This window comes from Triticum dicoccoides, chromosome 3A, assembly GCF_002162155.2.
Source record: "Triticum dicoccoides isolate Atlit2015 ecotype Zavitan chromosome 3A, WEW_v2.0, whole genome shotgun sequence".
Lineage (NCBI taxonomy): Eukaryota > Viridiplantae > Streptophyta > Magnoliopsida > Poales > Poaceae > Triticum > Triticum dicoccoides.
In genome coordinates, this window is record NC_041384.1 from 394647169 (window position 1) to 394719257 (window position 72089).

Below are 72089 nucleotides of genomic sequence, written 5' to 3' on the forward strand. Positions count from 1 at the left end.
GCAGACAGCCCCCTTGGTCGGGCGGGTCAGGTCCCACCCTTGAGCAGTTGTTAAATGAACCTTGTCCAAAGCACGACACCTAGGAGAAGCCAGCCACCCACCTATGGAAAGATTGTACGATCATGAAGGTGTTTAAAAACTCAAACACGTTTGATGGAGGTCACGGCCTAGGTGGCGGTTCAGGTGGAGGCGGTTTCCACGGCCCGGGCGCCGGTTCAGGTGGAGGAGGTTTTCACGGTCAGGGTTATCCTGGTCACCAAGGAGGATATAATCAGCAACCCAGCCAAGGTAATCAGCAGCAACAATCCGGTTATCAGAGCAACCCGAAGCAGCTGAGTAGTGGGAAATATCATGTATTTACCACCAGTTTATGTAAGAGGGACCAGAAACTTCACAAGAGGGCCGTCAATGCCGTTGAGCCGGCGATTCCATGTTATCTACGTTGGTCAGAGCAGCCTATTGTGTGGAGCATAGAGGATCACCCGCCCCGGGTTGATATTCCGGGTCACTTGGCTTTGTTAGTGGCACCTCAGGTTGGTGGATACAAGTTTACTAAGGTACTCATGGATGGAGGCAGCAGCATCAACATCCTCTACTATGAGACGTTCCGCCAGATGGGATTGACTGATAAAAATCTTAAACAATCCAACACTATTTTTCACGGTGTGGTACCTGGTAAGTCGGCATACCCAGTTGGTAAGATTGAGCTGGAAGTAGCCTTTGGGGATGAGTATGACTCCAGAGCGGAAAGATTAACCTTTGAGGTGGTTAAGATCAAGAGCCCATATCATGCTCTGTTTGGGCGGCCGGCTTATGCCAAGTTCATGGCTCGGCCGTGTTACGTGTATTTGCAGCTCAAGATGCCGGGTCATAAGGGCACCATTACAGTACATGGGAGCCGGAAAATAGCCTTGGAGTGTGAAGAAGGTGATGCTGCCTATGCTAAATCTGTTTGTGCAACAGAGGAGTTAAATTTTTACAAGGATCATGTTGACCCGGCAGACATGACGTCATTAAAGAAACAAACAATAGAGCATGAGCCGGAGTTGAAATTCAAATCAGCTGATGACACTAAGATGGCTGACTTTGTGCCTGGCGACTCATCCAGACAGTTCATCATCAGCGCAAACTTGGATTCTAAATAGGAAAGCGCGCTCATCGAGTTCATCCGTGAGAACCGGGACATCTTTGCATGGAAACGTTCAGACATGCCGGGTGTCCCGAGGGAACTCGCGGAGCACACTTTTAATATTGATCCAAAGTTCAAACCTGTCAGACAGTTTCTCCGACGGTTCAATGAAGAAAGGCGCAAGGCCATTGGAGAAGAGGTGGCCCGGCTCTTGGCAGCCAGGTTTATTGTGGAGGTCTTTCACCCTGAATGGTTAGCTAACCCGGTGCTTGTACTAAAAAAGAATGGCACTTGGCGTATGTGTGTGGATTACACCAATCTGAACAAGGCTTGTCCGGCTGATCCTTTTGCTCTCCCCCGTATTGATCAGATCATTGATGCTACGGCGGGTTGCGCACGTTTGAGTTTCTTGGATGCTTATTCCGGTTATCATCAGATTAAGATGGCGGTCAAGGATCAGGAGAAGATAGCTTTTATTACTCCTTTTGGAGCTTTCTGCTATGTGTCTATGCCTTTTGGGCTTAAGAGTGCCCAGGCGACTTACCAGCGGTGTGTGCAGAATTGTCTTCACGATCAAATTGGGCGTAATGTTCATGCTTATGTGGACGATATAGTAGTAAAATACAGGAAAGAGGAAACCTTGGTCGCATATCTGAAAGAGACTTTTGATAATCTCCGGGTCTACAAAATGATGCTTAACCCGGCCAAGTGTGTTTTTGGAGTCCCAGCCGGCAAGCTCTTGGGTTTTTTGGTGTCCAACCGAGGTATTGAAGCTAACCCGGAGAAAATCAAGGCAATTACATCCCTAGCCAAACCAACATGCATCAATGACGTTCAGCGGCTGGCGGGTCGTGTTGCTGCTTTGAGTCGGTTCATAAGCCGGTTAGGGGAAAAGGCAATGCCTCTGTATCAGATGATGAAGAAAACAGATGCTTTTGTTTGGAGCGATGATGCGAACACTGCTTTTTGAGGATTTGAAGACACAGCTTGCTGAGCCGCCGGTCCTGGCTGCTCCAATTGAGAAAGAGCCGCTATTGTTATACGTGGCTGCCAACTCACGAGCTGTTAGTGTGGCTATTGTGGTAGAGCGTAAGGAGGCTGGCAAAGAGCATACGGTTCAACAGCCAGTTTATTACGTCAGTGAAGTGCTAATTGAATCTAAGCAACGATATCCACATTGGCAGAAGCTTGTATATGGGGTGTTCATGGCAAGCCGGAAGCTTAAGCATTATTTTCAGGGACATCCAATCACTGTGGTTAGCTCTGCTCCTTTGGGAGACATCATTCAAAACAGAGAAGCCACTGGGCGAGTAGCTAAGTGGGCAATTGAGCTTGGGTCTCATGGGTTGAAGTATGTGCCACGTACTGCAATCAAATCTCAAGCACTGGTTGACTTCATTAATGACTGGACAGAGATGCAGATGCCGAAAGATAAACCAGACAACACGTATTTTACTATTCACTTTGATGGGTCCAGACAGTTGGAAGGCTCAGGGGCTGGAGTTGTGTTAACTTCTCCAGGAGGTGACAAATTTTGTTATGTGTTACGGTTGATGTTCCCTTGCACTAACAACGCAGCAGAGTATGAAGCCTTGCTCCATGGTCTTCGAATGGCGAAAGAGATGAGTTTGAGCCGGGTCAGATGTCTTGGCGACTCAGATCTAGTGGCTCAACAGGTATCTGGCAAGTGGGATTCCAAGGACCCTCTCATGGCAGCTTATCGTCGGGAGGTCGATGCCGTTGTAGGGCATTTTAAAGGTTATCAGGTGGAGCACATTGACCGTCGAAAGAATGAAGCGGCTGATGCCTTAAGCTGGTTGGGGTCTCAGCGTAAGCCGGTACCACCTAACACCTTTTTGGATGTTTTGCATAACCCCTCTGTCAAGTTGCCCACAGAAGAAGATTTAGCTATTCCTGACCCGAAGGCGCAGTTGGTGGCGGCTCTTCATGTCATCCCAGATTGGACAATACCGTTCTTGGCTTACATGACCCGGGGAGAGTTGCCAGCGGATGAGACCCTGGCTCGACAGATAACCCGGTGGTCTAAGTCAATGACGATTTCGGATGGAGAGTTATATCATCGCAGTGTTTCCGGAGCGTTTCAGCGGTGTGTTTCCCTCGAAGAAGGTCAAGAAATCCTTCGTGAGATCCATGAAGGCGATTGTGGTCATCACACTGGGTTAAAATCTTTGGTGGCCAAGGCATTTCGTCAGGGTTTTTACTGGTTGATGGCTCACGCTGATGCAGAAGATCTGGTAAGTAGATGTGATGGATGTCAAAAGTTTGCACGATGAGCGCATGTGCCGGCTCAAGAGCTCCGGATGATTCCAATCACTTGGCCATTTGCGGTCTGGGGGCTTGACATGGTGGGACCTTTCAAAAGGTCTAAGGATAAAAAGACACATCTCTTTGTGGCAGTTGATAAATTCACCAAGTGGGTTGAGGCGGAGCCTGTGAGTAAGTGTGACGCAGCCACGGCAGTTCAGTTCATGAAAAAGGTGATCTTCCGTTTTGGTTTTCCACACAGTATTATCACCGACAATGGCACTAATCTGTCCCAAGGGGCTATGGAGGAGTTTTGTCAACGAGAGCACATCCGGCCTGATGTTTCTTCTGTAGCTCATCCTCAATCCAATGGTCAAGCTGAGAGAGCCAATCAGGAAATTTTGAAAGGGCTCAAACCCCGGCTCATGGTTCCGTTATAGCGAACGCCAGGCTTTTGGGTAGAGGAATTACCTTCGGTGTTGTGGAGTATCAACACCACACCCAACAGGTCTATAGGTTACACACCTTTCTTCATGGTTTATGGAGCAGAAGCGGTGTTGCCTAGTGACATCCGTCATGACTCACCCTGTGTGGCAGCTTATGTTGAAGCTAATAATGAACAAGCCAGACAGGATGCACTTGACTTGTTGGATGAAGAAAGAGACTTAGCAGCGGCCCGGTCAGCAATTTATCAACAGGACCTGCGCCGTTATCACAGCCGCCGGGTTAAGTCCAGGACTTTTCAGGAAGGCGACTTGGTGCTCCGGCTCATACAAGATTTGTAAGATGCACACAAGTTATCCCCACCTTGGGAAGGACCCTTTGTGGTCAGTAAGAACTTAAACAACGGGTCATATTACCTCATTGACATTCGAGAGCACAAAGACTCACGTAAGTCGGAGGAGGAGACCCGCCGGCCGTGGAACATTGCTCAACTTCGGCCATACTACACCTGAGCCACCGGCTCTCATCATGTACGTACGTTAACATTGTGTATACCACGATAAGCAATAAAGTAAGACCATCGGTCTCTTTTCTTTTCAAAGACTATGCATCTTTGTTATTTCTTATTTTCAAATGACTATTAAGGAGCTGATCATATTTGAATCAAGTTTAACCTTCTTGGTCCAGCTTATGATCGTATCTGAATCTAGCTGCACATCTCATGGTCACTTGGGGGCTTCCTGTTCAAACATAGGTCGTATTCAAACCAAAGAGAACATAGCTCAAGGCCAAACTCACTTGGGGGCTTCTTGATCGTATCCGAATCATAGCTTAACCCCTTTTGAGTCCGACTTGGATCATATTCAAATCAGGGCCGTTAAAAACCTCTCAAGGTCATTTGGGGGCTTCCTATTCAAACATAGGTTGTATTCAAACCAAAGAGAACATAGCTATCGGTACCCTCTTGATCGGCGCAACGCCAAAGCCACTTGGGGCTATATGGTCGTATTCGAACCTTAGCTTAACCCCTTTGGTCCAGTTTACTGATCGTATTCGAATCAGAAACCTCCACCTTTTGAATACAGGATTAAATTATGCTTATTATCTATTGCTTGCCTTTTAGTTTTTTGTTGTTTCAATATTACAAACAATTAGCCCGGTCTTCTTCACCGGCTCGACTATTTGACAACACAGCCGCCCGGGTCATTCATACGGCGACTTACAGATCAAAAGGTGCAACCTACCAAGGTATAGTAATCATTGAGTATTAAAAAACATTGGCTTCTCATAAAGATTGAATTATCAAATTCATCACCCGGGTTATTTAAACCGGCGGTCTAAGGATCAAAAGGGACAAGGTATGGTTATTACTTATATGCACTTACCTGCTGCATTAACTAAAGAGTTAATTTCAGCCCTTGTCCTTCATTTATATCTATCTCTGGTTCTTACTGTGGTAAATATATTGGCTATAAATCGGGTGTTTTAACCCGTTTGGTTCTAAGCCGCCAAGCCAGTCTTTTCTTTGTATTTACAGGAACAGAATTCAAACATTTCAGAAACAAACATTAAATACGATGCATACATTGGCATCAGGAAACACAGACTCACATAAAAGTCTTTTATGCGCGATGGCATAAGCAAAGCATGCAGTATTCTCACAACTAAGTTATTACAAGGCTTTATAAGCCCATGGAGATGATCATTGTTCCTCCCTCGCCGGTTCACCACCTTCTGTTGGCTGTAAGTTGGGTTTTGACCAATCAAAACCATTCACGGCTACAAATTCGGCTTCGTCATCGATCAGGCCGACCAGGTCAACTTCTGGAGCAAATGTGTTTTCTGTCACTAGTGGGATCAAATTTGTTACTTTGTATGAGGGACTGGCCATCTTCTTATTCTCACTATCAAAACTCGGCTGGTATTTATCAACATTGGTGTCATCTCCAAGGCTAGTTGCCTGAGGCCGGACTCCGCGCACGCAAGCCATGAAGTCATCCTGATCAAAAGGAGACCCGTCTTCTTTCACGGTGGGGTAGCCTCTTGCCACGTCTGCCGGGTCTAGGTCTGGCACCCAAGCCTTGGAGCGGCTCAGGGCAGTCAAAGCTCCGGCTTGCACGCAGGAGCGTTTTACTTCTTGAAACCTGGCAGGAAGGATGGACAATTTCTTCAGGACGTCGCTAAGCCAGTTGGGTCCTTGATTAGCAGGAGAGATGGCGGCCAGAGCCCGCTCTGCGCCAATATACAATTGTTTAACCAAAGTATATACTGCCTTCAGTTTAATCAATGGGTCTTGGCTCATATTTTTGCTTCGAGGGCCTGCATAAATTTTATATGCAAAGTCAGTTGGCGGATTATACTCCGGATCGGCAAAAAGCAAACAAAAGTTAAAATCAGACGGCTTACCAAAGATGGCAGCTACCATTTGAGATACCCGGCCCTTTAACCCGTTCAACTCTGTTGAAATCTCTTTCAGAGCTGTCTCGGCCATCTCAGCACATTGGGTCAGAAGTGTTTTTCCCTCTTCCCAAGTTTTCTTCTTGGCAGTGAAGCTGGTCTTTAAATTTTCCGTTGCAGAAAGACTTATTTGCAGTTTGGAGTTAGCGGATTTGATTTCTGTCTCCTGACTCGCTAGCCGGGTCTTCGCGTCAATCAGTTGAGAGTTCAATTCAGATAAGGCATTCTGCAAAACATTCAGATGAGTCAAGATTTGGTTTCAAGTTCAAAAATCAAGATTCAAGTCTCAAGTACTTTACAAAAACCACTTGACACTTGGGGGCTAATGTATGCCAAATCAAATTTCTACGACTCTACAGGCATATTTAAGTCCCAAGTACCTTACAAAGTAACAATACTTGGAACTTGGGGGCTAATGTATGCAGTTTAGCAAGATTATCAAGGGTAAGCCGGAGTATTAAGTATTTTGAATACGGTCTCAAAACAATTTAAAGTACCGGTTCATTTATGATCAAAATGAGCCGGTCCTTGGGGACTACAGGTGAAGCTTTGTTCTATTAAAGTCAAGAAAATATTCAAAGGTAAAGGTCTTGGCCTATATTTTAAAGTCTACAGGTTATTCGGGTTCTCTCATGATCTGAAGACATGGGGGCTGAAGGAATACAGATAAGCCGGAAAAACATACCTCATATTTTAACTGCAGCTGCTTGACCATCTCAATCTCAGAATCGCGACTGGAGTGTACATGACTGAGATAGCCGGATAAAATGTCATTGGCATTTAGATGGTCATAGCTTGCAACATCAAAGCGAACTTTCTGCTTCTCCAAAGCCTCTTGTTTTGCTGTACATCGAGCCAACATAGTTGGGTTCCCCGGTTCAATAAAGCGACTCCCAGTAATCTGAACATCTTGTGCAGACGGAGATGGCGGGTTGGCTGAGCTTGATGGTCCGATTGTGGAAGGGTTCATAGTGGTCTCGTCAAATGACGACTCAGGAGGATTTGCTTCGGTGTCAACTCTTCTGGAGCATCTGTTAATGGAGAAGATGGCCTGGCCGGGTCAGATGCCAGCACCGGTGGGTCTTCCGCCGGCTTAGCTGCCTTCGCTTTCTTGGATTTAGCTTGGCCACTAAGTAAAAATGTTGCAGGATTGTCAGTATAAGGATACAATTGAGCAACCTGCAGGAAAAGAGGATTTCTGATTACCCGGGAGCAGTCTTGAAAGCTGGGAATTGTGTCTGATGAGTCGCCAGAAGAGCGAGACACCTCCTGAAAGGATAAAATAGAGTTAAAAGAAATACAAGGAGAAGGATCCATTAAACAGAGTTAAAGACAGAAATAAGTAAACCTCATTCGGACGTTTCCGAGGAGTTTGTTGAAGAACTACAGCCGGTTCATCTTCAATCCCAGCTTGACGGCGACTTTCATGTTGCAGCCTTTTCAAACGAAAGTTGGGATCCAAGTGAGCTAAGGGGTTAGAAAACCTTACTTTACGGATCACTCGTCGAACTTTGTGTCTTGGTAAGGGCTCTGAGTCGGAGGAAATGATAGTTACCTCTGCTTCTCCGGCCTGACTGGCCCCAGTGTCATCCTGGTAATGATTAGTGTCAATAAGATTGTTAAAAAAATGGCCAAGGGAATCAAGGGCTACCTTCGAGTCAGATGTATCATCAAGCTTCATTAGATCTTCAACCGTATTCTTTTTCTTCTTTTTGGACTTCCGGGTTGTTTTATTGGCATTCATGGCGGCGGCTTTTGCTTTCTTGGCCGCCTCGTGGTCGTACTTAGCTTTCCAGAAGTCAGAATTGGCCTGCAAACAGGTAAAAACAAGGTAAAAGTCAGGCAAGTATTAAAAGAATACGACTGGAAAAATACTAAGGGGACAAATAATGACATCCTTACTTCTGGAACCGGGTTAAGCTGGCAAAAGGGGTTTAACCCGACGACACTGCAATCTTCATACTTCCCGTTCACCAGAAGAGTTGACATTGAGACAATATCTTCTTCTGTTAATTGAACGGGGCTGTGACGAAGGGAGTCATCAGGGCCTCCACCATACTCATACATCAACTTCGACCGGCGACTCAAAGGGATGACCCGCCATGAGATCCAACAGCGGGTCAGATCAACTCCGGTTAACCCGTTCCCCAACAGAGCGTTGATCCTTCTGATGGATGGAAGCAGCCTCTTGCGTTCAGCGATAGTCATCTTATCAGGAAGCGTGAACTTGGAGTCAAGACACTCGGAGCGATAACCCGGCAGGGGCTTCTCGTTTGCTGGCGAAGTGTCCTGACAGTAGAACCAAGTCTGGTTCCAGTCCTTCGGGTGACTTGGTAAGACAATAAGGGGAAAGACGGCACCCTGCCGGCGCTGAATTGATATGCCTCCAAGTTCTAAACTAGGGCCGTTGGTGCACCCATTCTGCCGGTTCAGATAAAAGTATTCTCTAAATAACTCCACGGTCGGCTCTTGCTGAAGATATACCTCACAGAGCACTTGGAAGTTACAGATGTTAGATATAGAGTTGGGCCCGATGTCTTGAGGGTGGAGCTTGAAAAAATGGAGGACCTCTCTGAAGAACTTTGAGCCGGGCAGTGAGAAGCCACGGTTCATGTGGTCAGTAAAAACGATCACCTCACCATCTCTCGGATTGGGCCGTTCTTCTTCCGGGTCAGGGGCACGATAGGATATGACGGCTTTTGATGGCAGAAATCCTATGATGAATAACTCTTTTAAACGTTCTTCAGTTATGGTTGAGGGGACCCAGTTACAGATGGTTGGTGTCTTTGACGACATGTTGTGTAAGGAACTGAAAAGAAAAGCAACATGCCGGTTCAGTTTTACGGTGAGGTTAACAGTTAAAGGATGAAGATGCAAAACAAGTAATGGCGGCTTAACTAAGGGCTAATGACATATAAGGAAAAGAAAGCCGGTGCGGTAAGCCGCCATGACTACATATTCTTTCAGAAAGTTGATTCAGCTAAGTGTTGGGACAAACAAGTTTCCCAAAATGCTTGATATTATTTTAGATCAAATGGATGTTCAAAACGAAAAAAATTCTAGACCTAAAAATACAGTCCAGATGAGTTCATTAGATCTAAAATAGCTCTTGTACCAGAGAAAGGGGTCTGCTAGTATCAAAAGGAGGCACCAAACAACTACTGCATGAACATACATCTCTTTTGGATCAGAAAGAGGAGAAAGTGGAAGAACTATGAAGAACTATGATGAACTACGAAGAACATGCAGGTGCTTGGAAACCCTAATGAAGATCTGAGACATGAAGGAAAGAAAGCTTACGGTTGCAGGTCTACTGCGGAGGTCGCCGCGGGTTCTCTGGATCGGTTCAGGTCGATGCAGCAGCTAGAGTCGGCGATGGAGATGAGGCGCGGCGGCGGCGAAGCTCGAGCGGTGAGCAGAGTCGCGAGAGGAAGAAGACGGAGAGAGAGAGAAGAATGAGGAAGGCCGGGGCGAGCCTATTTATAAGGGAAGATGTGAATAGATGGGCGCGAAAATCAAGGGAGAACCGAATAATGGTTATCCAGCTATATAGGCGCCTCGATTCTTGGGAAACATTAAAGATAAAAGATCCATTGGAAGATGACGCCATGAAAGTTTTTTGCGTTTTCAAGAGATGATGTCACAGCGGGTTACAAGGAAATTTCAGTAAAGATAAGAAGATGGATTTTTTACTAAGTATGGAAGATTGACAAAGAACAAAGTTCAAAGTCAACCTGGGGCCTAATGTTGGGGATATTACTATCAGTTGAGACCCGCCCAGGAGGGGCCGGGTCAACCCCAATGGCGGATTACGCAAGAAGCCCAGTAAACATCCAAGATTGTAGTTTATTAAGTATTACAGAAGGCCCAAGGGCCTGAAGGCAGTTTAAGGCCTGATATTATGAACCGCCATATGTAAAGAAAGACTTGTAAAGAAAGACATGTAAAGAAAGTCACCGAGACGAACACGATTATGAGCCAGCCGGGACTCTGTAGGCCACCAGGCGTCAACCCATGTTTATAAGGGGACGACCCAGTGGCGGCTTAGGGCAAGAAATAACAAATCGATAACCAAGCCGGTGAGTTGATCCTCTTGGAGATCGAAACCCCAGCAATACCAATCCCAACTAGACCTAGGCTTTTACCTTCATCGTAAGGGGCCAAACTAGTATAAAACTCTCTCGTGTCCTTTGTCCCGATTAACCCCTTTAAGCTCCCTAGTGTGATGGCCCTACGACTAAGTCCTTGCTCTAGAACATCTGCCGTGACAATTCCATGACACCTTGTGACTCACGGATACTTCCAAACATATGCAGGTGCCGATGATGCCAGTGCAGGGGACGCTACCGAACTCAAGTGGGAGCTCGACTAAGACTTGGGTCGCTATTATGTTTCCTTTCCTAATGATCATTAGTGGAGCCCAGTTGGGACGATCGGGGATCTAGCATTTGGGGTTATCTTTCTTTATTTTTGTTCCGTAGTCGGACCTTTGATTGTACTTTGGATGATGTATGGATTATTTATGTATTGTGTGAAGTGGCGATTGTAAGCCGACTCTTTATCCCTTTCTTATTCAGTACATGGGATGTGTAAAGATTACCCCTATTGCGACATGCCTACCATGCGGCTATGCCTCTAAGTCGTGCCCCGACACATGGGAGATATAGCCGCATTGTGGGTGTTACAATGCTTAGATGCAAACGTTCTTGAAATGAAACAATGCGATGCACCAGTATCAAAAAATACTTTTGCAGGAATATCATTAACAGGAAGGTTACCCATGATCACTTCTGAAGAATCCTCTGCCTGAGATGCGTTCATCATGTTGACCTTTGCCGATTTGGAATTATGCTTGACCACTGCATTGCTGGAAGATCTCACAGGAGGAGGAGGCGTAAGGCGCCTTTGGTTGAAGCATTTGTTTGCATAGTGCCCTTTCTGCTGACACTTGTTCCAAGTAACCTCTGAGAGCGGACGATGATAAGGAGCACTTGACCTTGGAGTATGAGACCGAGCTTTGTTCTGATAGCTTGGCTTGGGTGGGTGGGAAGATCCATTGCCACCTGTTGGTGTCAAAACCGGCGGATCTCAGGTAGGGGGTCCTGAACTGTGTGTCTAGGCCGGATGGTAACGGGAGGCAAGGGACACGAAGTTTTACCCAGGTTCGGGCCCTCTCGATGGAGGTAAAACCCTACGTCCTGGTTGATTAATATTGATGATATGGGTAGTACAAGAGTAGATCTACCACGAGATCAGAGAGGCTAAACCCTAGAAGCTAGCCTATGGTATGATTGTTGATGTGTATGTTGTCCTATGGACTAAAACCCTCCAGTTTATATAGACACCGGATAGGGTCAGGGTTACATAGAGTCGGTTACAATGGTAGGAGATCTGAACATCCGTATCGCCAAGCTTGCCTTCCACACCAAGGAAAGTCCCTTCCGGACACGGGATGGAGTCTTTAATCTTGTATCTTCATAGTCCAGGAGTCCGGCTGAAGGTATAGTTCGACTATCCGAGCACCCCCTAATCCAGGACTCCCTCAGTAGCCCCTGAACCAGGCTTCAATGACGACGAGCCCGGCACGCAGATTGTCTTCGGCATTGCAAGGCGGGTTCCTCCTCCAAGTACTTCATAGAAGATTTTGAACACAAAGATAGTGTCCGGCTCTGCAAAATAAGTTTCCACATATTGCCACAGAGAGAATAATATTTATACAAATCTAATCTGCTGACGTATTCCGTAGTGTGACATCACACCACGGCCAAGCTTTTATTCGAACCATTTTACTGTCCCATCTTAGCACGTTATGCGAGGCGGTTTCCTTGGCATGTCTTGTCAAAGCAGAGATCGTGTCCCCTTATTCCGGGATTCTCATCAATACGGGCGTGGGTAACCCAACCGCTTCTAGGACTCCTAGATCATAGGCAAGTCCAAACGGACACGGGGAGGACGCTCAATATCCACCCTCTTTATAAAGGGACGAGGCCTTTAATTTTTCCCTCCCGTGCTCAATCGAATCCTTCCCCCACCTCAAGCTCAAGCGCCCAAAGTTCAGGTCAGGTGCTCTGAACCTTCAGTCATGTCCGGATCTAGCCTTCAAGGCCGATTGGTGCCTTCTTCCGTCACGGAAGAAGACATCAAAAAGTTGAGGGAGGCCAGATATCTGACCATCGAGATTCTGCATCGGCTGCCTCCCCGGGGGCAGGCTGTCCCCTCCCCCGAACCCAACGAGAATGTCCCCTCCCCGGGGGCAGGCCGTCCTCTCCCACTTCCTTCGAGGTCTAGGCCTTGCACTAGATCCTTTTGTCAGGGGCTTGATGTTTTACTACGGGCTAGATTTCCATGATCTAGCTCCGGACTCCTTTCTTCATATCACGACATTTGTTGTCGTGTGCGAGGCCTTCCTCCGGGTTACCCCTCACTTTGGCCTATGGCTCAAGACCTTTGAAGTAAAACCGAAGATGATCGAGGGGCAACATGCGGAGTGTGGAGGTGCCTCAATATGAAAGATGACGGGAGCTGCATGGCCCAAAGGTTCCATTCCAGAGGTGTCTGAATTGTGGCAACAGGAGTGGTTCTACATCACGGCTCCTAGAAGTGCCAAGTGGGCGGCCGCCCCTGTCTTCTGCCCGGGCCCTCCACCACAACTGATGTCATGGATTAGCAAAGGATTGAGCTGGGGTCCAGCCAAGGACGTGCCTATACTGTAGAGCCGCATTCAAGATCTCTTTAATGGAGATTTCAGTTTGGTTGCGGTAGCACAAGTTATGCTGGTTCGCCAAGTCCAGCCTTGCAAACGCCGGCCTCTTCGTTTATGGGAGTTTAATCCTGAGGGATCGTGCGCCATTCAAAATTTCCTCGGCCTGACGCATGAGGAGATGTACAAGTCATTCTTCAGACCTCAGGTGGAGTGTCCGGAAATCACCGAGGACGCGGGCCTGAGTAGCAGCCGCACCGCCGAACAGGTAAGGCATCTTTCGGCCGAACATACTATCTCTCCTTTGTTACGAAGTTATTTCCGAGAGTTCGCTTTTTGACCAGGACTGGCTAACAAAGGCGAAGTTGATTCGGTGTTCGGCCCCCTCCTTGAGGGTTTGGAAATCCGGTATTGGAGAAGATGCTCCAGACCGCACCCTTCCCGGAGCCTTTAAAGGAAAATACTATGGATGGTAATGCGGGCGGACGCGGGCCCTCAACGCTGCCCATTCTAGCTGAGGGAGCGAGCGTCTCCATGAAGGAAGACGACCAGAAGAGGAAAAGAACTGCGCCCGGGGATTCGGAAGCCGAAACTTCCAAACAAGGGAATAAGTCTCCCACAGAGGGTCCTACCTCGGGGGGCGCCGTTGCCGCACAAAGTCCGCGAGGGGATCAATTCTCCCACGAGTCGTAAGTGACCCAAAATACCTTAATAGTACAGATATGTCGTCTTTTCTTCTGAGAAGATAACCGATGCATGTATCTTTGCAGTTTGGGCCTTAGCCCCTCTCAAATGAGCTCGTCTTCGGGGGATCTTCTTCTAGAGATGATGGAGAGCGAAACGCCCCCTCCAGACTCCTCCGCTCCGGAAGCGGGCGACCCTGAAGTGTCCTCGTGGAGGGCCTCTCCGAGTCCGGCGAGGCCAGAAGATAATCCTGTCGACCATCGAAGTTCCCACTGTCCGGCTCCTGAAGAGAGCAGACAAACGAGTCCGGCACCGTCTAGTGTGCGGTCGGATGTTCTGAGGGAGTTAGTGGGGCGAGCGGCCATCTCAGATGAACACCTTGTGCTGATGAATATGGTGATGGAGAGAATCTCGTCCGCCGAAAGCGGATTGCGTAAAGCTTTTATGAGTCTACTGACAGGGTTTGAGGTACGTAAAATAATGTATGATAGTCCTACGCATACTAGGTGTGCCCTGTGTAGATAGTAGCCCCTGAGACTCTAGTTGTCGTCGGAAATGATGATGAATAGAGGATCATATTCCCAGGTAATAACCATACTGCCTTGATGTGCAGGTGATAGAATCTCCGGTGGCTAGCCGGACTAGTGACTTTGCCCATTTAGAACGGCAGTTGGATGCGGCAGATGCCGACATCGAGCTTGTTAACAAAAGGCTTGACGAGGCACAGGGTAAGTGTCATTATCTGGTGAACGTCACATAGGAAGAGTAGCATGATGCCAATATCTTCAATATGTTGTGACTGCAGATGGGGCTGCCAATGTTGAAGCCTTGCAGGCAGAACTTGCCCGAGCCAAGGAACAAACGAGGTTGGGTAATGCAGCTGCTTTAAAGGCGGCCGAAGAGTTGCAAGCTGAGAAGGCCGCACATGGCGAGAGCCGAGATAAGATGGCCAAGATGGCTATAGAATTAAAAGCCGCCGCCGACCGTTGCCGGGTTCCTGAAAAAGAAAACCAGGCGAAGGCATCAGACCTTGAGAAGGCTGTTGCGACGAGGAAGGACCTCCGCTCTGCTATGAGGGCAAAGAAGGAGGAGCTGCGGGAAGCCGAGGATATTGTAGCTGGGAAATCCTTTATGTTGCGGAGGAAGTTTGGAGATCCATGGTATGCCCCCCTGGATCGGCTGTGGAGCTCGGAAGATGTGTATATGGATTTGGCGGCGAGCGCTGCCGATGCGGCCAAGTACTTCCAGGGTCAGACGGACCGTGGAGTAGACCAGCTGTTTTGGAGACAATTCGATACTCCCAAACGTCCACTTTCATTGACTGACCGATTAGCCGAATGGGCCGAACTAAATAGGTTGTCCGGACTCTCCATGAGGTCTGTTGTGGATCAGTTATGGCTAGAAGGGTCAAAACCGAACAACTATTTCAGCTTGGTGCAGCAGTTACTCGATGTGATGCCGCACATTGATGCGATGAAGAGGTCGGCGTGCATAGAGGGCGCACGGATGGCCTTTGCCCGTGTCAAGGCATACTGGGCGGAGATGGATGTTACCAATGTTGCAGCGCGGGATTCGGCCATAGGTCGAAAGGCTGCTGAGCACTACTTTGAAGAAGTTCTTGAGGGTGCCCGTTTGATAGAGACCCAGTGCTCAAAAAATATTATGTTTGAGCGATATGTAATCTCATTGTAAGCAAAATGCTTTTATAGAGTTTTATAAGGCTATTTTTATACTTTTGCCTGAAAGTAATATGATGCCTCCTGGGCGGCCGTTTTTGTACACGTGTGTATAACCTGAAAGATTGCAGTCGTCGGCTTCAACCCCCACACATATAATGCGGAGGTGCTAGGAAAAACATGCGTTCACACTTAAGCCAACGTCTTGGTCCTATTAAGGAGGTGATAGCAGAGCGAGCGAGGCAACCGGACTATAATGCTTTAACACTTTCACTTAGCCATAGGAGTTTGACAGTGGGGCTACTAGATAGCCCCTGGTGGCTCCGCACTCTCCCGATCTCGGGGTGCGTATATGCCTAGTCGGAAAATGGCCCTTCATTAAGGCGGAGGAATTCTAACATTCCCACAGGTCATCGAGTGGTTGACCAGTCTCACGCTATATCATGACAGTCAGTTTTTGGCTTTCTCTTCTGAGGTGCTCATCCGGATGAACTAGGGCACAATCATAGTAGTTCTCCTGGTGCTACCTTAGCCGGTAAAGCGGAACGTAAGGCACCAAAACACAGGAGCCGGGCAAACCCAACATTTGACCAAAGACAATGATTCGGAGCTGATGCATATAGGGCCAAACTCGCGACGTCGAACACTCCCTAAGGTACTCGGTCTTTGTGGTATAAACCGGGCCTAAATAATGGCCTTTGTAAGAAGCCCCTTGTGTCCAGGTACGTGTATTGTTCTGGCGTGGCCACATGCCAAGACGTCAGCATCCTTCACAACGGTGGATATGTATCAACAAGAGACAGTAAAAAAGGTTTACGCAGGGTCTTAATCTAAAAAGAATCCTTTGAGCGGATCCCTGCTGCACGTCTATGCCTGTGTCTCCGTTGTGTCGTATCCTGGACGGGTGTAGCACGATGATCGTCTGTAAAAGAGAGGAAGTTAAGTGAAAGAGTTGTCGTGCAAAAAGATAGTTTTTAAAGAAACCATATATAATTGAAGATGATAAGAAATTGCCACTTGTCTGCGCGCGTTGAGCTCCTTGTATTAACGAATAGGGGTGTGATCACTTATTCGGTGTAAATAGCGGCGCCGGACTCGATCGCTGGTCCGGACGTCTTTAATGTTCGGCTGCCAAGGCAGCCTCACTCTCTTCGGCGCGCAGAGAGCGCTTGATATCTCCGTGCACTGTAATAATGCCACGTGGACCGGGCATCTTGAGTGTGAGGGAGGCATAGTGTGGTATTGCATTAAAGCGAGCGAAAGCTTCGCGTCCTAGCAGTGCTTGATAGCCACTTTGAAACGGAGCGATGTGGAAAGTTAAATGCTCGCGACGGAAGTTATCGGGGGAGCCGAATATAACTTGTAGTAGGAGGGAGCCCGTACAACGAGCCCCTGGGCCTGGCGTTACTCCTTTAAAGGTAGTATTGCTATGGCGAATTTGTGTTGGGTCTAACCCCATCCCGCGGATTGTATCCTGGTATATTAGGTTTAGGCTGCTTCCGCCGTCCATCAAGACTCGTGTGAAGTGATATCCGCCAATTACTGGGTCTAATACCAAGGCAGCCCATCCTGCGTGTCGGATACTTGCTGAGTAATCACGATGGTCGAAAGTGATCGGTTGAGACGACCATTGGCAGGACTTTGAGGTGACAGGCACTTGGGTATATTTTCCTGGGGGTGCTGCATTGTTTTTTCCCTTGATCATGTGTAGTACGTTTACTGTTTTGACTTCTGGTGGGAATTTCTTTTGTTCCCCCGTGTCTTGCTTGAGGGACTCGTCCTCGTCTTCACTTGGTGTGTCCTCCCCTTTGTGTACGGCGTTGAGCTTGCCGGACTGCTTGAAGACCCAACATTCTCTGTGGGTATGATTAGCAGGTTTACCCGGGGTACTGTGGATCTGACATACTTGGTCCAGAATTTTGTTGAGGCTGGACAGTTCATCCCTGGTGCCTTTAGTGGGCGGCTTTTGACCTGGCCGAGAGCTTTTGAATCCGGCGTTTACTGCCGTGCCCTTCGTGCTGTCTTCTTTATTCCGGCGTTTGTTATTGCTGTTGCGCCGTGATTTCCCGTTTCCATCTCTAACTTCCGATGTACTGGGGTCGCTGGTGCTGCATCTGGCTAGCCAGCTGTCCTCACCCGCGCAAAAGCGGGTCATGAGGTTTGTTAATGCGGCCATCGTTCGCGGCTTATTTTGGCCGAGGTGTCTGGCGAGCCATTCGTTATGGATGCTATGCTTGAAAGCCGCTAAGGCTTTGGTGTCCGGACAGTCGACAATCTGGTTCTTTTTAGTAAGAAACCTATTCCAAAGCTTTCGGGCTGACTCTCCGGGCTGCTGAGTTATATGGCTCAGATCATCCGCATCCGGAGGTCGGACATAAGTCCCTTGAAAATTTGCTCGAAAGGCGTCTTCGAGCTCTTCCCAACTTCCAATGGAGCTTTCGGGGAGGCCTTTGAGCCAGTGACGAGCTGGCCCTTTGAGCTTGAGGGGTAAGTATTTGATTGCGTGGAGATCATCTCCTCGAGCCATCTGGATATGAAGGATATAGTCCTCAATCCAAACCCCAGGGTCTGTTGTTCCATCGTATGCCTCTATGTTTACGGGTTTGAATCCCTCTGGAAATTCATGGTCTAGCACCTCATCGGTGAAGCACAGGGGGTGTGCGGCACCCCTGTAGCTGGGTGTGCCGCGTTGTTCAGATACTTGTTGTGTTGCATTGTATGCTGGGGGGCGCTTGCGTGGTCCATAGATGGATCTTGTTGCGCCGTCCTTTGGGTACGAACCCTCGCCTGGGTCGCGTGTTGTATTGTGAGCGGTGTTGTATGCCGCTCTGTGTTGGTAGAGGGGTCGTCTATCTGACCAGGTGGCTGCTTTGATATTTGGTTGTGGGGGGGTCTGCGGCCTCCTCATCGAATTCAGGTAGCAGCTTCCGCTTTGGGTAGCTCTTGGAGGGGCGATTGTCGCCGTACCTCGCTGCTGTGTTGAGTATTTTGCTCCATCTAATGTGGAGTGTGTCTTGCGCAGCCTTGAGCCTTTGCTTTTGTTTTTTCAGACTCCTCGCGGTGGCAACAAGCCTTTTACGGGCAGTCTGCTGCTCCGGGTGTCTGTCCGGCGTTATGTTGTCCGGACCATTATTCTTGATAGGATTTGTTTGTTCGGTTTAGTTATCCGGATTGCCGTTGTCCGACAGCGGTTCGCCCTGCTCCAATGTTGGGTCTGTGTGATCGCTATTTCTGTCGAGGCGGGATTTGGGGCGGCGCTTGCGTCGCCGCTTTGACTGCTTTTCGAGGGAACAAGCCTTCAGTGCGTCCTTCCGCTCCTCGTCGTCATCTTTTGGTGCGTCCACCATGTATACGTCATATGACGAGGTGGAATTCCAGGGCCAATAGGCGCTGGTTCTTCACCGTCTCCTTCATCAGCGTCCATACCGTCGATGTCTTCTGAGCCGAAGTCGAGCATGTCGGTTAAATCGTCGACAGTGGCTACAAAGTGGGTGGTGGGTGGGCTTTGAATTTCTTCATCGTCCGAATCCCCTCCTTGCTGGCCGCAATCCGGCCAGGGCTTTCCTGATAAAGAGAAAGACTTCAGTGACTTCAGAATATCGCCAAAGGGCGAGTGCTGAAAGATGTCAGCAGCAGTAAACTCCACGATCGGCGCCGAATCGGATTCATTGGCCGGGGCGCGGAGGGTTCGGAGTTTGGAAAGGGATCCGGCTCCTTGGAGTCATGAGTCTCGCGGAGTGCAGGGCTGATGTTTGGCTCAATCGCCATTGGGATCGCAGCCCCCGAGGTGGCGTTCAACCGCCCATCCTCGATCGGCGCAGTTGGCTCCGGATTAAGGATCGGAGCCGATGCGGGTGCGGCCTCCAGGGCACTGTTCGGCGGCAGAGCTAGATCATGCTTGTCGGGACAGTGCGGCGCGCTCGGCAGTGGCTCGAATCCGCCGAGGATCAAGTCCCCGTGGATGTCAGCCGTGTAGTTTAAACTTCCAAATCTGACCTGACGGCCAGGGGCGTAGCTTTCGATCTGCTCCAGGTGGCCAAGTGAATTGGCCCGCAGTGCGAAGCCGTCGAAGACGAAGATCGGTCCAGGGAGGAAGGTCTCACGCTGGACTACATCGCTATCGATGATCGTAGGAGCCATCAAGCCTGACGGTGACGACACAGAGGAACTCTCAATGAAAGCACCAATGTCGGTGTCAAAACCGGCGGATCTCAGGTAGGGGGTCCCGAACTGTGCGTCTAGGCCAGATGGTAACAGGAGGCAAGGGACACGAAGTTTTACCCAGGTTCGGGCCCTCTCGATGGAGGTAAAACCCTACGTCCTGCTTGATTAATATTGATGATATGGGTAGTACAACAGTAGATCTACCACGAGATCAGAGAGGCTAAACCCTAGAAGCTAGCCTATGGTATGATTGTTGATGTGTATGTTGTCCTATGGACTAAAACCCTCCGGTTTATATAGACACCAGATAGGGTTAGGGTTATATAGAGTCGGTTGCAATGGTAGGAGTTCTGAACATCCGTATCGCTAAGCTTGCCTTCCACGCCAAGGAAAGTCCCTTCCGGACATGGGACGGAGTCTTTAATCTTGTATCTTCATAGTCCAGGAGTCCGGCTGAAGGTATAGTTCGGCTATCCGAACACCCCCTAATCCAGGACTCCCTCACCACCTTTGCTCTTCTACTGATAAGGCTGACGAAACAGAGGAGGAGGAGGCAACCAGAACTTCTGTTGCTTAGCTGTCACTTGTGATGAAGAAAAAGATTGAATTGCATCCCTGACTCTCTTCTTAGATGCCTCACACTTGAGCTAAGCAGCTTCTTTCTTTAGTGCCATGTTGTAGAATTGATCGAACTCGGTCGACTCAAGAAGCACGAGAGCTAACTGCAGATCTTCTCTGAGGCCACCTCTGAATTGATAAATCATACTCTTTTCATCAGGGATGTCTTGTTTAGCGAAGCGAGCACGTTTCTGAAACTGGATATTGTATTGATACACGGACATGCTGCCTTGCTTGAGATTGTGGAACTCCTCACGCTTGCTCTCAGCAACACTTTATGGAATGTGATGAGCTTTGAAGTCTCGGCAGAAATCATTCCAGATAATCATACGACCTCCTCTGGAATCTTTGTATTGTTGATATGACTCAGCAGTTTGATCCTTGAGTTGAAATGAAGCAAACTCAACAAAGTCCTCAGGTCTGACATTGCTAAATTCAAAATGTTTGCAAATGTCCACGAGCCAATCGTCGGCGTCTGTGGCCTAGACACAGTTGCTGAATGACTTCGGCTGGTTTGCGAGGAACTGGTTGAGGGTAGCAAACTGAGGTTGATTGTTGCCTTGGCCTTGATTTCCTTGGTTGCCTTGCCCTTGGTTGCGCTCTTGCAAGAGTTGCAAAAGCATCTGAGTGTTGGCGTCAGTTGTCCATGCATTATTAACGTGGAGACATCTCTTGTTGGGAAGGAAAGTGGACATCTTCACTGATCATAAGAGCCTCAAGTACATCTTCACTCAACTCAACCTCAACCTCAAGCAGACTCGTTGGGTCGAAATGATTCAAGAATACAATCCGAGTATCGAATATACTCCAGGCAAGGCCAATGTCATTGCAGATGCTTTGAGCAGGAAGGCTTACTTCAATAGCCTAGTTCTCAAGCCCTTCCAACCGGACCTTTGTGAAGCTTTCCGCAAACTGAATCTCCAAGTTGTTCCTCAAGGCTTTCTTGCCAACCTCCAAGTCTCTCCTACTTTGGAAGATCAAATTCGTGAGGCACAACTCCTGGATTCCATGGTGAAGAAGGTGAAAATTGGGATTGCCAAGAGCCAACCCAAGTACAAGTGCTATCGCATTGATGACAAAGACACTCTATTTTTCGAGGATCGAATTGTGGTTCCTAAAGGTGATCTACGGAAAGTCATTATGAACAAGGCGCATAATTCCCTTCTATCCATTCATCCTGGAAGTACAAAGATGTACCATGACGTCAAGCAGTCGTATTGGTGGACTCGAATGAAGTGAGAAATTGCTCAGTTCGTGAATGAATGTGATGTCTGCAGAAGGGTGAAAGCAGAACACCAACGGCCAGCTGGTCTCCTCCAACCTCTTGCTATTCCAGAATGGAATTTTGATCATATCGAGATGGACTTCGTGACTGGATTTCCCAAGTCCAAGCGTGGAAATGATGCTATCTTCGCTGTCATCGACAAGCTTACTAAAGTCGCCCATTTCCTTCCAATCAAAGAATCTATCATAGCAGCTCAGTTGGCAGAGCTATACACCTCCAGGATTGTCTCTTTGCATGGCATTCCGCAATTGATATCTTCAGATCGTGGAAGCATTTTCACCTCCAAGTTCTGGGACTCCTTCCAGAAGGCCATGGGCACCAACATTCGCTTCAGCACAACTTTCCATCCTCAAACTAGTGGCCAAGTCGAGCGAGTCAACCAAATCCTTGAAGATATGCTCAGGGCTTGTGTCATTTCCTTCGGTATGAAGTGGGAAGATTGTCTTCCATATGCCGAGTTCTCCTACAACAACAGCTTCCAAGCGAGTTCGGTCAAGGCCCCATTCGAGATTCTCTATGGCAGGAAGTGCCGTACTCCTCTCAATTGGTCAGAGACTGGTGAATGCCAACTTCTTGGCAATGACTTAATCACAGAAGCTGAAGAAATGTGCAAAGTCATCCGTGAAAATCTCAAAGCCGCGCAATCGCGCTAGAAGAGTTACTATGATAGCAAGCACCGTGACTTGGCTTTTGAGATCGGAGACCATGTCTACCTCCGCATCTCTCCAATGAAAGGCACTCGTCGCTTCGGTATCAAAGGGAAGCTTGCCCCTAGATACGTGGGTCCTTTAAGATAATTGGCAAAAGAGACGACCCCGCCTATCAACTTGAGCTTCCGTCCAACTTCGCAAACGTGCACGACGTGTTTCACGTGTCACAGCTTCGCAAGTGCTTCAAGACTCCTGAGCGCACCATCAACTTCGAAGAGATTGATCTCCAAGAAGATTTGTCTTATCATGAGCATCCCATTGCCATTCTTGAAGAAACTGAGCACAAGACTCGCAACAAGTCTATCAAATTTCTGAAAGTGAAGTGGTCACACCATTCCGACCGAGAAGCCACCTGGGAACGCGAGGATCACCTCCGTTCTGAATATCCGGAGTTCTTTCAGTCCTATATCCCGGGATGAGATCCTTTCGTAGTGGTGGAGTGTTATAACACCTCGGATGTAACTTGCCATATTTGTAACTCCGACTCTTGCCATTTTTGGCTTTAAGTTATGAGATTTCCCCTCGTGGTTGGGTTTTGTCTTTGTTTTGCATTTTCTTCATGTCATGCATTTCATATCATGTCATCATGTGCATCGCATTTGCATACGTGTTCGTCTCATGCACCCGAGCATTTTCCCCGTTGTCCGTTTTGCAATCCGACACTCCCACATGCACCGGCGCACCCCTCTTGTCTCTTTTCATGAGCGGGTGTTAAACGTTCTCGGAATGGGCTGATATTTGCCAAGTGGCCTTGGTACACCACCGGTTGACCGCCTGTCAAATTTCGTTCCATTTGGATTCCGTTTGATACTCCAACGGTTAACCGGGCAACCGCGAAGGCCTCTGTGTGTTGCAGCCCAACACCCCTCCAAAACGGCCCAATAACCCATCCAAACCACTTCCATGTCCTCCGTCGCCAGATCATGATCGTGTGGACGAAAACTACACCTCATTTGGACACTCCTACCCCCTCCTACCTATAAATAGGTACCCCTCCTTGAAATTTCGCGAAGACGAAACCCTAAAATTTCCCACTCCGCCGCCGGACGTGTCCGTCCGCGTCGGACACCCGCGCCGCCGCTGCCCGGACCAATCCTAGCTTGCCACGTCTGCCCCCGCCGCCTCCCGCGCCGCCGGCCCACCCGGGCCCGAGGCCGGCCCCCGCGACCCGGATCTCCGCCGCCGCCGCCCGCGGGTGACCGCGCTCCGCCACCGCCCGTCCTCTTTGCTGTTTCGCCGCCCCGGAGACCCAGCACCGCGGCCAGCCGACCCAGATCTCCGCCGCCCGCCGCACAACTTTGGCGTCCCGCGCCCCCGCGCCCGGTCGTCCCCGCCGCCCCTCGTCTCCGTCTCCGGCCGGATCCGGCCTCTCCACGGCTCCGGCGACCTCTCCATCCAACTCCAGCTGTCTCCTTCTCCGTCTCCGGCCCCAACTCCGGCGCATCTCCGGCGATCCTCAAACCACGTGTGAACCCTAGATCTGAGATCCGGAGGGTATATTTTCGTCCAAGTCCTTTTCCCCTAACATTTTATGCTCCTGTTCTTTACCTCATATCTCCGTGACAGTAGCTCCGTTTCCTGCATATGATATATCACAATGTTCATTGTGAGATACTCTTCATTTCATTCCATTGTGGCATGCTTGTTTGAGTTCATATTGATGCCCTAATCATTGATGCAAGAGTGCTATAAAATGTTTCCTGCTGTTACTTATCAGATTATGACATTTTGTCATTTTGTCACATTTGATGTGTGCTTCATATGAACATGCGCTTTACATGTGTTTTGAACTACAACATGCCATATTTACAGTGGAGTTTGTCTTGCATTTTTGTGATCAATGTGGTGACTAGCACAAGCATGCAAACTAGGCTTCGTGATATTGCTATTTTCAGGGACTTGGGATTTTGCTAAGTCATTTTCCTGCTGTTATTTTGATGCCATGTAAACATGATGCTACAGTGATATCCATGCTTGTTTTGAGTTACTACAGTAATGATTTTTTGTATATATGGTTATGCTCTATCCATCCATGCCCCTTTTTTCAATTAGGGAGTGCCCTAGCATGTCTTGTTCTTGCTCTACGTTTGCTATAAAATGTTCCTGGCAGAATGTTAACATGTTAATCAATTTTGCCATGGTTGTTGCTAATGATCCATTCATCCTATGAACTTTCTCTTGCCATGGTTAGCTTCATGAACATGTCATATTGCTGTTAGTATGCTTGTTTTGTCATGCAAGGCTTTGTGATGAGGGGTTTGAGATCGCAAAGATGCCTTCATAATTCTGTTTATGCCATGCTCTATTTTTCTGCTAAGTCTGAAACTATTAATAAAACTAGCTATGTTTACATGGGTGCCATCATATCTTCTGTGCCTTTTTGGCTCATGTTCAGTAAGAGACTTTTGATCTATGCATTTAGTAGAATCATTCCATGCCTTGTATTGCTATGATATATTCCTATAGGATGTTGTTTGCTTGCTCTAAACATGGCTTCCTGATGTTATTCCTGACATGTTAGTATTTTCACCAAGTCTATGAAGCTGATATCTTTTGCACTTTTGCCATGCTTGTTTGGACCTGCTATTGTGTGATATAGTCGTAGCTCATTATTCATGTTTTGTCAAGCATCTTGTGTACATCACTTCCATGTGCTTTGTTGCGATGTTGGAGTGCAGTAGCTTAGTTTCTTGTTGCATTCTATGTGGCATCATGTTGTTAATCACAAAATCGTGCCATTCTTGTTTTGCTTGCCATTTGCAAACCGTGCATCCGTTTCCGGTGATCCTTATATCGATTTCAACCAAAATCATCTCATCTTTCCAATGGCACACTTGGTTTGCCAAGTTGATGCCTTGATCATCCTTTTCCTTCCGGAGCACGCATATGCATTGCATATCACATCTCGCATATCATGCCATGCTTTGCATCATGTTGTTTGTGCATTGCATCGTGGTTGATTGTTGTTCATTTGCTTGTGTTCTTGCTTTGGGTAGAGCTAGGAGACGATTACGTGACCGAGGAACCTGTTGAGAATGCTTACGAGGATCAAGCTTTCGACAACTCTGAGAACTTTGCAGGTAGGATGACCATACCCTTGAAATCACTTCTATATTTGCTTGCTAGTTGTTCGCTCTATTGCTATGCCGCGCTACCTACCACGTGCCATATCATGCCTCCCACATTGCCATGTCAAGCCTCTAACCCACCTTTCCTAGCAAACCGGTGTTTGGCTATGTTACCGCTTTTGCTCAGCCCCTCTTATAGCGTTGCTAGTTGCAGGTGAAGATGAAGTTTGTTCGACTTTGGAACATGGATATTGTTGGGATATCATTTTTATCTCTTATTTACTTTAATGCATCTATATACTTGATAAAGGGTGGAAGGCTCGGCCTTATGCCTGGTATTTTGTTCCACTCTTGCCGCCCTAGTTTCCGTCATACCGGTGTTATGTTCCTTGATTTTGCGTTCCTTACTCGGTTGGGTGTTATGGGAACCCCTTGATAGTTCGCTTTGAATAAAACTCCTCCAGCAAGGCCCAACCTTAGTTTTACCATTTGCCACCTAAGCCTTTTCCGTTGGGTTCCGCGGACTCAAGGGTCATCTTTATTTTAAACCCCCGGGCCAGTGCTCCTCTGAGTGTTGGTCCAAACTGGGCGATGTCCGGCGCCCCTGGGCAACCAGGGTCTATGCCAACCCGACGTTTGGCCCATCTGGTGTGCCCTGAGAACGAGATACGTGCAACTCCTATCGGGATTTGTCGGCACATTGGGAGTGATGTAGGGTAGGAACTCTAGGGGCCGATCTTTCACGAAAGGAGCGGATCCCGCGATGAACACGAAGAACACAAAGGGGAAAACGAGGGAAACACAAGGGGAAACACGAGAGGAACACTCAAACGGACAAGAGCAAGTCACAGATGTGCTAGATCCTCAGATACATAGAGTGATACACGATACACGATCAACTAGGGACGATACATAGGTAGCCGATCTTCTCCGTAAGGAGCTCTTGATGTTCTTCTCCGCGAGGAGGTCTTGAATCCAAAGGGATCTTCTCTGAAGAGGCCGCAGTCTCTCTCAAGGAGTAGATCCGATGTGGATGAGTGTAGCTCTATCTCTAAACATGAGCTAAACCAACGCTAACCTTAACTAGGAGGAGGAGGAGGAGGTCTATTTATAGTCTTAGTGCAAAAGGGGGCGAAGTGAAGGGGTACATGGGCCTTGGGCCCAAACACTGTGCGCATACAGGTACCGGGCGTCCGGTGAGGACCGGTCGTCCGGTGGCTCACGGGCGGACGGACGTCCGGTAGATGTCGGACATCCACTCAATCTGGATCGGATGCTGGAGTGCTGGATTTCCGCTGGTGGCAGGTCGTCCGGTCGCGGGTCATCCGCTGGCATTGGACGTCCGCTCTTTTGGATCGGGTGCGTGATTGCCGGTCGTCCGGTGGGTCTACAGGCGTCGGACTTCCAGTCCCGACCGGTCGTCCGGTGGCTGGAGCTTCTTCTCTTGGTCCTTGTACTTGGCATCCTGGCTAGCTCGTCCATTGGATGTGGTGGCTTCGTGGCTTTCCTCTAAGTACCTCATCATGCATAGCACACACGTTGGAGGTAGTAGCCATGTCTCACATGTGGAAAGTGAAAGTTTGGAGAGGAGCGAGTTCACCTTGTGTCCAATGGCGTATGTTTGAGGTCTCGTCTTATGTACCCTTGGGTCATGGGGAGTGGTCGAAGTGGACATGGGGATGATCGTAGGATGCTCCGCATCATCTCCCCCCTTGGGAAAGATCCGACCTCGGATCGTGATCCTCATCACCATGGAAACGATTGTCGTGGACGGACTTGTAGTTGTACGGAGTGGAAGGCATGGCACAATCCAAGTACTCCAAGGTGTCGCTGGAGTGGCATGCATGCGAAAAGAGCAAATACAAACGACACCTGGAAATACAATGGTTAGAGCACACAGTGTCCATCATGTAAGAATGAGTCCGTGCAACAAGATTGATCATGACAAGGTGCATGAAGCTTATCCAAAAGAGATGGAATGGTATGCAAAGCATTCATGGGAGCACAAGCATTCATGGCGCACACAAATGTGTTGTGAATATGATCAATGCAACCACGGTGCAAAATAATGTCATAGAGAGACGGTTTATCAATAGTATGAATATGGCAATGGATGCTCAAGGTGAGTATGTGATCATGCAATTGATGATGGGCAATATGATCATGATGTATGAATATGCCATCAAGGTAGATCACAAAATTTTGCTAAGGAAATGCACAAGCTCATATATCATGGGAATACAAGATGCAACAAGGCAATCATAATATGAGTCAATCCATGCATAAGATGCAAATTTGTCATGTGTGTGAGATGTCCAATCAACATGACATGTGTGAGCACAATCAACAAATATGGAGGTGTTGGTGTACCAATGCTCGATGTCGTGGCGTGAGTGGAGGTTCAAAGGTGCTTCCAATAAGTCCGAGCGCTCCTCAATGTGAAGGTCCATAGAGCCAATCTTCAATGTCGCTCCTCCGTTGTGAGATGTATCATGTAGACAACAAGAAGGAAACAACAATGAAAGAGTGACCCATCCAATATGCATATTTTAGGATGGCTCAAAGGGAAGGAGTTCACCTTTAGGAGATTCTCGCAAATGTTGGTGTTGCACATCGTGTATGCCTTCACATGACCAAATTGTGTCATGACGTATCGCCTTGTAAATCCTTCAACATGAAAGAACATGACAAACACTCGAAAAAACAAATGAGGTTAGCGGAGATGCAAAACCTATCATTCGTGTGGTAAAATACCCAACAAGTGTATGCATCATGCTCATCATAAGAAAGGACAGGGGAGCATTTCATAGTATGGAGGCATATGATGCGAGAACAACCAAATACAATAGGCTCAATCAAGCAAGCATGCATCACAAATAAAGTGTCCAAGTCTCCAAGATCAATAAGCACAGATGCAACAATTGGAGGCAAGCGGCAATGAACAAGATGTATCATGCGAGAGGCATGAACATATATGTCACATCCCTGGTCCTGTTATGCACTAGGCTAGGCCCCATGTGAGCATCATGTTTTAATTCAAATGAAATTTGAATTGAGGGATTTTCAAAGCCTCAAAAACCTTCTAAAAATGATCAACATTAAAATCTTCTCAAAGAAGTCCAAGAAAATGTTCCTCTTAGTCTCTGAAAATATTGCAAAGAGGTAAAACTCAAAACAATATTTTTGGTATCTCAGAGTTAATTATTTTGGGCCATTTGAATTAATCCAATAACTATTTGCTTTGGATTTATATTTAATATATATTAAATATGACTCCAATTAATTCTGGAAGTTTGTGAGTGGCTTTGTATATATTTTAGCAAGCCACATAAAAACCTACAGAATTTATTAAAATGATTTAGTGTATAAAACTAAATCAAAACAAACTACAGAAAATAGAAAACAGAATTAAATAGAAATAAAAGAGAGAGAGAGAAGGACTTATCTGGCGCTCACCTGGTAGCCCAGCCGGCCCAGCTCCTGTGCGGCCCGGCCCATCTCCACTTCCCCCCTGTCGTCTTCCTCCTTGCCAGAAGGACCGAGGCGTGGCGCGCGCGCCCGAGAGCCCCGGCCACCTCCTGCTTACCTGCTCGCCGCTGGAGGCACCTAAGGGTGCCACGCACTCCCCTCGACCCTCTCCTACTCTCCCCGTGCCCCTCTCCTCTCTCTCCCCGGAACACTCTCCCCCTCCTCTGTTCTCCTCACTCGAACGGAGCCGCCGCCACCGACGAGCTCCCTCACGGCCACCGCCATCCCCTCTCCTCTCCGATGCGCTCCCGAGCTCCGCCGGTCCTCCCTCGTCCTCCTCGTCGTCTCGCGCGACCAGAAGAGCCCCTGGATGCCGCTAGCCTCGCCGTTCCCCTCCTCGGCCACCGAGGATCGCCGTCGTCAAATTCGTCGCCGTTCGGCCTTCCCCGAGCCGCCGTCCACCTCTACGGGATCCACGTGAGCTCCTCCGCCGTTTCCCCCTCTCCCCTGACTCGTTTTCTTCCTCTAACACCGACAACCGTCGGAGCCGAGAGCTCTTCGCCGCCGGCCATGTCGCCGCCGTAGCCACGGTTGCCTAGAGCTGCAACCGAGCACGCAGCCGTGCTCAGTGCACCCCCAGGAGGCCATAGCACCCATCCGCACCCTCTGCTGTGCTTCCTAACGCCGACTCCGAGCTCACCTGAACTCCGGCCGCCGCCTTGGAGCTCGCCGTCATCAGCTCCGGCCTCCCCACGACCCAGCAACCGCACCGTTCGACGCGCGGGAGCAAGGGCTCTCCAATGAGCCCAAGCACGGCCTCGCCCGTGCCCTGTAGTGTGTTTCCGACGGCCGCCACCGTCCCGGGCCTCGCCGGCGTCGAGACGCCGGTGGGGTTGACCCACTTGACCACGGCGGAACCCCCCTGGGTCGATGACAGGTGGGGCCAGCCCCTGTTAATTAGCTTAGGTGTTAGATTAGTTAACACTAATTAAGTTAGTTAATTATTTAATCCACTGACATGTGGCCCAGCCCTGCTGACATTTTCGTTAGTATTAGTTTAACCCTAATCAACCCGGTTAACCAACTGAGTCACTGACACGCGGGACCCACTGGTCAGGTTTGACCTGGTCGACGCCTTTGACCTGCTGACGTCACCCCGGCGTCATGCTGACGCAATATTCCTTTTCTGGAATTTAGTTTATTTTATAAAAATATTCAGGAAATTCCAGAAAATGCCTAAAACTTCTAAAATTCATAGAAATTCAACCGTAACTCCAAATTAAATAAGTTATATATGAAAAATTATCAGAAAAATTCAAGGAATCCATTTGTACCATTTTCATGCATGTTAGAACAACTTATAGCTGCTTTTTAGCACAAATCAATTAAATGGCTTTTAAATAATCACATATGGAGTTTGAACTTGAATTTTGTATTCAAACCAACCCCATTTAACTTGTTGCTAGATGCATTAGCCCAAAACACATTCATCTTGCCATGTCATGAGCATGCATCATATTGTGCATTGCATTGATTGTATTTCTTCTTTGTTGCCGGTATCTGTTTTCCCCCGGTAGACGATGTTCCGACGTTGTGATCGTTGACACTAATGAAGACTCAATGTTATCTTCAGAAGTGCCAGGCAAGCAAAACCCCCTTGTTCATTCCGATACAATCCTACTCTCTCGCTCCTGCTCTTTTTTACTGCATTAGGACAACAACGATTCATCTGTTACTTGCTGCGGTAGCTGAACCCCTTTATCCTTTGCATGACCTGTCATTCCACAGTAAATAGATGAAACCCACTAGCATGAGTAGGAGTTGTTTGAGCCCTGTTGTGCCTACTCATTCATGCTTGTTTGTCATGCCTGCTACTGCTTAGAGTTGAGTCAGGTCTGATTCATCGGGGATGAATCAGAGGCGTGTGAACATGTCCTACTGTGTGTGAGCTAAGTGTGTGAACACGATTTGGTAAAGGTAGCGATGAGAGGCCATGTAGGAGTACATGGTGGGTTGTCTCATTGAAGCCGTCCTCAGGAACGGAGTTCTGTGTTTGTGATCCATGATTCAGCTACTACCATACATTGGGCCCTAAAATATGACCCCGCTCGACTTCTTATTCACCCTAGTCCTCTGTCCAGGAGTTGCAAGTAGTTTCTGGTGTTTGTAGCTTACTGGAGGCCGTGGACAGCGCTGACCGTAGGGGTGGGCAGTGATGCGGTAGGTACGTGGCACGGTGTACCGGATGCCCGTTTGGTATCTCGGGAACCCTGTTCACATCGTTTGGGGCTGTGAGCGAAACTCCGGCCGGATCTCCTCATGGATGGAACCCGAATAGGCGATAAACCTGGACTAGAGACTTGAGTGTTTAGGTAGGTCGTGGTCTACACCCACGTCGGCTTCCGCTTGAAGTCTGCCGAGCACATGTCGTGTGCAGATGCTAAGTGGTGGAAACATGTATGAAGAAGTACACCCCTGAAGGGTTAACATCATCTATTCGAATAGCCGTGTCCGCGGAAAAGGACTTCTGGGTTGCTTATATCAGTTCATAGACAAGTGAAAGTGGATACTCTAAAATACGCAAGATAAGCGTGAGTGCTATGGATGGCGTTCTCGTAGGGAGACGGGGGCGGATCCATAGTGGTGTATTGATATGGTGAATATGTGTACTCGTGTGCGCCACCTCAAAAGAGTTACTTGCAGTCGTAGTTCAGGATAGCCACCGAGTCAAAGCTGGCTTGCTGCAGTTAAACCCCACCATCCCCTTGTGGAAAATGATGCATATGTAGCTAGTTCTGATGTAAGTCTTGCTGGGTACATTTGTACTCACGTTTGCCTATTTTATGTTTTTGCAGAGAGACTTCAGTCTCACTAGTAGTTCCGCGTGGACTTCGACGTTTAGCTTGTTACCTAAGCTACGATCTTGTGCCCTCGGCAGGATCTGATAGATAGTCAGGCTTCTCAGCCTTTTTCATTTATAGATGTCTGTACCCAGACATGATAGCTTCCGCTTGTGTTTTGACTTGTATGCTCTGATTGTTGGGTCATGAGACCCATGTTTGTAATATCTCGCTCCTCGGAGCCTACTGAATACTTACTTGTGTCGTAGAGTCATGTTGTGATGCCTTGTTGTATTTGCACATATCGAGCATATTGTGTGTATGATTGAAATGCTTGGTATGTGTGGGATCTGACTATCTAGTTGTTTATCCTTAGTAGCCTCTCTTACCGGGAAATGTTTCCTAGTGTTTCCACCGAGCCATGGTAGCTTGCTACTGCTCCGAAACACTTAGGCTGGCCGGCATGTGTCCTTCTTCGTTCCTGTGTCTGTCCCTTCGGGGAAATGTCACGCATTGAGTACCGGAGGCCTGTTAGCCCGCTACAGCCCGGTTTACGGGAGTCCTGCTAGCCCAGTGCTACAGCCCGGACCCACTTGCTGATGACCGACACGATCGATGCTGGGTCATGGATGCCTGTCCCTGTAAGTCTGTGCCACTTTGGGTTTACGACTAGCCATGTCAGCCCGGGCTCCTTATCATATGGATGCTAGCGACATCATCATATACGTGAGCCAAAAGGCGCAAACGGTCCCGGGCAAAGGTAAGGCGACACCCGTGGGAATACCGTGCGTGAGGCCGCAAAGTGATATGAGGTGTTACATGCTAGATCGATGTGGCATTGAGCCGGGGTCCTGACAGCGTTGGTATCAGAGCTTGACTGCCTGTAGGATTACCAAGCCAAACTGGTCGAAGTTGAGTCTAGAAATTGTTTAGTTATATAAGGGAATTGATTGTGGGATGGAACGTAAGGCTCTTTTACTCCTTTACCTCATGCCCTTCTGATCTGAGTCATCTTATTTTTCCTACGGGGTTAAGGAACTAGGCTATCTCTTCTTTCTATCAGGATCACGTGTTACTAATCAGTAGACTTCTAAGATTGTTGGATTAAGCCTCAGTTCAGTTTCTACCTCTGTATGTTAATTGTTGATCTCGAAACCTTGATATTGTGCTTCTGAGTGGTTATGCCACCATTTTTGTGAATGTCTCAAATCTTTTCTGAGCATTTACAGCCGTTATGCTGTCCGAGTCATCCTAGGTTTCTAAATAGTCTGATGCATTTGCAAAATCCTTTTTCCTCTGGTTTCAATGTCTTTCTAGGCCAGGTTAATCACACAAATTGTTGAGTTGAGGTACTCTACTGCCTCGACCTTTATGTTGGAGTTATTATTATGACCCTAGGTGTCTCAGGGGATCATCTAGTAATTTAGCCATGATTTGTGTCCCAGTGTAATGATTCTGGCCTTTATTCTCGAAAGCATTCCGTGATGCTACTTAGTAGTAGGCATTCTACTCCTGGGTTTTGAACCCGAGATTCACCCTACTTGCTTCATGTTGATAGTTTTGCTTGTTCCTTTAGGTTATTAGTAACCTTTGCATTAGTCCTTGATGTTCATGGTATTTCCTTCTTCCAAATACTATGAACCGCTTATGGCAGATGTTCCTCGCTGATCGAAAGATCACAATCAGAGTGCTCTTGATGGGTTCTCGATTCTATACTGTGACTCTGCTAGTTCTACCTTTCTGCATGGGTTATCCAGAAGAAATATGCTGAATTCGTTCGACATGCTAGTCCATGCATCCACAACTCAGAAAATCATATGTTCCTTTGAGTTGTCCCTCGTTAGTTGTTTACTGGCCCTCGTCTATCAATTGCTAGTCAGGAGTAATTGTGCATTCGTGTTATCAATGCTTATTATTCTTGTGGTCCGTCAAGCCATTCTATTCCAGAATGACTAGGAGAAACAAACTCCAGTACCTTATCCATTTCCAGGATTGGGTCAAAGTAGTTGTATTCCGCAGATCAAAATGCCAATCCAGCTTTTGTTCTGTTCTACCCTGAAGTGTTACCCTCTTTATGTCAGGATTGTCATGAGAATTACACCATCCTTTGAACTCTTGGTACAGTGATACTTCTTGCCATCATTGTTCATTCCTCGGTTCCTGTGTTATTGTAACCGGAATGCCGACAAGTGAATCGTGATGTGTGAAATCAATACTGCTAGCAACCCCGTTGCTTGGTAGTTATAGGATAATAATGTCATTCTTAGCATGTTGGTTATTGAATCATCATTCTAAGATTGATCGTGCTACCTAGTCCATTCTCCTGGTTCACTCCTCGATCGATGAGTTAGGATTATTTCAAATCCTTGCTCTATTGATCATATCGTCTTGCCCTGAAAAGCAAGATTGTTCTCGAGCTTAGTAACATACCGGTGGTTCGTGATTTTCCGAAGATCTTCTCAGAAGTATTACCAGGTTGTCACCTGACCGCTATGTTGAGCTCGTGATCAAGTTGGTTTTCTTATAAAACCACCATTTCTCCAAGAATCTGTGTTGGATATCCCTGAGCTAGTTGGTTAAGCTAGACAACAACTTGGAGAATTGGAAGATAAAAGCTTGCCTAACTTAGTTCGTTCCAAAGGGATATTCTTGTGTAGTGTGTGCTGAAGAAAGATGATATCTTCATCGATTGGTCCATGTGATCAGTTATTGGACCTATTGCCTTATAAAAACTTTGATTTGGGTGTGGGCTATCCTCAAATCAAGTCAGAACCAACGATGTTCGTAATGTTGTCTTATTCGTGGGTTTTTCCTTGAGCATACACCATTATATTCTTTGGTCTGACCAATGCTATCACCGTGTCCACTTAGCTATGGAATTCCTTTTAAAAGGAAACCCGGATGAATTGTTGTTGATCGCATTGACAACATCCTTGTCTTCTCCATAATTTTGCTAAACATTAAGCTAGTGTTGGAAAACTTTTGAAAGCATTTTCCTCATGCTAGCTCATGGGGTATGTGTTTGATGAAAGGAGTGACTTCCTCTTATACACGTGCATTTGGTGAAAGTTGCCGCCGTGAATTTGAGAAAGTTAATGTTGTTTCCTTTGGAATCATCCCAAATCAGTCATGCACACGTGTGAAGAATTCTGTGGTTTGAAGACTTGCAACCTTCATTCCATATGTGTCCCGAGCACAACAAGCCACGGATTGATTTGTTCAAGGAGAAGAAGTTCCTTCATAAGAGCTAATCATATGACTTATGCAAGGACTTCGTTATCCACGGTGATGGTTCCCAACCAGAACTCAGTAGTGTTTTATTGTAAGATTACCACGTGGTCATGCTTGTCTAGGACATCGTGTTCACATGTTTGTAGCAGAACCAGCTTATGTTTTGGAGCTTACTATCGTAGTTCATTCCCCGAGAATCTCGCAACGTCATCTCGTCGATTTGTGTTGCAAACTTCCATTTTTCTTCCTAGACTCGATGAGTCTGGAATATCCTAACACCAACCAGATCTGAATCTTAGGCAGATATGATGGTTGGAACATCTCCCAAGAACTATAATATTGGTCTCTCCATAACCGTTGAAGTGGATGTCGTGGCCAACACACCCAGCCGGAAAAACTATTATTGTAGTATCTTGAATGAGGAAGTTGGCCACCTCCCCATAGGGATTTCGTAGGATTTACTCCCTAGTTGCCCCTATGGATTTTTGAGATTCCGAAGCCCGACCTTTTACTTGATGTTCTAGATATCAAACCATATCTATGGGTGGATTACGCTAGCACATCAAGGAGAACATTAGAAGCGGGGTGCTAAATGTCTCTCGGTTGATCATCCAGATTTCGTCCCCTTGGCCTCGCTAAGGTGAAATCTGAGAAAGTGTTATCTTCCTTTGCATCTGCATCGTCCATCGCTATTCATCGTGGTAGTATGTTGTGTTGTCAGCACCCTTGACGCGGTTGTTGATAAAACCTTGATGATTGTGGAAATGCTCAAGTTCTTGAGAGCACGCACAAGCGCTACGTGTTATCATCGGCACTACCTGGATTGCTCTCAGTTTCCTCGGCAATGCTATGATCTTTTCAAATAGTGAATTCACTCTCTATTGTTGGGTTCTTCCCCAGTTACCAGAATCTTTCCCAGCATTTGCATTTTGTTCTCAGCTTGCACCGCCAATGTGCCATTCTACCATGGGTCTCTTCCATTTCTGGTGATAAGCAAATTCATCCATTACGTTGTCTTCAACAAGGTAGTCCGCATCATCCATCCTAGTCCGGGTGTACCATTCCTTTGCACTCCGCCAAACGATCATTGTGAATTGCCTTAGGCTGGTATGAAGAGTTTCAATGATCTTTGAATCAAAGGTAATTCTTTTTGCCACTTAAGGGGATATATCTTCGAGTCACCTTCCCTAAGGTGCATCATTATGGTGTCATGTCAACTTAACTCCTCGCTACGTTGACAATCGTTCACACCCTCTTAGGTGTGGAATTGTTGCCTACCTAGTAAACCTTCGTCATCCGTTTCACTCCATCCCTCTAGATGTATGCTTCGTCTCTCAGCTCGAGAGATGTTGCTATGTCCCATTCCGTGAGTTAATCCTGAGTTGTTCGATCCTTGAGAAGATTAATTCTTCTAGAGTTTTCCTTCCCTCTTCTTGTCATGTTAGTTGGAGTTCTCAGAGAAAGACTTCGAGACAATGATGGTGATCGAATCAACGCTCTTATGAAGTGCACCCTGGATCGTGAAGATTATACAAGTTTGCGTTTCCCCTTCATCTTACCCTACGCTTGAATCTCGGGACGAGATTTTTGTTTAGTGGGGGTGAGTTGTCACATCCCTGGTCCTGTTATGCACTAGGCTAGGCCTCATGTGAGCATCATGTTTTAATTCAAATGAAATTTGAATTGAGGGATTTTCAAAGCCTCAGAAACCTTCTAAAAATGATCAACATTAAAATCTTCTCAAAGAAGTCCAAGAAAATGTTCCTCTTAGTCTCTGAAAATATTGCAAAGAGGTAAAACTCAAAACAATATTTTTGTATCTCAGAGTTAATTATTTTGGGCCATTTGAATTAATCCAATAACTATTTGCTTTGGATTTATATTTAATATATATTAAATATGACTCCAATTAATTCTGGAAGTTTGTGAGTGGCTTTGTATATATTTTAGCAAGCCACATAAAAACCTACAGAATTTATTAAAATGATTTAGTGTCTAAAACTAAATCAAAACAAACTACAGAAAATAGAAAACAGAATTAAATAGAAATAAAAGAGAGAGAGAGAAGGACTTATCTGGCGCTCACCTGGTAGCCCAGCCGGCCCAGCTCCTGTGCGGCCCAGCCCATCTCCACTTCCCCCCCTGTCGTCTTCCTCCTCGCCAGAAGGACCGAGGCGTGGCGCGCGCGCCCGAGAGCCCCGACCACCTCCTGCTTACCTGCTCGCCGCTGGAGGCACCTAAGGGTGCCACGCACTCCCCTCGACCCTCTCCTACTCTCCCCGTGCCCCTCTCCTCTCTCTCCCCGGAACACTCTCCCCCTCCTCTGTTCTCCTCACCCGAACGGAGCCGCCGCCACCGACGAGCTCCCTCACGGCCACCGCCATCCCATCTCCTCTCCGATGCGCTCCCGAGCTCCGCCGGTCCTCCCTCGTCCTCCTCGTCGTCTCGCGCGACCAGAAGAGCCCCTGGATGCCACTAGCCTCGCCGTTCCCCTCCTCGGCCACCGAGGATCGCCGTCGTCAAATTCGTCGCCGTTCGGCCTTCCCCGAGCCGCCGTCCACCTCTACGGGATCCACGTGAGCTCCTCCGTCGTTTCCCCCTCTCCCCTGACTCATTTTCTTCCTCTAACACCGACAACCGTCGGAGCCGAGAGCTCTTCGCCGCCGGCCATGTCGCCGCCATAGCCACGGTTGCCTAGAGCTGCAACCGAGCACGCAGCCGTGCTCAGTGCACCCCCAAGAGGCCATAGCACCCATCCGCACCCTCTGCTGTGCTTCCTAATGCCGACTCCGAGCTCACCCGAACTCCGGCCGCCTCCTTGGAGCTCGCCGTTGTCAGCTCCGGCCTCCCCACGACCCAGCAACCGCACCGTTCAACGCGCGGGAGCAAGGGCTCTCCAATGAGCCCAAGCAGGGCCTCGCCCATGCCCTGTAGTGTGTTTCTGATGGCCGCCACTGTCCCGGGCCTCGCCGGCGTCGAGACGCCGGTGGGGTTGACCCACTTGACCACGGCGGAACCCCCCCTGGGTCGATGACAGGTGGGGCCAGCCCCTGTTAATTAGCTTAGGTGTTAGATTAGTTAACACTAATTAAGTTAGTTAATTATTTAAGCCACTGACATGTGGGCCCAGCCCTGCTGACATTTTCGTTAGTATTAGTTTAACCCTAATCAACCCGGTTAACCAACTGAGTCACTGACACGCGGGACCCACTGGTCAGGTTTGACCTGGTCGACGCCTTTGACCTGCTGACGTCACCCCGGCGTCATGCTGACGCAATATTCCTTTTCTGGAATTTAGTTTATTTTATAAAAATATTCAGGAAATTCCAGAAAATGCCTAAAACTTCTAAAATTCATAGAAATTCAACCGTAACTCCAAATTAAATAAGTTATATATGAAAAATTATCAGAAAAATTCAAGGAATCCATCTGTACCATTTTCATGCATGTTAGAACAACTTATAGCTGCTGTTTAGCACAAATCAATTAAATGGCTTTTAAATAATCACATATGGAGTTTGAACTTGAATTTTGTATTCAAACCAACCCCATTTAACTTGTTGCTAGATGCATTAGCCCAAAACACATTCATCTTGCCATGTCATGAGCATGCATCATATTGTGCATTGCATTGATTGTATTTCTTCTTTGTTGCCGGTATCTGTTTTCCCCCGGTAGACGATGTTCCGACGTTGTGATCGTTGACACTAATGAAGACTCAATGTTATCTTCAGAAGTGCCAGGCAAGCAAAACCCCCTTGTTCATTCCGATACAATCCTACTCTCTCGCTCCTGCTCTTTTTTACTGCATTAGGACAACAACGATTCATCTGTTACTTGCTGCGGTAGCTAAACCCCTTTATCCTTTGCATGACCTGTCATTCCACAGTAAATAGATGAAACCCACTAGCATGAGTAGGAGTTGTTTGAGCCCTGTTGTGCCTAATCATTCATGCTTGTTTGTCATGCCTGCTACTGCTTAGAGTTGAGTCAGGCCTGATTCATCGGGGATGAATCAGAGGCGTGTGAACATGTCCTACTGTGTGTGAGCTAAGTGTGTGAACACGATTTGGTAAAGGTAGCGGTGAGAGGCCATGTAGGAGTACATGGTGGGTTGTCTCATTGAAGCCGTCCTCAGGAACTGAGTTCTGTGTTTGTGATCCATGATTCAGCTACTACCATACATTGGGCCCTGAAATATGACCCCGCTCGACTTCTTATTCACCCTAGTCCTTTGTCCAGGAGTTGCAAGTAGTTTCTGGTGTTTGTAGCTTACTGGAGGCCGTGGACAGCGCTGACCGTAGGGGTGGGCTGTGATGCGGTAGGTACGTGGCACGGTGTACCGGATGCCCGTTTGGTATCTCGGGAACCCTGTTCACATCGTTTGGGGCTGTGAGCGAAACTCCGGCCGGATCTCCTCATGGATGGAACCCGAATAGGCGATAAACCTGGACTAGAGACTTGAGTGTTTAGGTAGGTCGTGGTCTACACCCACGTCGGCTTTCGCTTGAAGTCTGCCGAGCACATGTCGTGTGCAGACGCTAAGTGGTGGAAACATGTATGAAGAAGTACACCCCTGAAGGGTTAACATCATCTATTCGAATAGCCGTGTCCGCGGAAAAGGACTTCTGGGTTGCTTATATCAGTTCATAGACAAGTGAAAGTGGATACTCTAAAATACGCAAGATAAGCGTGAGTGCTATGGATGGCGTTCTCGTAGGGAGACGGGGGCGGATCCATAGTGGTGTATTGATATGGTGAATATGTGGACTCGTGTGCGCCACCTCAAAAGAGTTACTTGCAGTCGTAGTTCAGGATAGCCACCGAGTCAAAGCTGGCTTGCTGCAGTTAAACCCCACCATCCCCTTGTGGAAAATGATGCATATGTAGCTAGTTCTGATGTAAGTCTTGCTGGGTACATTTGTACTCACGTTTGCCTATTTTATGTTTTTGCAGAGAGACTTCAGTCTCACTAGTAGTTCCGCGTGGACTTCGACGTTTAGCTTGTTACCTAAGCTACGATCTTGTGCCCTCGGCAGGATCTGATAGATAGTCAGGCTTCTCAGCCTTTTTCATTTATAGATGTCTGTACCCAGACATGATAGCTTCCGCTTGTGTTTTGACTTGTATGCTCTGATTGTTGGGTCATGAGACCCATGTTTGTAATATCTCGCTCCTCGGAGCCTACTGAATACTTACTTGTGTCGTAGAGTCATGTTGTGATGCCTTGTTGTATTTGCACATATCGAGCATATTGTGTGTATGATTGAAATGCTTGGTATGTGTGGGATCTGACTATCTAGTTGTTTATCCTTAGTAGCCTCTCTTACCGGGAAATGTTTCCTAGTGTTTCCACCGAGCCATGGTAGCTTGCTACTGCTCCGAAACACTTAGGCTGGCTGGCATGTGTCCTTCTTCGTTCCTGTGTCTGTCCCTTCGGGGAAATGTCACGCATTGAGTACCGGAGGCCTGTTAGCCCGCTACAGCCCGGTTTACCGGAGTCCTGCTAGCCCAGTGCTACAGCCCGGACCCACTTGCTGATGACCGACACGATCGATGCTGGGTCATGGATGCCTGTCCCTGTAAGTCTGTGCCACTTTGGGTTTACGACTAGCCATGTCAGCCCGGGCTCCTTATCATATGGATGCTAGCGACATCATCATATACGTGAGCCAAAAGGCGCAAACGGTCCCGGGCAAAGGTAAGGCGACACCCGTGGGAATACCGTGCGTGAGGCCGCAAAGTGATATGAGGTGTTACATGCTAGATCGATGTGGCATTGAGTCGGGGTCCTGACAATATACGTCATCAACCCAAGAAAGCAAGTAATAATGGAACATGGGTGATGCGACAAAGCAAGCAATCATATGAATCAAGGCAAGCAAGCTAGTAGTGCGAAGATGCAACATACTAGAAGTAATCATGTCAAGTATGTCATGTGTGCAAATAGTGGTCATGAATAATGCACAAGACATATCACAAGCATGAAGGCAAGATATGAGAAAAATAGCATCGATAGCATGAGGCACATGATAAACATGGCAATAGCAACAAGGATCTCCACCAAGCATGCAAATACACATAGGAGTAGCATAATGGTGAATGATGGGTAGATGCAAGCAAGGGTCACAATTGCATGGCAAAGGCATAGAAGCAAGCATAGCATGCAAAGTGAACGCGGTAAAATGAGCATGAAGGGACAAGAGGTATATTGCCCATAGTCATGTGAGAGCCAAGTGAGAGAGATGCGCATAGTCATTGCGCGAAGAGAGCGGTGGGAAGGATAGTTCATGGGATCCAAGTCATCTTTTCTCTCAAGATCTTGTTTATCAACTCTTGGGATTGAGAGGTTGACGAGTATACGTGAGTACCTACACAAAACAAAGGCAAAAGGAAAATTGTGTGTGCGTGGTAGATGTACACATCATCCATCATGATGCGCACGTGCTTGTGTTGGTTAGCACAAAATATCCAATGCTCAAACAAATGAGATGCGTGATATAGAAACATGTCATCCATCATGAGAGGTTTGTTGTTATGTATAGCATAATGGAGACTCAAATTGTGTAATGCATCATGGGAAATATCTAGAGCATTGTTATTCATGGAATGCATATGGTGCACACAAGGGATGTAATCATGCGATACACAATAATTTTCATGGCATGTCATATGAGATGAATTGTGAAATTTTTGCAAATGAAGCATAGCAATATCATCGCAAGAGAAACGAAAGCCAATGACCATCATCTCGTCATCTATGCCATAAGTGCAAATGGGATTTATGTGAATGGGGCATGCATAGTCACTATGTTGAGATTGAAATGATGCAATATGAGATATCTCACTCATAGCATATGACAAGGTTAATGGATTGTCAAACATGATGTGACCAATAGAATTTTCACATGATATCCTATGTAGCATGGCATCGCAACTAGGAAAATCAACATGCTCATCATCATATCAATCATAAATAGGTAAGTCATGACATGAAGAAGTCGCACTAGCATGAAGCATGTGTATAGGTGTGTCAACATCATGCAAGCAATCATTCGTAAAATAGTCCACTAGTGGGACAAGAGAAGCACCATCACCTATGTTACCTTTAGAGCATCGCTCATGTGTTGTAGGTGAGGTGTCGAAGACAAAGTCGTGGTCATCTTCATCTTGATGGAACCATGTGGGGGGTGCATCATCGTCCATCATGGCCATTGTTGTCTCCATTGGAGGTATGGACTCGTCGAGGATAGGCGTGTCGTCATGTAGGAGACCTAGCACCAAGAAGAAAACACACTCTGAGTAGAGGTTAAGTCGTTAGAAATCATAGTGGCCTCACATGCCATGTCAACTACCTCACTCACTAAGTGTGGTGGCTCACTCCCTCTTGGATGCTCTCAAGTGTGGGGCTAGTGGTGGTCACACTCATCCTCTCATAGGAAATGCACTCAATGTCACAAATGGTGGAGTCACTCATATCACTCATGGTGGGGTGGCTCTCCTCACATGGGAATTGGGGCATCTCTTTATATGTGGGTGTCGGAGAGATGTTGGTGCAAATGTCTCCATGCTCAATCATGTCGTGGTCGTAGCCGTGGATGAAGGCCGAAGATGGCACATCATCGCTCTCCTCTAAGACCAAAGATAAGGTCTCATGTGCGGTCTCGTAGCTTGACTCAGAGGATGAGTCAAATATGGGTGTCGTCTTCATGTTGTTGAAGAGGTTCATGCTCGTCTCCGTTGTCGAAGGGGATGGCCCTAGCTCGACCATTTTGTCGCCTTCTTGTTGTTGGAGGCCCATATGATGTGGCACCTCGTAGCTCGTCTCCATGACCGAAGGGAAATTCCCATGCTCGACCATCTTCCTTGAGGGGCTTCCAAAGATGGAAGTGTCACCCTCGCTCGTAGGTGCTCGCCTCGTTGGTGAAGATATCGATGGAGGTGAACTCATGGGAAGTAGGTGAGATGCCGTACGCCCGAAGGCGAAGATGCCTTGATAGCACTTGGCGAAGATGCCGAAGTGGTTGTTGTAGCCGTAGCGTGCTCTTGGTGGTGCTTGTCTTGCGGTCTTCTCTTGTGGTCTTGAAGTTTGGACTTGGCGTGAAGTAGGGCTTGTTGGGACTTGTAGGTAGGCGCATCTCGAGCATCTTCATGTTGATGGTGTCATTGTCGTTCTTGAGCTCAATGGCGTTCGTCATCGTGCACATGATGCTTGGAGGTGACTTGCCCTTCATGACGAGGTGGATCACGTAGGTGATGGTGGTCGCCATGGAGGTGTGGACGTGGACGACTTGCGCTTGCATCGCTTGGGCGCTCCGAAGATGATTGACTTTCTCGCCGCCGCATTGAGGATGATGAAGGGGAAGAACGTTTGGCCAACAAAGTCCGAATCTCCTTCATCCTTGCATCTTGCTCCTCCTTGTGCGCGGAAAGCTTGTTGTCGATGTAGTCCCATTTCCTCGCTTCAGAGTGGCGAATGTCGATGGAGAGGTTCTCAATGCGCTCTCGCAATCTTGATTGTGCGCCTTTCATTTGTCGTTGTAGATAGAAGATGGATGCTTTGGTGATGTAGTTGTTCACGCCGTCGTTGTTGTCGGTGACCGAAGATGAAATGCCTTGCCTATCCATCACAATACTCGAGCAAATATGAGTGGGAGAAAGAGAAGAACGAATACCAAATGTACCTTGACCGAACTTGAAGGTGGATGAATGATCACTCCAATGTGGAACAAGGAAATAGCACAATTGGTACCAAATCTTGTCGGTTTCTCACACCTACACAAATAAGGCTTATGGTGGAGCTCAGTGAGGATAGTGGCAAAAAAATTGATGTAAAATGTTAGCAAGAGTCAATAATGTTGAAAGAGATTCACAAATTCGCAAGTGAAACAAGTAGACCAATAGCAATATGTGGCACACGGAAACGCACACACGGATAGATAAATGGGGTCGTGCAACCAAGGAATGAGCACAAAATGTGGAATCCACGGAAAACGCTCATCTTGCACAACTCAAGAGAGACGCTAGCATGATTTCTCAATAGGCGGATACGACACTTGCGCACAACCTATAAGATGCAAAATATATAACTTCTATCCCAAGTATGATATATATGTATGGCTCCCAGTGTTATGATTGAAGATGATCTTATATGCAATGTGGTATGATGCTATGGCACTTGCTTACAAGCTCTTTGTTCACTCTCTTTTGATTAAAAGCTTATTATTTTTGTGTGTGTGTATGGCCACTTTGCGAAATGCACAAACCAAGATAGCTATTGGGTATATGCGGGAACAAACTTGAGGCACACGAGATGATATGATAGCAATATGATATGGTATGTATGCAATGTATGGTGTAGATCACTAATGTGCACAAGTAACATTGCCGGCAATACTCAAATGGCTAGTATCGATAGGCAAGTGACGCAAAATGGGCTAGGGATTAACAATGCAATGGCAAGGGAATATACAATGGAGGGATACTACGATACCAAGAAGATATGGAGGTTACCGTCCTTGGCGATAATGATGAGTGGCGGTGATCTTGATGGAGATACCAAGATGATGGAGGCTCGTCCCTAAGTAGCCGAAACACCTTAGGAAACGGAAAAACCGCGAACTCAAAATCTCAAAATCAAATGGTGGTATCGGGATGCGATGGTGGTTGCTGAAGCTCAATGGGATTGCGGAAATGCAATGATGGGTTGTGGAGTACGAAATGCGGAAATGGAGGGTAAGGTTGTGGACTATACAAGGCGTCGGAGTTGGAAGCATGGTCCCTAAGTAGCCGAAACACCTTAGGAGACACAACTCACAACACAAACAAAATTGGGTTAAATCGAGGTGGAAGAAGTGTATGGTGGGTAAGCCTATGCGGAAGTTATGGTGGTGGTGGTGGTTGATGAAGAAGCAACCATCCCTAAGTAACCTAGACACCTTAGGAGACTCAAATCACTCCTCAAGCAACCACTAATGCGATGGGGAACAAAATTGGTTAGGTTGCGGAAGTCGGTGGTGGAGTAGCGGAGGATGTGGTGGAAGCCCTAGGCAAAGATGCCAAAGTTCCAAAAATTTGAGGGAGTCAAATGGTTTTGGTGGTATTTTTGTGGGAAGGGGGATGTCAAGAGATTTTCAACGAGCTAAAGAACGCGAAAATCGGACAGCGGATGAATTAGTTATGGCCGAAACAAAAATCAGCCGAAGTTGATATCTACAGGTAGCGGACGTCCGGAAAAAACGGTCGTTCGGTCACCGGACGTCTGGTCGGGTCGGAAATCCGCTGATTCTGCTCGGGTTAGGGGGTTCCGGTCGTCCGGTAAGGTCGGACGTCCGGTGGTTCTTGCGGCTCCGGACGTCCGGTAAAGTGACGGTCGTCCGGTGGGTCGGGGTCAACGCGAAATTTCATATCCGGGACATGATTTTGGGCGGAAAATGGAGATTTTGGGGTCAAAATTGATGGGATTTCGTGGATGAAAGATGAGGAAACTTGGGGAGATGCTAGATCCACTTGAAACCAAGCAAATCTATGGATCAAAATCAACAAAACTTCCTCAAACCAACAAATCACAAAAAAATTGGGGCTATTTTTGGTGGGGATTTTCGAAATTGGGGAAGAACACAACAAAATTATGCTAGAATACAATGAGGGAGGCTCCAAAATCGTGATCAACGTGGCTCATGATACCAAGATGACGTAGGGTAGGAACCCTAGGGGCCGATCTTTCACAAAAGGAGTGGATCCAGTGATGAACACGAAGAACACAAAGGGGAAAACGAGGGAAACACAAGGGAAAACATGAGAGGAACACTCAAACAGACAAGACCAAGTCACACATGTGCTAGATCCTCGGATACATAGAACGATACACGATACACGATCAACTAGGGACAATACATAGGTAGCCGGTCTTCTCCGTGAGGTGGTCTTGATGTTCTTCTCTGCGAGGAGGTCTTGAATCCAAAGGAATCTTCTCCGAAGAGGCCGCGGTCTCTCTCAAGGAGTAGATCCGATGTGGATGAGCGTAGCTCTATCTCTAAACATGAGATAAACCAACACTAACCTTAACTAGGAGGAGGAGGAGGTCTATTTATAGTCTTAGTGCAAAAGGGGGCAAAGTGAAGGGGTACATGGGCCTCGGGCCCGCACACTGTGCGCAGACAGGTACCAGACGTCCGCTAAGGACCGGTCGTCCGGTGGCTCACGGGCGGCCGGACATCCGGTAGACGTCGGACGTCCGCTCGATCTGGCTCGGACGCTGGAGTGCCGTATTTCCGGAGGTGGCCGGTCATCCGGTCGCGGGTCGTCCGCTGGCGTCGGACATCCGCTCTTTTGGCTCGGGTGCAGGATCGCCGGTCGTCATGTCCGGGCCGGTCGTCCGGTGGGTCTACAGGCGTCGGATGTCGGTCCGACCGGTCGTCCGGTGGCTGGAGCTTCTTCTCTTGGTCCTTGTACTTGGCGTCCTCGCTAGCTCGCCCATTGGATGTGGTGGCTCCGTGGCTTTCCTCTAAGTACCTGATCATGCATAGCACACACGTTGGAGGTAGTAGCCATGTCTCACATATAGAAAGTGAAAGTTCGGAGAGGAGCGAGTTCACCTTGTGTCCAATGGCGTATGTTCGAGGTCTCGTCTTATGTACCCTTGGGTCATGGGGAGTGGTCGAAGTGGACATGGGGATTGAGGGAGTCCTGGATTAGGGGGTCTTCGGACTGCCGGACTATATCCATTGGCTGGACTGTTAGACTATGAAGATACAAGATTGAAGACTTCGTCTCGTGTCCAGATGGGACTCTACTTGGCGTGGAAGGCAAACTAGGCAATACGGATATGTGTATCTCCTCCTTGGTAACCGACCTTGTGTAACCCTAACCTCTCCAGTGCCTATATAAACCGGAGGGTTTTAGTCCGTAGGACAACATACAATCATACCATAGGCTAGCTTTTAGGGTTTAGCCTCTCTGATCTCGTGGTAGATCTAATCTTGTACTACCCATATCATCAATATTAATCAAGCAGGACGTAGGGTGCCTCCATCAAGAGGTCCCGAACCTGGGTAAAACATTGTGTCCCCTGCCTCCTGTTACCATCCGCCTTAGACGCACAGTTCGGGACCCCCTACCCGAGATCCGCCGGTTTTGACACCGACATTGTTGCTTTCATTGAGAGTTCCTCTGTGTCGTCGCTGTTAGGCTTGATGGCTCCTACTATCATCGATGGCGATGCAGTCCAGGGTGAGACTTTTCTCCCCGGGCATATCTTTATGTTCGGCGGCTTTGCACTGCGGGCCAATTCGCTTGGCCATCTAGAGCAGATTGAAAGTTACACCCCTGGCCACCAGGTCAGGTTTGGAAGCTTAAACTACACAGCCGATATCCACGGAGACTTGATTTTCGACGGATTCGAGCCTCTGCCTTGTGCGTCATGCGGTCACGATGAGTACGATTTAGCTCAACCATCAGACAGCGTTCTGGAGATCGCACCGGCAGCCGCTCCGACCTTCAATTCGGAGCCAGTTGCGCCGACCATGGACGGGGGGATGGACCCCGCCACGGAGGCGTTACCCTCAGCGGCGATCGAGCCGAACATCGACCTTACCTTGCACGAGAGCCGTGTTGTCAAACTGCCGAATTCTTCGTCGGCCACGGACTCTGAACCGCCTGCGCCCGTTCCTATCGAATCTGATTGGGCGCCAATCATGGGGTTTACCTCCGCGGATATCTTTCAGCACTCGCCCTTCGGCGACATATTGAACTCATTAAGGTCTCTCTCCTTGTCAGGAGAGCCCTGGCCGAACTATGTCCAGCAGGATTGGGATGCGGATGACGAAGAAATTCGCTGCCCACCCACCACCCACTTAGTAGCCACTGTCGATGACTTAACCGACATGCTCGACTCCGACTCCGAAGACATCGACGGTATGGACGACGATGCAGGAGACGAACAAGAACCACTGCCCACAGGGCACTAGACACCCACTTCACCACATGACGTATACATGGTGGACACACCAAAAGAAAACGACGACGAGGAACGGAAGGACGCAACGAAGGATTGTCCCCTCAAGAAGAATTCAAAGCGGCGGCGTAAGCACCATCCCAAATCCCGCCTTGGTAGAAACAACGACCATGCAGACCCATCATTAGAGCAGGGTGAACCATTGCCGGACAACGGCAACACGGAGAATCAAACCAAACAACCCGACTATCTCAAAGATAATAGTCGAGACGACATTACACCGGACAGGCACCCGGAGCAACAGAATGCCCATCAAAGGCTCGTTGCCACCACGAGGATTCTAAAAAAGCAGAACCAAAGGCTCAAGGCTGCGCAAGATACACTCCAAATCAGATGGAGTAAAGTACTCAATACAACAGCGAAGTACGGCGGTAATCGCCCCACCAAGAGCTACCCGAAGCGGAAATTGCTACCTGAATTCGATGAGGAGGCCTTCGATCCCCCACAACCAAAAATTAAAACAGCCATCTGGCCGGATAGACGACCTCATGGCCAACATAGAGCGGCAAACAACACCACACATAAGCCAATACGCGATCCACGCGAGGGCTCGCATCAAAAGGACGACGAACCCAGATCCATTTGTGGACCACGCAAGCGTGCTCCAGCATGCGATGCAACACAAAAAACATCCGAACAATGCGGTACACCCAGATACAGGGGTGCCGCACACCCCCTATGTTTCACCGATTAGGTGCTGGACCATGTATTTCCAGAGGGATTCAAACCCGTAAATATAGAGGCATACGACGGAACAACAGACCCTGGGGTCTGGATTGAGGACTATATCCTCCATATCCATATGGCTCGAGGAGATGATCTCCACACCATTAAGTATTTACCCCTCAAACTCAAAGGGCCAGCTCGACACTGGCTTAAAAGCCTCCCCGAAAGCTCCATTGGAAGCTGGGAAGAGCTCGAAGACGCTTTTTGGGCAAATTTCCAAGGGACTTATGTCCGACCTCCGGACGCGGACGATTTGAGTCATATCACTCAACAGCCCGGAGAGTCATCCCGAAAGCTTTGGAACATGTTTCTTACTAAAAAGAACCAAATAGTCAACTGTCTGGACGCCGAAGCCTTGGCAGCTTTTAAGCATAGCGTCCGCGACGAATGGCTTGCCAGACACCTCGGCCAAGAAAAGCCGAGAACAATGGCAGCATTAACAAGCCTCATGACCCGCTTTTGCGCAGGTGAGGATAGCTGGCTAGCCAGATGCAGCACCAGTGACCCCAGTACATCTGAAGTTCGAGATGGAAACGGGAAATCACGGCGCAACAATAATAACAAACGCCGGAATAAGGAAGACAACACGAAGAGCACGGCAGTAAACGCCGAATTCGAAAGCTCTCGGCCAAATCAGCAAAAGCCGCCCTCTAAAGGCGCCAGAGACGAACTATCCAGCCTAAACAAAATTCTGGACCAAGTATGTCAGATCCATAGCACCCCTGGTAAACCCGCTAATCATACCCACAGAGAATGTTGGGTCTTCAAGCAGTCCGGCAAGCTCAACGCCGTACACAAGGGGGAGGATACACCAAGCGAAGACGAGGATGAGCCTCTCAAGCAAGACACTGGGGAACAAAATAAGTTTTCACCAGAAGTCAAAACAGTCAACGTGTTACACGAGATCAAGGGGAGAAACAAAGCGGCACTCCCAGAAAAACATGCCCAAGGGCCTATCACCGCGAAGTCCTGCCACTGGTCATCTCAACCGATCACTTTCGACCATCGTGATTACTCAGCAAGTATCCGGCGGGCAGGATGGGCTGCCCTGGTATTAGACCCAATAATTGACGGATACCACTTCACACGAGTCCTGATGGACGGTGGCAGCAGTCTAAACCTGATATACTAGGATACACTCCGCGAAATGGGGATAGACCCAACAAAAATCTGCCATAGCAACACTACCTTTAAAGGAGTAACGCCAGGCCCAGGGGCTCACTGCACGGGCTCCCTGCTACTAAAGGTTATATTCGGCTTCCCCAAAAACTTCCGTAGCGAACATTTAACCTTCCACATTGCTCTGTTCCAAAGTGGCTATCAAGCACAACTGGGACGCGAAGCTTTCGATCGCTTTAATGCAATACCGCATTACGCTTCCCTCACGCTCAAGATGCCCGGTCCACACGGCATCATTACAGTGAATGGAAATATTGAGCGATCTTTGCGCGCCGAAGAGAGTGCGACTGCCTTGGCGGCCACACACTAAAAACGGCCTCACCAACTAAAAGCATCTGATAGGTCGGCAAGACCACGGACATGGTTAGACGACTCCAGCGCAGCTATATGTAATTCATACAGGATTGATGGCCACACCCCTATTACAAATACAAGGGGCTCAACGCGCGCATACAAGTGGCAATTCTTGCTCATCTTAAATTTTACATGGTTTCTTTAAAACTACCTTTTTGCACGACAACTTTTCACCTAAGTTCCTCTCTTTTACAGATGACCATCGTGCTACACCCGTCTAGGACACGACAAAACGGAGACATAGGCGTAGACATGCAGCAGGGACCCGTTCCAAGGATTCTTTTTAGATTAAGACCCTGCGTAAACCTTTTTTACTGTCTCTTGTTGATACACATCCCTTGGATTCTCAGTACAATTGAGAAGGATCCTGACGTCTTGGCATGTGGCCACGTCAGAATAACGCACGTACCTGGACACAAGGGGCTTCTTATAAAGGGCACTATTCCGGCCCGGTTTATACCATAAAGACCGAATACCTTAGGGAGTGTTCGGCGTCGCGAGTTTGGCCTTATATGCATCAGCTCTGAATCATGTCTTTGATCAAATGTTGGGTTTGCCCGACTCCTGTGTTTTGGTGCCTTACGTTCCGCTTTATCGGCTAAGGCAGCACCAAGAGAACTACTGCGATCGTGCCCTGGTTCATCCGGACGAGCACCTCAGTAGAGAAAGCCGAAACTGACTATCATGATATAGCGCGAGACTGGTCAACCACTCGATGACCTATCGGAATGTTAGAATTCCTCCGCTTTAACGAAGGGCCGTTTCCCGGCCAGGCATATACGCACCCCGAGTTCGGGAGAGTGCGGAGCCACCATGGGCTATATAGTAGCCCCACCATCAAACTCCTATGGCTAAGTGAAAGTGTTAAAGCATCATAGTCCGGTTGCCTTGTTCGCTGCGCTATCACCTCCTTATCAGGACCAAGACATTGCGCGTCTTTTGCGAGCACCTCCGCATTATATGCGTGGGGGTTGAAGCCGACGACTGCAATCTTTCAGGTTATATACATATATACACAAACGGCCGCACAGGAGGCATCATATTACTTTCAGGCAAAAGTATAAATACAGCCTTAATACATTTCATAAAAACATTGTGTTTACAATGGGAATACATGTCACTCAAACATAATATTCTTCGAGCACTGGGCCTCTATCAAACAAGCACCCTCGAGAACTTCCTCAAAAAAGTGCTCGGCAGCCACTCAGCCTATGGCCGAACCCTGCGCCGCAATGGTGGTAGCATCCATCTCCGCCCAGTATGTTTTGACACGGGAAAAGGCCATCTGCGAGCCTTCTATGCACGCCGACCTCTTCATCGCATTGATGTGCGTCACCGCACCAAGGAACTGCTGCACTAAGCTGAAATAGCTGCTCGGCTTCGGCTTCTCCGGCCATAGGTGATCTACGACGGACCTCATGGAAAGTCCGGTCAATCTATTAAGTTTGGCCCATTCAGCTAGCTGATCAGTCAAGGGAAGCGGATGCTCTGGAACGTTAAATTGCGACCAGAACAGCTTGTCCACTTCATGATCTGTCTGATCTCAGAAGTATTCGTCCGCATCGACAGCGCTCGCCGCCAAGTCCATATATGCGTCGGCCGAACTCCACAACCGATCTAGAGGGGCATACCGTGGATCTCCGAACTTCCCCTGCAGTAGAAAGGGCTTCGCAGCCGCAATATCCCCGGCTTCACGCAGCTCCTCCTTCTTCGCCCTCATAGCTGAGCGAGTATCTTTGGTCGCCACCGTGGCCTTTTCAAGATCCGCTGCCTTCACTCGGTTCTCTTCTTCAAGGAACTGGCAACGGTCGGCAGTGTCTTTTAATTTATGGCCATCTCCTCTTTGCTTTCGCAATGCGCGGCCTTCTCGGCTCCTAACTCTTCAGCCTCCTTCAAAGCAGCCTCATTACTAACTCTTGCTTGTTCCTTGGCTCGGGCAAGTTCCGCCTGAAGGGTCTCCACGGTGGCAGCCCCGTCTGTAGTCACACCATATTAAAGATACTGGCATCATGCTGCTCTTATTATGTGACATTCACCAGAAAACATTACTTACCCTGTGACTCGTCAAGCCGCTTGTTAACAAGCTCGATGTCGGTGTCTGCCGCATCCAGTTGCCGCTTTAGTTCGGCAAACTCATTAGTCCGGCTAGCCACCGGAGCCTCCACCACCTGCACATAAAGGTAGTATGGTTACTACCTGGGACTAAGATGTTAGGCTAAGATCCAAACTGCAAGACATATGCTTCGGTTATTTTTCTCAGAGGAAAGGTAGTATACCTTCACTATTAAAGTATTTTTTGATCACTTACGGCTCGTTGGAGGGCTGGTCCCCGCGCGGACTCTGTGCGGCAAGAGCACCCCCCCGAGGCAGGACCCTCTGTTGGAGACTTCTTCTCCCGTTTGGAGGCCTCGGTTTCCGGATCCTCAGAGGCAGTCCTCTTCCTCCCCCGTAGCGAGAGAAGGTCAGAATCTTCTCCTTGGTTATCCTCCCTTATGGAGGCGCTCGTTCCCTCGGTTGGAATTGGCAGCGATAGGGGCCCGCTTTCGCCCATATTATCCCCCCCCCCGTATCTTCCTTCGAGGGCTCCGGGCAAGGTGCGAGCTCGAGCATCTTTTCCGGTACCAGATTCTCCAAACCCTCAGGGAGGGGAGCCGAACACCAAATCATCTTCGCCTTTGTTAGCCAGTCCTGGTCAAAGGGCAACTTCTCAGAAATAACGTCATGGTAAATAAAAGACGATGTGTTCGGCTTGAGGATTACTTACTTGTTCGGCAGTGCGGTTGCTACTCAGGCCCACATCCTCGGTAGTGTCCGGACACTCTGTTTGAGGTCCGAAGAATGACTTGTACATGTCCTCGTGCGCCAGGCTGAGGAAACTTTGGATAGCGCGCGGTCCTTCTGGGTTGAACTCCCACAAGCGAAGGGGCCGGCATTTGCAAGGCTGGACTCGACGAACCAGCATGACTTGCATTACCATAACCAAATTAAAATCTCCCTCGAATAGATTTTGAATGCGGATTTGCAGTATAGGCACGTCCTTGGCCGGACCCCAGCTCAGCCCTCTGCTAATCCATGACATCAGTTGTGGTGGGGGGCCTGAGCAGAAAGTAGGGGGAGCCACCCACTTGGCACTTCTGGGAGCTGTGATGTAAAACCACTCCCGTTGCCATAATCCGGACACCTCTCGAAAGGAACCCTTTGGCCACGGAGCTCCTGCAATCTTGCTTATTAAAGCGCCTCCGCACACTGCATACTGTCCCTCGATTGTCTTCGGCTTCATATTGAGCCACAAGCCGAAGTGAGGGGTAATGCGGAGGAAAGCCTGACACACGACAATAAATGCCGAGATGTGGAGAAAGGTGTCCGGGGCTAGATCATGGAAGTCTAGCCCGTAGTAAAACATCAAACCCCTTACGAAGGGATCCAGAGCGAGGCCTAGACCTCGGAGGAAGTGGGAGATGAACACAATGTCCTTGTTGGGTTCAGGAGTAGGGACGACCTGCCCTCGGGCAGGCAGCCGATGCGAAAGCTCAGCGGTCAGGTATCTGGCCTCCCTCAACTTCTTGATATCCTCTTCCGTAACGGAGGAGGGCATCCATCGTCCTTGAAGGCTGGATCCGGACATGATTGAAGATCCAGAGCACCTGATCTAGGCTTTGGGTGTTAGAACTCAAGGCGGGGGAAGGATTCGATTGAGCACGGGAGGGAAAAAAGTGAAAGCCTTGGCCCTTTATAAAGAGGGTGAATATCAAGCGTCCTCTCCGTGGACGTTGGGGACTTGCCTATATTCTAGGAGTCCTAGACACGGTTGGGTTACCCACACCTGTATTGATGAGAATCCCGTGATAAGGGGACATGATCTCTTCTTTGACAAGACGTGTCAAAAAATTGCCTCGCGTTCTGTGCGGGGCTAGTTAAAAGAAACAGTTCGAATAAATCACCGGGCCATGACATAATGTCGTGTTGCCAAAACAAGTCATCAAATTGGATTTGTGGAAATATTATTCTCTCTACGGTGGTATCTGGAACTTATTTTTGCAGGATCAGACACTATCCTTGTATTTAAATTCTTCCGTAGTGCATTCGGAGGAGGAACCGGCCTTGCAATGCCGAAGACAACACTGCGCGCCGGACTCATTGTCATTGAAAGTCTGGTTCAGGGGCTACTGACGAAGTCCTGGATTAGGGGGTCTCCGGACAGCCGGACTATATCCATTGGCCGGACTGTTAGACTATGAAGATACAAGATTGAAGACTTCGTCTTGTGTCCGGATGGGACTCTACATGGCGTGGAAGGCAAGCTAGGCCATACGGATATGTGTATCTCCTCCTTGGTAACTGACCTTGTGTAACCCTAGCCTTTCCGGTGTCTATATAAACCGGAGGGTTTTAGTCCGTAGGACAACATACAATCATACCATAGGCTAGCTTTTAGGGTTTAGCCTCTCTGATCTTGTGGTAGATCTACTCTTGTACTACCCATATCATCAATATTAATCAAGCAGGACGTAGGGTTTTACCTCCATCAAGAGGGCCCGAACCTGGGTAAAACATTGTGTCCCCTGCCTCCTGTTACCATCCGCCTTAGACGCATAGTTCGGGACCCCCTACCTGAGATCTGCCGGTTTTGACACCGACAGGGATGATCATTGGATGCTCCGCATCAGGGAGGCTTTGCTGGTCTTGTTTTACCATTGTCGAAATGTCTTGTAACCGGGATTCTGAGTCTGATCGGGTCTTCCTGGGAGAAGGAATATCCTTCGTTGACCATGAGAGCTTGTGATGGGCTAAGTTCGGCACCCCTGCAGGGTTTGAACTTTCGAAAGCCGTGCCCGCGGTTATGGGCAGATGGGAATTTATTAATATCTGGTTGTAGAGAACTTGACACTTAACTTAATTAAAATGAATCAACCACGTGTGTAGCCGTGATGGTCTCATTTCGGCGGAGTCCGAGAAGAGAACACGGTCTTGTGTTATGCTAGAATGTAAGTAGCTTCAGGATCACTTCTTGATCACTTATAGCTTCTCGACCGTGCGTTGCTTCTCTTCTCGCTCTCTTTTGCGTATGTTAGCCACCATATAAGCTAGTGCTTGCTGCATCTCCACCTCACTACCCTTTCCTACCCTTAAGCTTAAATAGTCTTGATCTCGCTTGTGTGAGATTGCTGAGTCCTTGTGACTCATGGATACTTCCAAACAGATGCAGGTGCCGATGATGCCAGTGCAGGGGACGCTACCGAACTCAAGTGGGAGTTCGACGAAGACTTGGGTCGCTGCTACCTCTTGAGCACTGCATTGGTTTTCCCTTGAAGAGGAAAGGGTCATGCAACAAAGTAGCGTAAGTATTTCCCTCAGTTTTTGAGAACCGAGGTATCAATCCAGTAGGAGGCCACACACGAGTCCCTCGCACCTACACAAACAAATAAAATCCTCGCAACCAACGCAATAAAGGGGTTGTCAATCCCTTCACGGTCACTTACGAAAGTGAGATCTGATAGATATGATAAGATAATATTTTTGGTATTTTTATGATAAAGATGCAAAGTAAATAAAGCAAAATAAAAACGGCAAAAGAAATAGCTTGTTGACGGAAGATTAATATGATGGAAAATAGACCCGGGGGCCATAGGTTTCACTAGTGGCTTCTCTCAAGAGCATAAGTATTACGGTGGGTAAACAAATTACTATTGAGAAATTGATAGAACTGAGCATAGTTATGAGAATATCTAGGTATGATCATGTATATAGGCATCACGTTCGAGACAAGTAGACTGACTCCTGCCTACATCTACGACTATTACTCCACACATCGACCGCTATCCAGCATGCATCTAGAGTATTAAGTTCAAAAGAACAGAGTAACGCTTTAAGTAAGATGACATGATGTAGAGGGATAGACTCATGCAATATGATATAAACCCCATCTTGTTATCCTCGATGGAAACAATACAATACGGTGCCTTGCTGCCCCTACTGTCACTGGGAAAGGACACCGCTAGATTGAACCCAAAGCTAAGCACTTCTCCCATTGCAAGAAATATCAATCTAGTAGGCCAAACCAAACCGATAGTTCGAAGAGATTTGCAAAGATAACCAACCATACATAAAAGAATTCAGAGAAGATTCAAATATTGTTCATAGATAAACTTGATCATAAACCCACAATTCATCGGTCTCAACAAACACACCGCAAAAGAATATTAGATCGAATAGATCTCCGCAAGAGAGGGGGAGAACATTCTATTGAGATCCAAAAAGAGAGAAGAATCCATCTAGTTAATAACTATGGACCCGAAGGTCTGAAGTAAACTACTCACACATCATCGGAGAGGCTATGGTATTGATGTAGAAGCCCTCCGTGATCGATGCCCCCTCCGGCAGAGCTCCGGAAAAAGCCCCAAGATGGGATCTCACGGGTACATAAGGTTGCGGTGGTGTAATTAGGGTTTTGGCTCAGTATCTGGTAGTTTGGGGGTACGTATGTATATATAGGAGGAAGGAGTACATCAGTGGAGCAACATGGGCCCCACGAGGGTGGAGGGCACGCCTGGGGGGGGGGGGGTAGGCGTGCCCCTACCTCGTGCCTTCCTGGTTGATGTCTTCACGTAGGGTCCAAGTCCTCTGGACCACGTTTGTTCCGAAAATCACGTTCCCGAAGGTTTCATTCCGTTTGGACTCCGTTTGATATTCTTTTTCTGCGAAACTCTTAAATAGGCAAAAAACAACAATTCTGGGCTGGGCCTCCGGTTAATAGGTTAGTCCCAAAAATAATATAAAAGTGTATAATAAAGCTCAATAATGTCAAAAATAGAATATAATATAGCATGGAACAATCAAAAAATATAGATACCTTGGAGACGTATCAAGCATCCCCAAGCTTAATTCCTGCTCGTCCTCGAGTAGGTAAATGATAAATACAGAATTTTTGATGTGGAATGCTACTTGGCATAATTTCAATGTAATTCTCTTAATTGTGGTATGAATATTCAGATCCGAAAGATTCAATACAAAAGTTTAATATTGACATAAAAATAATAATACTTCAAGCATACTAACTAAGCAATTATGTCTTCTCAAAATAACATGGCCAATGAAAGTTATCCCTACAAAATCATATAGTCTGGCTATGCTCTATCTTCACCACACAAAGTATTTAAATCATGCACAACCCCGATGACAAGCCAAGCAATTGTTTCATACTTTTGGTGTTCTCAAACTTTTTCAATCTTCACGCAATACATGAGTGTGAGCCATGGACATAGCACTATATGTGGAATAGAATGGTGGATGTGGAGTAGACAAAAAAGGAGAAGATAGTCTCACATCAACTAGGCGTATCAGCGGGCTATAGAGATGCCCATTAATAGATATCAATGTGAGTGAGTAGGGATTGCCATGCAACGGATGCACTAGAACTATAAGTATATGAAAGCTCAACAAAAGGAACTAAGTGGGTGTGCATCCAACTCGCTTGCTCACGAAGACCTAGGGCATTTTGAGGAAGCCCGTCATTGGAATATACAAGCCAAGTTCTATAATGAAAAATTCCCACTAGTATATGAAAGTGATATCATAGGAGACTCTCTATCATGAAGATCATGGTGCTATTTTGAAGCACAAGTGTGGTAAAAGGATAGTAGCATTGTCCCTTCTCTCTTTTCTCTCATTTTTTTATTTGGGCCTTTTCTATTTTTTATGGCCTCTTTTTTTTAGTCCGGAGTCTCATCCAGACTTGTGGGGGAATCATAGTCTCCATCATCCTTTCCTCACTTGGGACAATGCTCTAAAAATTATGATCATCACACTTTTATTTACTTACAACTCAACAATTACAACTCAATACTTAGAACAAAATATGACTCTATGTGAATGCCTCTGGTGGTGTACCGGGATATGCAATGAATCAAGAGTGACATGTATGAAATAATTATGAACGGTGGCTTTGCCACAAATACAATGTCAACTACATGATCATGCAAAGCAATATGACAATGATGGATCATGTCATAATAAACAGAACGGTGGTAAGTTGCATGGCAATATATCTCGGAATGGCTATGGAAATGCCATGATAGGTAGGTATGGTGGCTGTTTTGAGGAAGGTATATGGTTGGTGTATGATACCGGTGAAAGTTGCGCGGTATTAGAGAGGCTAGCAATGGTGGAAGGAAGAAAGTGCGTATAATCCATGGACTCGACATTAATCATAAAGAACTCATGTACTTATTGCAAAAATCTACAAGTTATCGAAGTAAAGTAGTACGCACATGCTCCTAGGGGGATAGATTGGTAGGAGAAGACCATCGCTCGTCCCCGACCGCCACTCATAAGGAAAACAATCAATAAATAAATCATGCTCTGACTTCATCACATAACGGTTCACCATACGTGCATGCTACGGGAATCACAAACTTTAACACAAGTATTTCTTAAATTCAAAACTACTCAACTAGCATGGCTCTAATATCACCATCTCCATATCTCAAAACAATTATCAAGTATCAAACTTCTCATAGTATTCAACACACTCATAAGATTTTTTTTACTAATCTTGAATGCCTATCATAATTAAAGCAAATTACCACGCTGTTTTGTAGGACTCTTAAAATAATCTAAGTTAAGCATGAGAGAACAATTGTTTCTATAAAACAAACCCACCACCATGCTCTAAAAGATATAAGTGAAGCACTAGAGCAAACAACTATATAGCTCAAAAGATATAAGTGAAGCACATAGAGTATTCTAATAATTTTCAAATCATGTGCGTCTATCTCAAAAGGTGTGTACAGCAAGGATGATTGTGGTAAAATAACAAATAAATACTCAAATAATACAAGACACTCCAAGCAAAACACATATCATGTGGTGAATAAAAATATAGCTCCAAGTAAAGTTATCGATGGAAGTAGACGAAAGAGGGGATGCCTTCCGGGGCATCCACAAGCTTTGGCTTTTAGGTGTCCTTAGATTATCTTGGGGTGCCATGGGCATCCCCAAGCTTAGGCTCTTGCCACTCCTTGTTCCATAATCCATCAAATCTTTTACCCAAAACTTGAAAACTTCACAACACAAAACTTAAAGTAGAAAATCTCGTGAGCTCCGTTAGCGAAATAAAACAAAACACCACTTCAAGGTACTGTAATGAACTCATTATTTATTTATATTGGTGTTAAACCTAATGTATTCCACCTTCTATATGGTTTATAAAATCTTTTACTAGCCATAGATTCATCAAAATAAGCAAACAACACACGAAAAACAGAATCTGTCAAAAACAGAACAGCCTGTAGTAATCTGTAGCTAACGCAAGTTCTCTAATCCCAAAAATTCTAAAACAAATTTCTGGACGTGAGAGATTTATCTATTAATCATCTGCAAAAAGAATTAACTAAATAGAACCTTCCAAATAAAAATGGCAGCAGTTCTCGTGAGCGCTAAAGTTTCTGTTTTTTTACAGCAGGATTAAAAGACTTCCCCCAAGTCTTCCCAACGGTTCTACTTGGCACAAACACTAATTAAACACAAAAAACACAATCAAAACATAGGATAGATAAATTATTTATTACTAAACAGGAGAAAAAAGAAAGGAATAAAAATAAAATTGGGTTGCCTCCCAACAAGCGCTACCGTTTAACGCCCCTAGCTAGGCATAAAAGCGAAGATAGATCTAGGTATCTTTAGTTGGCAATTCTTTAATGAGACATATATCACCCTTAGGAGTTTATTTATTTTTATTAATTATCAAACTTCTAGGCACAAAATCGAAAAAATCATTTGTAGCAAATGGTTCCTTAATGACAGCAAAAAGATTGGGATGAATACTTATAGATTTGAGATCCGCAGTTTCCTTGCTAGAGGATTGACCCTTATTTTTAGGAACATACATAAGCTTGGAAATTTTAGTTGGAGGACTTGGAGTATTCTTTACGGAAGAAAAAGCGGTTCCCAAGTTGGTAATGATACCCTCAAGTTTATCGATTCTAGTGGAATCCTGATTTATTCTTTCATTAACTATAGGTTCCTTCTCCTTAATATTTTTCAAAGTGACTCCTACTTTAGATCCATATTGAGTAATTTGGTTGTGGATCTTTTTATCCAAATTTTCAATTAACTCTATGGTAGCAACTTTATTTCAAGTCTTTGCATTACATGCTCCAAAGTTAACATAGTTCCATTAACCAAAAGAGGGGGTGAGCCAAACAAATCTATCATAGCATTATAAGAATCAAAAGTATGGCTACCCAAGAAATTCCCCCCGGTAATGGTATCAAGGATATATCTGTGCCAAGGAATAGAGCCTACATAAAAATTGCAGAGAAGAACGGAAGTAGATTGCTTCCTGGTAGATCTATTTTGAGCATTGCAAATTCTATACCAAGCATATTTTAGATTTTCTCCTTCCCTTGCTTAAAATTAAGAACTTAATTTTCGGGAGACAATGGAGAATATAGGGGACTAGCCATAATGACAAGCAAGCGATCCAACACACAAGCAAACAAGAAATGAGCAAAAAGAGGCAAATAGGGAAAGAGAAGGAGGACAGAGAGAGAGAGGGCAAATAAAACGACAAGGGTGAAGTGGGGGAGAGGAAAACGAGAGGCAAATGGCAAATAATGTAATGCGGGTGATAAGGGTTTGTGATGGGTACTTGGTATGTTGACTTTTGCACAGACTCCCTGGCAACAATGCCAGAAATCCTTCTAGCTACCTCTTGAGCACTGTGTTGGTTTTCCCTTGAAGAGGAAAGGGTGATGCAGCAAAGTAGCGTAAGTATTTCCCTCAGTTTTTGAGAACCAAGGTATCAATCCAGTAGGAGGCCACGCACGAGTCCCTCGCACCTACACAAACAAATAAATCGTCGCAACCAACGCAATAAAGGGGTTGTCAATCCCTTCACGATCACTTACGAAAGTGAGATTTGATAGATATGATAAGATAATATTTTTGGTATTTTTATGATAAAGATGCAAAGTAAATAAAGCAAAATAAAAACGGCAAAAGAAATAGCTTGTTGATGGAAGATTAATATGATGGAAAATAGACCTGGGGGCCATAGGTTTCACTAGTGGCTTCTCTCGAGAGCATAAGTATTATAGTGGGTAAACAAATTACTATTGAGCAATTGACAGAATTGAGCATAGTTATGAGAATATCTAGGTATGATCATGTATATAGGCATCACGTCCGAGACAAGTAGACTGACTCCTGCCTACATCTACGACTATTACTCCACACATCGACCGCTATCCAGCATGCACCTAGAGTATTAAGTTCAAAAGAACAGAGTAACGCTTTAAGTAAGATGACATGATGTAGAGGGATAAACTCATGCAATATGATATAAAACCCATCTTGTTATCCTCGATGGAAACAATACAATACGTGCCTTGCTGCCCCTACTGTCACTGGGAAAGGACACCGCTAGATTGAACCCAAAGCTAAGCACTTCTCCCATTGCAAGAAAGATCAATCTAGTAGGCCAAACCAAACTGATAATTCGAAGAGACTTGCAAAGATAACCAATCATACATAAAAGAATTCAGAGAAGATTCAAATATTGTTCATAGATAAACTTGATCATAAACCCACAATTCATCGGTCTCAACAAACACACCGCAAAAGAATATTACATCGAATTGATCTCCGCAAGAGAGGGGGAGAACATTGTATTGAGATCCAAAAAGATAGAAGAAGCCATCTAGCTAATAACTATGGACCCGAAGGTCTGAAGTAAACTACTCACACATCATCGGAGAGGCTATGGTGTTGATGTAGAAGCCCTCCGTGATCGATGCCCCCTCCGACAGAGCTCCGAAAAAGGCCCCAAGATGGGATCTCACGGGTACATAAGGTTGCGGCGGTGTAATTAGGGTTTTGGCTCAGTATCTCGTAGTTTGGGGGTACGTAGGTATATGTAGGAGGAAGGAGTACATCAATGGAGCAACATGGGCCCCACGAGGGTGGAGGGCTTGCCTGGGGGGGGGGGGGTAGGCACGCCCCCTACCTCGTGCCTTCCTGGATGATGTCTTGACATAGGATCCAAGTCCTCTGGATCACATTCGTTCCAAAAATCACGTTCCCGAAGGTTTTATTCCGTTTGGACTCCGTTTGATACTCTTTTTGTGCGAATCTCTGAAATAGGCAAAAAAAGCAATTCTGGGCTGGGCCTCCGGTTAATAGGTTAGTCCCAAAAATAATATAAAAGTGTATAATAAAGCCCAATAATGTCCAAAACAGAATATAATATAGCATGGAACAGTCAAAAATTATAGATACGCTGGAGACGTATCAATCACTATTATGTTTCCTTTCCTGATGATCAGTAGTGGAGCCCAGTTGGGACGATCGGGGATGTAGCATTTGGGGTTGTCTTTCTTTATTTTGGTTCCGTAGTCGGACCTTTGATTGTACTTTGGATGATGTATGGATTATTTATGTATTGTGTGAAGTGGCGATTGTATGTCGACTCTTTATCCCTTTCTTATTCAGTACATGGGATGTGTAAAGATTACCCCTTTTGCGACATGCCTACCATGCGGCTATGCCTCTAAGTCGTGCCCCGATACGTGGGAGATATAGCCGCATTGTGGGTGTTACACTAACAGATGGGTCAAGTCAATCACATCATTCTCTAATGATGTGATCCCGTTCATGAAATGACAACTCTTTGTCCATGGCTAGGAAACTTAACCATCTTTGATTAACGAGCTAGTCAAGTAGAGGCATACTAGTGACACTCAGTTTGTCTATGTATTCACACATGTACTAAGTTTCTGGTTAATACAATTCTAGCATGAATAATAGAAATTTATCATGATATAAGGAAATATAAATAACAACTTTATTATTGCCTCTAGGGCATATTTCCTTCAATTGTTACTTTTGCTATTTTTCACTTGTTACAAATTATATTGCTATGAAACTATCTGTTATCGACAATTTCAGTGCTTGCAGATAATACCTTGCTTAAAACCGCTTGTCATTTCCTTCTGCTCCTCGTTGGGTTCGACACTCTTACTTATCGAAAGGACTACGATTGATCCCCTATACTTATGGGTCATCAAGGCTCTTTTCTGGTGCCGTTTCCGAGGAGCGAAGCACTTTTGGTGAGTGGAAATTAGTAAGGGAAAATTTATATTACATGCTGAAATTTACGATTACTTGTTACTATGGAAAACAATCCTTTGAGGGTTTTGTTTGGGGTATCTTCACCTAGACTAGAAGCACAAAGAGTTTCCCCCCAACCTACTGCACCTACTGAAAGTATTTGTTATGAGATTCCTTCGGCTATGATAGATAAACTGTTAGCTAATCCTTATGCAGGAGATGGAACACTACATCCTATTATGCACCTAATCTATGTGGATAAAGTATGTGGATTATTTAAGCTTGCGGGTTTACCCTGAGATGAGGTTAAGAAGAAGGTTTTCCATTTATCTTTGGGGGGAAAGGCATTGACATGTTATAGGCTATGCGATGATATTGGAGCTTGGGACTAGAAACGATTGAAATTGGAATTTCATCAAAGGTTTTACCCGATGCATCTAGTTCATCGTGATCGGGATTATATATATAATTTTTGGCCTCGTGAAGGAGAAAGCATCACTCAAGCTTGGGGAAGGCTTAAATATATGACATGTACATGCCCCAATCATGAGCTTTCAAGGGAAATTATCTTACAAAATGTTTATGCTCGGCTTTCTCATAATGATCAAACCATGCTCGATTCTTCTTTGACTTGCTCTTTTATCAAGAAAACTATTGAATTCAGATGGAAACTTCTGGAAAGAATTAAATGCAACTCCGAAGATTGGGAACTCGACAGAGGTAATGAGTCAGGTATAACATTTAAGTTCGAATGTGTTAAATATTTCATGGATACCAATGCTTTTCACAAGTTTAGCAGTAAATATGGACTTGACCCTAAGATAGTAGCATATTTTTGTTAATCATTTGCTAGTCATGTTAATCTCCCTAAGGAGAAATGATTTAAATATCATCCAACTTTTAAAGAAAACATTGAGGCGCCAGTTATAGTTAAAGATGAAACTATCATTTACAATGTTGATCCAGTTGTGCCTACCGCTTATATTGAAAAACCACATTTCCGTGTCAGGATAAAGGAACATGCTAAAGTTTCGACCATGGTTAACAAAAGTAATATAAGACACCTAGACCTTCTAAACAAATTAAAGTAGAACCTAGTATTGCTATGGTTAAAGATATCGTGGTTGATAATATTGATGGGCATGCTATTTATTTTTATGATGAAGCTACTAGAATTGCCAAACCTCATGCTAAAGATAAGAATAAGTCCATTGTTGGCATGCCTATTGTTTCAGTTTAAATAGGAGATCATTGTTATCATGACTTATGTGATTCGGGTGCTATTGTTAACTCTATCCCTTTTACTTTATATCAAGAAATTATGAATGACATTGCTCCTGCTGAAATAGAAGATATTGATGGTACTATTAAGCTTGCTAACAGAGATACTATCACACCACTTGTTATTGTTAGAGATGTTGAAATCTTGTGTGGGAAAATGAAATTCCCTACTGATTTTCTTGTTCTTGGTTCTCCACAAGATGATTTTTGCCCCATAATTTCTGGTAGACCTTTCTTGAACACTGTTAATGCTAATATAGGTTGCGATAAAGAAATTGTCAGTGTTAATTCTGGTGATGTGTCTCATGAGTTTAATTTCTCTAAGTTCCATAGAAAACCTCATGATAAAGAATTGCCTAGTAAGGATGAAATAATGGGTCTTGCTTCTATTGCCATACCTCCTACTGATCCGCTAGAACAATATTTGCTAGACCATGAAAATGATATGCACTTGCATGAAAGAAATGAGATAGATAAAATGTTCTTTGATCAGCAACCTATTCTTAAACACAATTTTCCTCTTGAAACTCTAGGAGGCCCTCCTCCACCTAAAGTTGATCCCGTGCTTGATTTAAAACAATTTTCTGATACTTTGAAATATGCTTATCTTGATGAGAAGAAGATATATCATGTTATTATTAGTGCTAACCTTATAGAGCATGAAGAAAAGAGATTATTAAAAACTCCGAGGAAGCACTGTGCTTCTATTCGATATATATACTCTTGATGATCTTAAGGGCATTAGTCTCACTCTATGTCAGCATAACATTAATATGGAACCCGATGCTAAACCAGTTGTTGATCATCAACAACGATTGTATGCTAAGATGAAACAAGTGGTAAGAACTGAAATACTAAAGCTTCTGAAAGCACGTATAATTTATCCTATAGCTAATAGTAGATGGGTAAGTCCTGTTCATTGCGTCCCTAAGAAAGGAGGTATTACTGTTGTTTCTAATGATAAAAATGAACTTATTCCACAAAGAATTGTGACTGGCTATAGAATGGTAATTGATTTTAGAAAATTAAACAAAGCCACTAGAAAATATCATTACCCTTTGCCTTTTATTTATAAAATGTTAGAGAGATTATCTAAGCACACACACTTTTGCTTTCTCGATGGATATTCTGGTTTCTCTCAAATACTTGTATCGCAACCTGATCAAGAGGAAACTACTTTTACTTGCCCTTTTAGAACTTATGCTTATAGACGTATGCCTTTAGGTTTATGCAATGCACCTGCTACCTTTCAAAGATGCATGACTGCTATATTATCTTACTTTTGTGAAAATACTGTTGAGGTTTTCATGGATGATTTTTTTGTTTACAGAACTTCTTTTGATGATTGCTTAAGCAAGTTTGATCGAGTTTGCAGAGATGTGAACAAACTAATCTTGTCTTGAATTGGGAGAAATGCCACTTTATCGTGAATGAAGGTATTGTCTTGGGGCACAATATTTCTGAATGAGGTATTGAGGTGGATAAAGCTAAATATGATGCAATTGAGAAAATGCCATGTCCTAAAGATATTAAAGGTATAAGAAGTTTCCTTGGTCATGCTGGTTTCTATAGGAGATTTATTAAAGACTTCTCTAAAATTGCTAGGCCTCTTACTAATCTCTTGCAGAAGGATATTCCATTTGTTTTTTATGATGATTGTGTAGAAACCTTTGAAACACTTAATAAAGCCCTAACTTCTGAACCTATTGTTCAACCACCTGATTGGAACCTGCCTTTTGACGTTATGTGTGATGCTAGTGATTATGCTGTTGGTGCTATTTTAGGACAAAGACTTGATAATAATTAAATGTTATCCATTATGCTAGTAAGACTCTAGACAATGCTCAATGAAATTATGCTACTACTGAGAAAGAATTTTTAGTAGTTGTGTTTGCTTGTGATAAATTCAGATCTTACATAGTCGATTCTAAAGAAATTGTTCACCTATCATGTTGCTATTAAATACCTTATGGAAAATAAAGATGCTAAACCTAGACTCATTAGGTGGGTTCTTTTGCTACAAGAATTTGACTTGCATATCACTGATAGGAAGGGAGCTGAGAATCCCGTACCTGATTACTTGTCTAGGTTAGAAAATATCCTTGATGACCCACTACCCGTTGATGATAGCTTCCCCGATGAACAACTCCTTGGTATGCATACTATGCTAATTATATTATTGCTAAACTCATACACCTAGTTTCACATACCAACAAAAGAAAAAATAATTCTTATTTGATTTAAGATATTAATTTTGGGATGACCCCCATCTTTATAAAGAAGGAGTAGATGGTATTATTAGAGGTTGTATACCTGAGCATGAACAGGAACAAATCCTACGGAAATGTCACTCCAAAACCTATGGAGGACACTGATATGTCCATTTTGCATCATGTTTACCTACTGTTATTTATATTGTTTTTATGCTTAAAAATGCTTTTTGGAGTAATTCTAATGCCTTTTCTCTCATAATATGCAAGGTTCACACAAAGAGGGAGAATACCGACAGCTGGAATTCTGGACCTAAAAAAGCGACGCCAGGCTACCTATTCTGCACAACTCCAAATGAGCTGAAACTTCATGAAGAATCTTTATGTAATATATAAGAAATATTGGAGCAAATAAGTACCAGAGGGGGCCCACCAGGTGGGCACAACCCACCTGGGTGCGCCCTAGTGTGTTGTGCCCTCCTCGGCCCACCTCCGAGTCCCCTCTTCTGGTATATAAGTCATTTTTACCAAGAAAAAAAACAAGGAAAGGACTTTCGGGAAAAAGCGCCGCCGTCTCGAGGTGGAACTTGGGCAGGAGCACTTTTGCCCTCCAGCGGAGCGATTCCGCCGGGGGAACTTCCATCCCGGAGGGGAAATCATCGTCATCATCATCACCAACAACTCTCCCATCTTGGGGAGGACAATCTCCATCAAAATCTTCAATAGCAACATCTCCTCTCAAACCCTAGTTCATCTCTTGTGTTCAATCTTTGTACCGAAACTATAGATTGGTACTTGTGGGTGACTAGTAGTGTTGATTACATCTTGTAGTTGATTACTATATGGTTTATTTGGTGGAAGATTATATGTTCAGATCCATTATGCTATTTAATACCCCTCTGATCTTGAGCATGATTATTATTTATGAGTAGGCACTTTTGTTCTTGAGGTCACGGGAGAAATCTTGTTGCAAGTAATCATGTGAATTTGACATGTGTTCGATATTTTGATGGTATGCATGTTGTGATTCCCTTAGTGGTGTCATGTGAACATCGACTACATGACACTTCACCATATTTGGGCGTAAGGGAATGCATTGTGGAGTAGTTATTAGATGATGGGTTGCGAGAGTGACAGAATCTCAAATCCTAGTTTATGCGCTATTCCGTAAGGGGCTGATTTGGATCCAAAAGTTTAATGCTATGGTTGGATTTATTCTTAATTCTTTTCTTGTAGTTGCGGATGCTTGCGAGGGGGTTAATCATAAGTAGGAGGTTTGTTCAAGTAAGAACAACACCTAAGCACTGGTCCACCCACATATCAAATTATCAAAGTAGCAAACACAAATCAAACCAATTGATGAAAGTGACTAGATGAAATTCCCGTGTACCCTCAAGAACGCTTTTCTTATCATAAGAGACTATTTTGGCCTGTCCTTTGCCTCGAAAGGATTGGGCTACCTTGCTGCACTTTTGTTACCATTACCATTACTTACCCGTTACAAATTATCTTGCTATCAAACTACTCGTTACTTATAATTTCAGTGCTTGCAGAGAATACCTTGCTGAAAACTGCTTGTCATTTGCTTCTGCTCCTCGTTGGGTTTGACATTCTTACTTATAGAAAGGACTACGATTGATCACCTATACTTGTGGGTCATCAAGGCTCTTTTCTGGTGCCGTTTCCGGGGAGTGAAGTGCTCTTGGTAAGTGGAAATCGGTAAGAAAAAAATTATTACTACATGCTGATATTTATTGTCACTTGTTACTATGGAGAATAATCCTTTGAGGGGTTTGTTTGGGGTATCTTCACCTCAACCGGAACCACAATTAGTCATCCCTCAACCTACTGCACCTACTGAAAATATTGGTTATGAAATTTCTTTGGGTATGATAGAACTACTGCTAGCTAATCCTTATGTAGGAGATGGAACCGAACATCCTGATATGCACTTTATATACGTGGACGGAATTTGTGGATTATTTAAGCTTGCAGGTTTACCCGGAGATGAAGCTAAGAAGAAGGTTTTCCCTTTATCTTTGAAGGGAAAAACATTGGCATGGTATAGGCTGTGCAATGATATTGGATCTTGGAATTGGAATCGATCAAAATTGGAATTTCATCCAAAATTTATCCTATGCATCTAGTTCATCGTGATTGGAGTTATATATATATAAATATAATTTTTTGCCTCATGAAGGAGAAAGCATCACTCTAGCTTTGGGGAGGCTTAAGTCAACATTATATTTATGCCCCAATCATGAGCTCTCAAGAGAAATTATCATTCAGAATTTTTATGCTTGACTTTCTCGTGATGATCAATCCTTGCTTGATACTTCTTGTACTGGTTCCTTTATGCAGAAGACTATTGAATTCAGGTGGGATCTTTTAGAAAGAATTAAATGCAACTCTGAAGATTGGGAACTCGACGAAGGTAAAGAGTCAGGCATTAAGCTTAACTATGATTGTGTTAAATCTTTTATGAATACCGATGCTTTTCAAAAGTTTAGCACTAAATATGGACTTGACTCTGAGATAGTAGCCCCTTTTTGTGAATCATTTGCTACTCATGTTGATCTCCCTAAGGAGAAGTGGTTTAAGTATCACCCACCTATTAAAGAAGAAACTAAAGAACCGGTAATAGCTAAAGATGAAACTATTATTTATAATGCTGATCCTGTTGTGCCTACTGCTTACATTGAAAAACCACTGTTCCCTGTTAGGATAAAGGAACATGCTAAGGTTTCAACCGTGGTCAATAAAAGTAATATTACAACACCTAAACCTGCTGAACAAATCAAAGTAGAATCTAGTGTTGCTATGGTTAAAGATCTCCTAGTAGAAATCATAGATGGGCATGTTATTTACTTCTGTGAAGAAGCTGCTAGAATTGCTAAACCCGATGAAAAAGATAAACATAGACCTGTTATTATCATGCCTGTTGTCTCAGTTAAAATAGGAGATCACTGTTAGCATGATTTATGTGACATAGGTGCCAGCGTGAGTGCTATTCTTTTTTACCTTATATCAAGAAATTATGAATGACATAGCACCAACTGAAATAGAAGAAATAGATGTTACTATTAAACTTGCTAATAGAGACACCATCACACTACTTGGGATTGTTAGAGATGTTGAAGTCTTGTGTGGGAAAGTAAAATACCCTACTGATTTTCTAGTTCTTGGTTCCCCACAAGATGACTTTTGTCCCATTATCTTTGGTAGACCTTTCTTGAACACCGTCAATGCTAATATATATTGTGAGAAACAAATTGTCGGTGTTAGTTTTGGTGACGAGTCTCATGAGTTTAATTTTTCTAAGTTTAGTAGAAAGCATCATAAGAAAGAATTGCCTAGTAAGGATGAAATAATTGGTCTCACTTCTATTTCCGTGCCTCCTACTGATCCACTAGAATAATATTTGCTAGACCATGAAAATAATATGCACATGCATGAAAGAAATGAGATAGATAAAATTTTCTTTGAACAACATCCTCTGCTTAAACACAATTTGCCTATTGAAACTCCAGGAGGTCCTCCTCCACCTAAGGGTGATCCTGTGTTTGAATTAAAACAATTCCCAGACACTTTGAAATATTTCTATCTTGATGAGAAAAAGATATATCCTGTTATTATTAGTGCTAACCTTTCAAAACATGAAGAAGAAAGATTATTGAAGGTTCTGAAGAAGCACCGAGCTGCTATTAGGTATACTCTTGATGATTTAAAGGGCATTAGTCCCACTCTCTGTCAGCACAAGATTAATATGGAACCTGATGCTAAACCCGTTGTGATCACCAATGATGTTTGAATCCTAAAATGAAAGAAGTGGTAAGAACTGAAATATTGAAGCTTCTAGAAGCAGGTATAATCTATCCTATAGCTGGTAGTAGATGGTTAAGTGTTGTTCATTGTGTCCCTAAGAAAGGAGGTATTACTGTTGTTCCTAATGATAAGAACGAACTTATTCCACAAAGAATTGTCACTGGTTAGAGAATGGCAATTGATTTTAGAAAATTCAATAAAGCTACTAGAAAAGATCATTACCCACTACCTTTTATTGATCAAATGATAGAAAGATTACCTAAGCACACACACTTTTGTTTCCTTGATGGATATTCTGGTTTTTCTCAAATACCTGTTTCACAACCTGATCAAGAGAAAGCCACCTTTACTTGTCCCTTTGGAACTTATGCTTATAGACGTAAGCCTTTTGGTTTATGTAATGCAGCTGCTACCTTTCAAAGATGTATGGCTGCTATATTCTTTGATTTTTGTGAAAAGATTGTTGAGGTTTTCATGGATGATTTTTCTGTTTACGGAACTTCTTTTGATGATTGCTTAAGCAACATTGATCGAGTTTTGCAGAGATGCATAACTAATCTTGTCTGAATTGGGAGAAGTTCCACTTTATGGTTAATGAAGGTATTGTTTTGGGGCACAAAATTTCCGAACGAGGTATTGAGGTGGATAAAGCTAAAGATGATGCAATTGAGAAAATGCCATGTCCTAAAGATATCAAAGGTATTCGTAGTTTCCTCGGTCATGCTAGTTTCTATAGGAGATTTATTAAAGAATTATTTAAAATTTCTAGGCCTCTTACAAATCTTTTACAAAAGGATGTTCCATTTTTCTTTGATGATGATTGTGTAGAAGCCTTTGAAACACTTAAGAAAGCCTTAATTTCTGCACCTATTGTTCAACCACCTGATTGGAACTTGTGTCACGCCCCCCGATTCAATCGTACACTAATCATACACACAAACGTGTACGATCAAGATCAGGGACTCACGAGAAGATATCACAACACACTCTAAAAAAAATTAAGTCATACAAGCATCATAATACAAGCCATGGGTCTTGAGGGCTCGAATACAAGTGCTCGATCATAGACGAGTCAGCGGAAGCAACAATATCTGAGTACATACATAAGTTAAGCAAGTTGCCATAAGGTGGCTAACACAAACTGGGATACAGATCGTAAGAGGCGTAGGCCTTCTGTGTGGGATCCTCCTAAACTACCCATGGTCATCGTCATGCACATAGTAGTAGGCACCTCTGGTGTAGTAGGAGTCGCCGTCGACGGTGGCGTCTGGCTCCTGGGCTCCAGCATCTAGTTGCGACAACCGAGAAGAAAGGAAAAGGGGAAAAGGGGGAGCAAAGCAACCGTGAGTACTCATCCAAAGTACTCGCAAGCAAGGATCTACACTATATATGCATTTGTATCAATGAAAGGGGTAGTATATGTGGACTGAACTGCGGAGTGCCAAAATAAGAGGGGGATAGCTAGTCCTATCGAAGACTATGCTTCTGGCAGCCTCCATCTTGAAGCAGTAGAAGAGAGTAGATGGTAAGTTAACCAAGTATCATCGCATAGCATAATCCTACCCGGCGATCCTCTCCTCATCGCCCTATGAGAGAGCGAGCACCGGGTTGTATCTGGCACTTGGAAGGGTGTGTTTTATTAAGTATCCGCTT